Source organism: Scyliorhinus canicula, unplaced genomic scaffold, assembly GCF_902713615.1.
Source record: "Scyliorhinus canicula unplaced genomic scaffold, sScyCan1.1, whole genome shotgun sequence".
NCBI classification, from domain to species: Eukaryota; Metazoa; Chordata; class Chondrichthyes; order Carcharhiniformes; family Scyliorhinidae; genus Scyliorhinus; species Scyliorhinus canicula.
The window spans coordinates 1-71,196 of record NW_024055785.1 but is presented as its reverse complement, the minus strand read 5'-3'; the positions used below and the strand labels follow the sequence as shown (position 1 = coordinate 71,196).

Sequence of the window (71,196 nt, the reverse complement as noted above, 5' to 3'; positions counted from 1 at the left end):
TGCTCAGAGTGTGGGAAGGGATTTTCTTTTTCAACCCACCTGCTGAGTCACCAGCGAATTCACACTGATGAGAGACCGTTTCAATGTCCAGACTGCATGAAGTGCTATAAACGTTCTGGGGAACTGATTCGTCATCAACGTGTTCACACTGACGAGAGACCGTTTCGGTGTTCTCACTGCGGGAATAGGTTCAGACAATCATCTGACCTCACTGTACATTGGCGAAGTCACACTGGGGAGAGACCATTCGCCTGCGCCAAGTGTGGGAAGAGATTCACTCGATCATCTGACCTGCAGAGGCACCAGCGAATTCACACTGGGGAGAGGCCATTCGCCTGCTCCAAGTGTGGGAAACGATTCACCCAATCATCCGACCTGTTGAGTCACCAGCGGGTTCACACTGATGAGAGACCGTTTCAATGTCCAGACTGCGGGAAGTGCTATAAAGGTTGTAAGGAACTGATGTACCATAAACGTGTTCACACTGACGAGAGACCGTTTGGTGCTCTCACTGCGGGAATTGGTTCAGACAATCATGTAACCTCACTGTACATCAGCGGATTCACATTGGGGAGAGGCCATTCACCTGCTCCTGGTGTGGGAAGGGATTTACTGTGTCATCAGCCCTGCAAAAGCACCAGCAAATTCACACTGGAGAGAGGCCATTCACCTGCTCCTGGTGTGGAAAGGGTTTCGCCACTTCATCCCACCTGCTGACACACCGACAAGGCCACAAGTAACCACAGTGATTGGATTTTGCTGTTCCTCACATTCAGGACTGAACCATGTTCATTTGGGTTTCTTTCTGCTGATAACAAACTCCAGCCCATTTACAGGGGCTAATATTCTGGCTAAAAGTCAAATAAATTAGATTTGTGTTAAATGCGCAGTGTGTTGAAACTTTTTAATATCTCTGACACAAGTTAGTTCCTTTTGAAGTACTCTCTCTCTCCCCTGTCTCTTCCATCCTCACCTCCAACAAGAAGTGTGAGGAGCTTGTGGAGCTTCTTTGTGACTGAGATTGAGTCAATCCGATCAGCTGCCTCTGCTGCTTCCCTCCCTTCCACGAGCCCACCGGACCAAACTGTCTCTAAATTTCATCCTTTCCCGAGCCCTGAACCCACATCTTTCTCCAGTTTCTCTCCTATCTCACCTTATGCCCTCTCAGAGCTCATCTTGTCCATTATCGAGGGACAACAATACCTGACAGACAACTAAACAACATGAATCACAACGCCAAGCTACTGGATCCATATACCCGAGACAGGAAGGAGCATTGGAGACGGACTGGAAGAACATAAAGACTCCAGACACATTATCCGAAAACAACAAAGTACAACAGATAGAACCAAGGAAGTTTTGTCTGCTCCCTAAAACACCCAAACACATAGACTGTACCAGGGAAATACCCCCAGAGAGACCCATCAGATCAGACTGTGAGAGCAAAAGTCCGACAGAATCATAGAATTTACAGGCCTATCAAGCCTGCATGGCCCTTGGAAAGAGCAGCCTACTTAAGTCCATGCCACCACCCTATCCCTGTAACCCAGTAACCCCACTAAACCTTTTTTTTGGACACTAAGGGGCAATTTAGCACAGCCAATCCCCCAAACCTATACGTCTTTGGATGGTGGGAGAAAACTGGAACACAACTGAAGGAACCCACGCAAACTCAGTGTGCAAACTACACTCTGAATTGAACACAGGTGCGAAATACAAAATGCTGCCAAGAGTCGATCCAGTCCTCCAAACATTCTCATTGGTCAACACCTCTCAGGCAGGAAATGAGGTTGTGGAAACCGTGCACACGTGGCCAATGGGAAGAACTCAAAATGATGCAGAGTCTCAGCCAATGATGGAGATCCAGGATCAGCCCCGCCCCTCATTCACTCCGATTGGTTGGACAACCAGACACTCCCACTCGTTCCTCCAGTCCCGCCCCCTCTTCCTTTTGGCCTGGAGTTGCCGTCAATCACTCCCCGGCATTGTGATCCGGAGCAAGCGCAGTGTGGCTGCTGGACATGGATTTCAGCCCTTATTTGTCCTGGAGAAGCGGAGTCAGCGTCAGGCGGTGGGTGTGAGGATTTGGAAACACTTTGTGGATCCGCAAACCCTTCACCATCGTTGTCAGCTCCCTGGTTTGCAGCTGCGGAGCTTCTCCCTCCCTCCCGGGAACAGGCCCAGGTTAACGGGCACCATCCTGCTTCACACACTGGAGGGTGGTTCACATCACAGGATGGGGGGATAATAAATAAGAGCTTGGGGGAGGTGGGGGGGCTTGATTCACAAACATCAGCTGGAGGTCCCAAACTCCCAATCAGAACCTGCAGATCCCAGGTCTCCAGCTCTGGGGGATTGGTGGCTTCAGGTGCAGCCATCTTGGTGAAGGAACATAGTGTGGGCGGGGCTTCAGGGTCCCAGTGACCAGGAGGAACAATTATTGATTAATTGATTTGATTCTCACTTTTCACAAAGTGGTTTGAGAACTGAACCCAGCCAGAGGGGAGGGAGGGGGTAAACTGGAAGGAAAGGCATTGTGAAGGTGGTGTGCAGGGTTTGCCAGGCTGACCAACTGTCATGGTGAAAATTAAGTCACAGCCTGCACTGAAAGGCTGGCGTACTGCCAGAGCTGGGACCAGGCCGCCTGGGGTAAGTCTCTGCCAGAGCTGGGACCAGGCCGCCTGGGGTAAGTCTCTGCCAGAGCTGGGACCAGGCCGCCTGGGGTAAGTCTCTGTGTTTCTGGAACACAGAAACAGTCAGGACCATGGTTCTGTGCATTGAGAAAGGTCCAATTTGTATGACAGACAATATCCAGGCAGCATGCAGTTATTCCAGTAAAATATGGGACTGTTAGTCACTGTGGGATTTGCATCCAGCCCCGGGAGGCAAGAGAGTGCATGGGATTAGGATTCACTGCTTTACAGGTACAAATGTGGAAAATATTCTTCATGGAAAATAGAACTGTACGTTCAGAATTTCTCTTCTCTAAAGTTTTGTAAACTCCTTTTCCAGGGCATTAGACTTGGATTTACAAACAGGAACTCCAACTGCATGGTCAGACAGTCACTGACTCACCACAGCCTGAATATCATCAATCATTGAATTTGGAAGAAGAAATGTTTGTGTTCTGTCTGTGTGACACCATTTAAAACATCTGTGTGACTGGAAAAGCATCAGGACACACACTGGAATGTGAGGTTCCAGTATACTCAATGTACAAAGAGCTTTAACCAGTTAAACAGCCTGTTATAATCATCACACGATTCGCAGTGGGGAAAAAAGCGTACTCGTGTTCTGTGTGTGTGGACAAAGCTTCAACTGATTGTCCAAACTGGAAAGACGCAGGGAAACTAGAATCATGGAGAAACTGTGGAAATGTGAGGACTGTGGTAAAGGATTCAATTCTTCATCCCGGCTGGAAATCCATCGACGTGTTCACACTGGGGAAAGGCCTTTCATCTGTTCTGTGTGTGAGAGGAGATTCACTCAGTTATCTGCCCTTCGGTTACACCTGTGGGTTCACACTGAGAAGAAGCCATTCAGCTGCACAACCTGTGAAGAGAAATTCAAGTCCTTATCCATCCTCACTGAACATCAGCGAATTCACACGGGTCAGAAACCATTCATTTGCTTTGTGTGTGGGGAAGGATTCACTCAGATATTCACCCTCCAGTCACATCACCAAATGCATTTGGAGGATCCATTCGGGTGCACCACCTGTGGAGAGGGTTTCAGTCAGTCAGCTGACCTCAGTGAGCACCAACGCACTCACACTGGGGAGAAGCCGTTCACACTCCGTGTGTGGGAAGCGATTCCTTTGGTCATCCCAACTGCTGACACATCAGTGGGATCACACCGGGGGGGAGACGGTTCACCTGCTCCTTGTGTGGAGTGGGATTCACTCGGTCACAGCACCTGCTGAGACACCAGCGAGTTCACAAGTGAGTGCAGAGACTGGAATCTGCTGTTTGGTTGCTGCTAATCACATCCAGGATTGATCGTCTGACAATATCTGGTTTGATTCTGCTGATGTTAACAATCCTTATAACTGGCAGCAGTTTAATATTCTGAAGATGTCACTAGTTTTCGGGGCTGCAATGTCTCTTTTTAAAAGCACCAGCTGTGATCTTACGACTGAAATCAAGAACTCTCACCAGGAACATCTTTACAGTAAAATACTGAACTTGTACTTCAATCCTAAATTGATCCTTGATGCAAATCAGTGTCTGAAAGCTTCTACTGATCAACATCTCCAATTAGAAAGTGCAAATTAATCCTTCCTGACAATTCTTACTGACTTCTTCAGTGGTATGCCCATTAGGAAATTAAATTGTGAAGAAAGCAAAACAAAACGGTGCAATATTATACAGGCACTGTGAAAACGTACATAAACACTGAACATCAACATTGTTATTGGTGAAGTTTGGAAGTTGCTGAGTTGAATCATTTCTGACACAGCAGCAGCAACATTTGGTAAAGGTGGAACCCACAACAAAGACTGGTTTGAGAGCCACTCAGCAGAGGTGACATCTGTCATTGACGCAAAAAGCAAAGCCGACCTGATGTACACCATAAACCCAACTATGAGAACACTACATCATGTGAAAGCCAAGACAGTTGTGTAAAAATCAGGATGACACTCTGCAGATAAACATTGGATCAGCCTGTGTCAATGATTCCAGACTGCCTGTGACAATGGAAATCTCTGTATGATGAGATCAAGAGGGCACTTCATCCGACCATCACCAAAGTTCCCCGGCTGAAATTGGAGCTGGTGACGTTCTTACCAACAGATGTAAACAGATATCCCGCTGGGCCCAACTGTGAGCTGAACTCCTGTGAGACAGACATTTCCCAGTCTCTGTTTGACTCTCCTGCAGCTTTCTGTCATGGTTGAGGTGAGTTGTGTTGGACAAGGAACCCTCATCATTTGAGCTGGAAAAGGCCATTGATTGCTGAGCAAGCAGAAAGGTGCCCGGCAAGGATGGAATTCTAGCTGAACTGCTCACACACAGAAAGTCCCATCGACTGTCACACCTTCCTGCCCTCCCCTTTTGGGCTGTGAGACTGGTCCACGGAACATGTGTGATGCAATAAAAACAGCAGTGACAGAGGAGACAGCATCAACTACAGGGACATCTCACTCCTTAGAGCCAGGGGAAGACCTTCACTTGGGTGATCTTTAAAAGATTCATCTCCTTAAAGACTGGGTGTATCCAGAAGCACAGTGCGGTTTCTGTGCTGTCAGATCTACAGTGAACATGATCTTCTCCAGCACACCAGCTACAAGGGAAGAGAACAATTGAGATATGATCTAAAGTGCCAGTGCTGAGAAAGTGAAATGTTCTAATTACTGAGTGAAAGTAAACCTTTCAGTGTGAATCACAATTTACTGGTACAATTGGAAAAGGCACCAAAATGTTCGATTCCCTGAAGATAAACTCCGGCCTTACATAGAAACATAGAGAATAGAAGCAGGAGGAAGCAATTCGCCCCTACCAGCCTATTCCACCATTCATTATGATCATGGCTGATCATTCAACTCAGTAACCTGTTCCCCGCATTCCCTCCAGTCTTTGATCCCTTTTACCCTGAGAGATGGATCTAACTGCTTGTTGAAACCATACAATGTTTTATCCTCAACTACTTCCTGCAGTAACAAATTCCATTGGCTCACCTCTTTCTGGATGAAGAAATTTCTCCTCATCTCTATTCTAAATGGTCTGCCCCCTATCCTCAGACTATGATGCTGGACTCTTTCCCCCCTCCCCCCCTCCACCATCAGGAACATCCTTCCCACATCTACCCTTTCCAGTACTGTTAGAATTTTATAGGCTTCCATGAGATTCCTCTCCTGAGCTCCAGCGACATAATCCTAACTGGCTCAATCTCTCATCATACGTCAGTCCGTCAGCCCAGAAATCAGTCTGGTAAACCTTCACTGCATTCTCTCTACAGCAAGAACATCCTTCCTCACTCTGCCAGCAGGGTTGTGGGATTAATTGGATGGATCTTGCAAAGATTCAGTACAGGTATAATGGGCTGAATGACTTTTATTGGTGCAGTTTTATTCTGTAAAACAGTGAATATTCAGAATCATGGATGGAGAAGGAAAGAGAGAAGAACCTGTGACTGCGATTGAACCCAGTCAGAGTCAGCAACCTCGGTGGAGGGATGAGAGGAAATAGTACAAAAGCTTTAAAAACTCTGCACGGTCACACAGGAGAACTTTGAGAAATGGAGCATAGCAGATTACCAATTCACAATTTATTACATTTTTAGATTAATTTATCTCAAATGGTAACCAAGTTATATTGTATTAACTGTGATGTTGCAATGGTGTGGATATTACCCAGCAACCCCCTTGATGTGAATGTGCTCTATTCACTGCACATGCGCAGAGATCTTTGTGGAGCATGCGCAGTGTCACTTTGCTCGGAGGTCTGCGAGTGCGGGAGCGGTTGTTTGGGCGGGTGAGTCGGTGGGGCGGAGGGAGGAATGGAGCCGGGAGTGGGGAGGGAGAGGAGGCTTCATAAACGCCCGGTGAAGGTCCACGGCCGGAATAAAACCTTTCAGGTCCCGAGTTTGCAGCTGCGGTGCTTTTATCCGGATCAGGCCCAGTTCCAACGCCGCCATCTTCGTTCGGCGGGGAGCAGAGCGCATGCGCGGCCATCCTGACCTCTGATCAGAGAATCCCTGGAGTGCAGAATGAAGCCATTCGGCCCATCAAGACTGCACCTTTCCCTTCGAAAGACCCTTCCTGGGCCCACTCTTCACCCTATCCCCACCTGACCTGTGGAAGAAAACAAGAGCACCAGAGGAAACCCACACAGACACGGGGAGAATGTGCAAACTCCACACAGTCACCCAAGGCCGGAATTGAACCCTGGTCGTGGTGCTGTGAGGCAGCAGTGCAAACCACTCTGCCACCGTGCCGGGGTTCCAGTGGCCAGGAGAGAAAATGTATGACTCATTGATTGAAAGGTCTGGTTTACAGCCACCCTCTTTCGAGGGGGAAAGGTGTTGCAGGGCACCCCTTAATAATAAGCACATTTTTTATTGTCACAAGTAGGTGTACATTAACACTGCAATGAAGTTACTGTGAAAAGCCCCGAGCAGCCACACTCCAGAAGATTTGAAGATTGCAATTTTTCTCTGATTCCAGTGCTGCTGAATTCTTTCCAGCTGCAGCTCCAACAGCAGTGTTTAAATTTGAAAACAGTGAAATAGTTCCAGAGGTGAGTATTATTCAGCATTCATCTGTAATTTAGACTTTTTAGTGTTGTGTTTTGTTATCTGTGCTCTGGTTCCAGGGTTCTGGGGCAGGTTTGCTACCTTCACTGTGGATCTGAATCCATGTTCACCCATTGCTCTTTTTCAGCTCTGCCCTCCCTCATCACCTCTCTGCCATTGTCTGATGTCTTCTGCCTCTAATAGTGGATTTATTTTAACCATGTTTGGTATTTTACTGTTATTTCTTCCAATGTGCCTGAATGAAGATTTAACTGCTGCCCATCGCTTGGCTATGTGCTGCTGATTTACCATCTTTATTTTCCCATGGTCAGGAATTGTTTTTCCAGCATCAGAGATAATTTTCCTTCTGCTCATCAGCTGACATTAACCATCAAATTCTGCTCCATATTTATTCCCTGCAATTTAAGATTACTATCAGACCAGCCATGATCTTACTAAATGGTGGAGCAGACTTGAGGGGCTGAATGGCGACTCCTGCTCCTTGTTCATATGTTTATTTATTCTGTCACCCGGAGATGTTAACTCTGTTTCTCTTGCCACAGTTACTTGCTGATATGATGAGTATTTTCAGTATTTGCTCTTTTTATTTCAGATTTTCAGTAACCACAGTATTTTGCTCTTATTCTGTTACAGGCGTTTCTCACGGAACGGAGTCTGGAAGCAGAGATAGACCAATTAAGAACTGATTTGCATTGGGGAGGGTTGGCTGTGGAGGTTAGTCTCTGGCCTCCAATTACAGTCCTTTGTCGCAGAATCATTGAATGATTACAATATAGATGGAGGCCATTCAGCCCGTCATACCCATGCTGCCTCATCCCATTCCCCTGTCCTTTCTTCACTTCCTTGCAGCATTTTTTCTTTCCAAGGTCTTGTCCAATTCCCATTGGTTTGTTGTCTCAGTTTGGCTGGAATGGAGATGCAGGAGAAGCTGCTGGGTTTAACCCCGAGGACTTTGTAACCCAGTATTGAGCAATCATTTCAGATGTGAAGTTGTCAAGGGAGGTACGGGGAACGGCACTAAGTCAAACACATTTGGAGAGCCGGTGCAGACACAATGGGCCTTCTGCACCCTAGCAATTCAGTGATTGAGTGATTAGCACTGCTGTTGCATGGCACTGAGCACCTGGGTTTGATCTCAGCCCCGGCTCCCTGCCCGTGTGGAGTTTGCACATTTTCCCCGTGTCTGCATGGGTTTCACACCCACAACCCAAAGATGCGCAGGATTGGTCATGCTAAATTTTCCCTTAATTGGAAAAAAATAATTGGGTACTCTAAATTTAAAAATCAAATGAACTCATCTGCCTGTTTACCTTTACCAATCTGATTAGCACAACCTGTATGTAGATTAAAATCGCATGATTATTGCAGTACTTTTCTCACAAGCCATTGTTCCTCCCTGTATTCTCCGCCCTGCAGTGTGGTTACTGATCGGGGGGCCTAGAAACAACTCCCACAAGCGACTTCCTACGTTTATCATTTCTTATCAATATCCAACCTGATTGTGCATCTTGATATCCAGAACTAAGGTCAACTCTCTCTATTGTACTAATGACAGCACGGTAGCATTGTGGATAGCACAATCGCTTCACAGCTTCAGGGTCCCTGGTTCGATTCCGGCTTGGGTCACTGTCTGTGCGGAGTCTGCACATCCTCCCCGTCTGTGCGTGGGTTTCCTCCGGGTGCTCCGGTTTCCTCCCACAGTCCAAAGATGTGCAGGTTAGGTGGATTGGCCACGCTAAATTGCCCTTAGTGTTGGGTGGGGTTATGGGGATAGGGTGGAGGTGTTAACCTTGGGTAGGGTGCTCTTTCCGGGAGTCGGTGCAGACTCGATGGGCCGAATGGCCTCCTTCTGCACTGTAAATTCTATCTATCTAATTAACAGAGGTGTCCCTCCGCATATTCCCAGTTTCCTGTTCTTCTGAAACGTCACGCACCCTTGAGTATTCAGGTCGCAGCCTTTGCATCTTGCAGCCGTGTCTCTGTAATGACTATCAGATCACAGTACCTGGAGTACGGTGCACACTTTCAATCTCCTTCACTAAGGAGGGTGATTCTTGCATCAGAAGCAGTTCAGAGAAGGATCACCGGGCTGATTCCTGGGATGAAGGTCTTGTGTTGTGAGGAAAGGGTGGGCCTGGACTCATTGGCGTTTAGAGGTGATCATATTGAAACATATACGATTCTGAGGTAACATGATAGGGGAGATGAAGAGAGGATGTTTCCCCTCATGGGGGATTCAGGAGCGAGTGGGCAGATTGTCAAAATAAAGGGTCCCCATTTCTGATGGGGATGAGGAGCAATGTCTTCCCTCAGAGGGGGGTTAGTCATTGCAATTCTCTTCCCCAGAGAGCAGTGGAGGCTGCATTGTTAAATATATACAAGGCCCAGTTAGGTTTTTGATCAAAAAGGGAGTCGAGGGTTATGGTGACAGGAAGAAAATGAAATTCAGGTCACAATCCGATCAGCCATGATCTTATTAAATAGAAAAGCAGTTTTGATGGGCTGAATGGCCTACTCCTCTTATTTCTGGGGATATAAGCTCTCTTGGTCGAGAACAGGAAACGCTGAGTGTTGATCTGTCAATCAGCGGGAATTAGCGCCTTCTGGAGAATAGGGAGTGTGTACCTTAGATACAGCAGAGTGAGAATGGAGGGAGAGAGAGAGATAGAGTGTGTGAGACAGTAACTAGAATTGTCTGTTCTGAATTTCTGAGCTGTCCTGACAGTGATGATATTTGTAAACTCCTTTAACAGGATATTCAAAGGGGAGGATTTGCAGCAAGAAATCTCAAACCAAACTTCACATCGAGATCTGACAGAGTCGGCCATTTTACCATCAGTGTGACTGGAAAAGCACCGAGACTCCCGCACCAGGGGGAAACCGTGAGGATTGTGGGAAGGGATTAATTTCCCCATCTGAGCTGGAAACTCATCGACTCACTCACACAAGAGACCGTTCACCTGCTCTCAGTGTGGGAAAGGATTTACTGCTTCATCCAATCTGCTGACACACCAGTGAGGTCACCCGGTTCACCTGCTCCGTGAGGGAACGGGTTTACTACTTCATCCAGTCTACACAAACACTAGCAAGTTCACACTGGGGAGAGATTTGTCCTTTCATTCATTCTGCTTACACACTGGCAACTTCACACTGAGATGCCATTTATCTGCTCCATGTGTGGGAAGGGATTCGGAGATTCGTCCAAACTGCTCACACATTCACGAATTCACACTGGGGAGAGGCCGTTCACCTGTTCTGATTGCGGGAAGGGATTCGCTCAGTTATGCAGCCTGCTGAGGCACCAGCGAATTCACACTCGGGAGATGCCGTTTATCTGCTCCGTGTGTGGGAAGGGATTTGGAGATTCATCCAACCTGCACACACACTCCCGAGTTCACACTGGGGAGAGGCCATACACCTGTTCTGACTGTGGGAAGGGATTCACTCAGTTGTCCAGCCTGCTGAGACACCAGCGAGTTCACTCTGGGGAGAGACCATTCACCTGCTCCGTGTGTTGGAAGGGATTTGGTGATCCATCCAGCCTGAGCAGACACCAGCGAATTCACACTGGGGAGAAGCCGTTTACTTGATCCGTTTGTGGAAACAGATTCGTTGATTCAATCCACCTGCAGAGACACCAGCGGGTTCACACTGGGGAGAAGCCGTTCACCTGCTCAGTGTGTGGGAAGGGATTCACTCAGTTAACCAACCTGCAGACACACCAGCGAGTACACACTGGGGAGAGACCGTTCACTTGCTGTGTGTGTGGGAAGAAATTTGTTAATTCATCCAACTTGTTAACACACCAGCGACTTCACACTGATGAGAAGCCGTTTATCTGCTCCGTGTGTGGGAAAGGATTTAGAAGTACAGCCCACTTGCAGAAACACCAGCGAGTTCACAAGTCATTACAGGGGTTGGATTCTGCTGTTGTGGCTGCTGTTAATCCCATCCAGGACTGACCCATGTTCATTCTGACAGTGGGTGAAGTGGGAGCGTCAGGGGAGGTTTCTTTCCGTTGCACTGACCAGTGTCCCAATTTTAATTTCTGTCGGCTGAATCTCTGAGCGAGGGCACATTTCCACTGAAATGATCCACCGAAGCAGATGAAATGCATTAATTTTATCCTGGACAGTTCTAATGAATGTAGGAAATTATTATACATATTGAATTTTATATATATTGCAGAAATATTTTTGAAAATGCACATTTACAGTATCACTGTACTCTGCGTCACCCAATATCTATGTCTATGCATTTACATTGTGTATTTATCGTATGTCCTATGTTATTTCACGCATGGAACGATCTGCCTGGATTGTATGCAGAACAATACTTTTCACTGTATCTCTGCACGTGACAAATCTAATATACAGGCAGATGGTATGTTTGCAAAAGATGCAATTAAAATGTTGTAAAAATGGGATAATCATTGAATCTAACCATTTAATTGTTTCTCTAAATTGGGCGAATGAAATCTAGTTTATAGAAAGGTTCACCGGGGTTTAAGATAATTGAGGAATTGTGTTTAGCCTTATTAAAATGGCAATAAGACAGTTAGTGGGGTAGCGAAATGTAACTAATGAGTCAAAGACGGAAACCTGAAAGGTGTCTCACTTTTACTGAAAGCAACTCTACACAGAGGACAGCAAGGATCCCTGTGTTTGCTAACTTTATTTCCAAGTGGCTTTTGACCAGTAATAGCCTTTGATTAATTGGAGAATAAAAGGTCTAAGGTAGTAATTAAGAATAGTTTAACTGTTAATTGCAGCTATTCTCTGTGATGTTAGTTTAGTTGGTATTGTGTTACTAATAAAGTTTGTTTTAATATAAAAGATCGCTGTTAGTCAGTGGAATCACTCCGGGAGTGAAGTATCTTTTCCTCACAGTTTTATAAATTAAAAAACATTGGGGTCTCATCCGGATTCCTAATATAAATTGGGGTCTGAGCCGGTATCAGTAACACAGTAAATAAATGATGCAAAGGGTGAACTGCGAGGAGGATACAGAGATGCTTCAGCAGGATTTGGACAGGCTGAGTGAGTGGGTATATACATGGTAGGTGCAGTATAGTGTGGATAAATGTGAGGTTTCAGCTTTGGTAGCAAAAACAGGAAAGCAAATTATTTGTTGAATGGGTGTAAATTGGGAGAGGTGGATACTCAGCGAGACTTTGGTGTCCTCATGTATCAAACGCTGAAAGTAAGTGCTCAGGTACAGCAGGCAGTAAAGAAGGCAAATGGTATGTTGGCCTTCATAGCGAGAGGATTTGAGGATAGGAATAGGGATGTTTTACTGTGATTGTACAGGGCATTGGTTAGGCAAAACCTGATGTATTGCGTGCAGATTTTCTGTCCTTATCTGAGGAAGGAGGTTCTTCCTATGGAGGGAGTGCAGCGAAGGTTTACCAGGCTGATTCCTGGGATAGTGGGACTGTCATATGAGGAGAGACTAAGTATGGTTAGGATAATATTAATTGGAGTTTAGAAGAGTGAGAGGGGATCTCATAGAATCGTATTCCAACAGGATTAGACAGGGTAGATTCAGAAAGAATGTTCCCGGTGGTGGGGGAGTCCAGAACTAGGGGTTACAGTTTGGGGATAAGGGGTAAACCTTTTAGAACTGAGGTGAGGGGAAATTTCTTCACCAGAGAGTAGTGAATATGTGGAATTCACTCCCACGAAAAGTAGTTGAGGCCAAAACACTGTTTAATTTCACGAAGGAATTAGATTTAGTTCTAAAGGGATCCGGGGGTAGTGGAGGCAGGATCAGGGTATTGAATTTGATGATTAGCCATGATCAGAATGAATGGTGGAGCAGGCTTGAAGGGCCGAATGGCCTCCTCCTGCTTCTATTTTCTGTGTATATTTGAAGTAAATAGTCTTTTTCTTACCACTACAGGTGTCTTGTCTTTCATTTGTCCTCATTCCGGAGGTTGGCCGCGCTCTGAACAATCTTTCTCCACTGACATTTAATTAGTTAATTTAATTAATATCTATTTGAATTTGGTGGACTTTTCATTGTTAGATTGATGCCCTTAAGGGAAAGTGAGTGAGAGGGGTTGACAGGCTCTTTAACAGAAAACCAGTCCCTCTAAGGCCATTGGCAAAGGAGCCAGAGTGGGAGAAGAGATTTAATTTTTCACAGAGTTGTTCTGATCTGCCTGAAAGCAGATTCAATAGTATCTTTCCAAAGCGTAAGTACTTGAAAGGGAAGAATTTGCAGGGCTGTGGGGGAAGAGCAGAGCAGGTGGATGAATCGGAGTCCTTTCAAAGAAATAACAGGGGAATGATGGACCAAACGGATTCCTCCTGCAGCCTGTGAATTTGAACCTCTTTTTGTGCAGGTTAAAAGGGACAAATTTCATTTCAGCCCCTTCCCTGTTTATGTATTTAAAGGGAAGATATAACAATGTTTTCCTCGGTGTATTTTAAACATTGAAGTCTTGCACGACCGAATATAGTCAACAGCCTTCCTGTAGCCCTCTCTGGACACACCAAGAAAGCGTTTGACTGCTTAACAATAGCAGGTTCCACTGAATAGGATCTAACCACAACAACAAAACCTTGCATTTGTATAGCACCTTTAAACTTCCCCGAGAGCTTCACAAATGTGAATACCAAAGAGAATTTGACGCTGAACCACATAGAGATATTAGTGGGGGGGGGGGGGTGGGGGGGGGGGGGGGGGGTGGGAATGTAAGGCGACATGAATCCATGCAGTGTCTGCATGGTCTCGCCAATGTACCACGCTTCAGGACATCCTTTCCTGCAGCGTAAGAGGTAGACTACATTGGTCGAGTCGCACGAGTATGTGCCGCGTACCTGGTGCATGGTGTTTCCACCTGATGGATGGTGGTGTCCATGCCGATGATCTGGCATGTCTTGCAGAGATTGCCCTGGCAGGGCAAACCATTGTTTGCAGCAAATTACCCAGCCTTCAGAACAACGACCACGACACCACACAACCCTGCCATGGCAATCTCGGCAAGACATGCCAGATCATCGACATGGATACCACCATTACACGTGGAAACACCAACCACCAGGTACGCTCTCTAACTGTGCCGAACCAACATTTTATTCAGTTCCATCATAACCTCCCTGCTCTGAAACTCTATGCCTCGCCTAATAAAGGCAAGTTTACTTTACCATCGAACTGAAAACGCCCAGACTTCATGTCGAGATTGTGAAGGCAGCCAATTCTCAAATTCAGCCAGGAACACATTCCCCACTCCCCTCAAGGGACCTGGTGTGCCCCAACTCTGAGTCAGTCAGAATAATCAACACACCGTGCAACAGGATTTTGTATTCATATGAGCCCTCACCGGGTAGTTTGCCCCAACGAGCAAACGGATTCTCATCTCCGATTCCACTGTTCTCTCAAGGATGTTTCGCAGTTCATCAAAGTGAGCAGCAACAAGCTGCACCACGGAGCAGAGACTATCGGCCACAACATCCTTCCTAATGGCAGCCACCATCACAATGTCAACATCACAGCCGAGTTGTAGGCCTGTTCACCAGCAAAACCACCACTGCAGGCTGGGCCCACCCCAACCACTGAGTCCTCAACTCAGATCCTCATCGCTAAAGTCTAGCCAGGATCTTCCAGGGACATAGTGCAAGACACGTGCTCCAAAAGCACGTGCTCCAAAAGCAAGTAATTATGTAATGTCCACCCAGATTAAAAACAAGGATTAAAAGATGAGAAGTGCCAGAGCTCGAGAAAATGCAGCCGCGTCCTGTGCTCACATGTCCACCCCCTTCCTTGTTTTGCAGTTCGATGAGGGTCAGAGTTCTTACTGCCCCCACCGGGGGTTGAAGGTAAGATGGTGGACAGTGCAGGCTGCGTGCCTGGAGCTGTTTCCCGGAGATCCAGCAGAGACGGCCCGAGTTCAATTCCACAGGACAATATTACTCGTGCTACCAGCTTGGGAAAGCCTTCCACCATTCCTCCGCAATGTTGAATAAGGGATCATTTTCCCAGGGCTGGAAGCTCGAGGCATTCAGTTGTAATCAGGGTTCCTTTTATTCTTCGAGACACTGGTTTCATGTTCAAACCTTTGCTTCAGAACAGTTAATGTGAGGCCATTGGCACCATTATTGAGGGTAGCCATGATGTTTGAAACAAACCTGTTGGATTGTAACCTGGTGTTGTAAGACTTCTTACCATTATTGAAGATTAGGATTTGCAACCAGATGGCTTTGTTGGTAACTGGTTGGGGCAGACAGACCCACCGTCTGCTGGGCCACTGTGGCTTAGCTGGAATGTTCATTTGATGCAAGATGTGTTACATTCCAGGACATCTGGGGTGTTAGCCTTTGTTCACTTTGAAACTCCTCAGAAACTTCCAGAACCCAGCATGTGACCTGCTGGATTGTACCTTCCGAAAATCATTAATAAAAATACTTTATATAGTAGCCCAGCTGACAGATATGTTTCATCTTCCGTCTTGATGGTGACGTACTTTTCATTGAAAGTTTAAGAAAATCTTTTTAACTTGTTACTTTCCTACCTCTGAACAGCTAATGAATCCTATGAATTGACCATTTGAAGTGTCCATTCTGGCTGGATGGTTAAGGCTTGTGAAACTTGATTCATTTTGCAATGGTAATTTCTTGTACCCCATAAATCAACCTGTCATTTGTGAATTTGCTGGTGTTTCTTGAGTGTGGATGACTGAGTGAATCCCTTCCCACAGTCAGAGCAGATGAATGGTCTCTCTCCGGTGTGAAGTCGCTGGTGTGACAGCAGGGTGGACGAACGACTGAATCCCTTCCCACAGGCAGAGCAGGTGAACGGTCTATCCCCAGTGTGAATTCGCTGGTGCTTTTGCAGGTTGGATGAATCACTGAATCCGTTCTCACACAGAGCAGGTGAATGGCCTCTCCCCGGTGTGAATTCGCTGGTGTTTCCGGAGGGCGGATGACTGATTAAATCCCTTTTCACACACTGAGCAGAGGAACGGCCTCTCCCCAGTGTGAACACGCTCATGTTTCAGCAGGGTAGACGAATCAGCGAATCTCTTCCCACAATCAGGGCAGGTGAATGGCCTCTCCCCGGTGTGAACACGGAGATGTCTCCGCAGAGTAGATGATTCAGTGAATGCCTGCCCACAATCAGGGCAGGTGAATGGCGTCTCCCCGGTATGGCGACGCCGATGGATTTCCAGCTGGGATGGGCAAATAAATCCCCTCTCACATTCTCCACATTTCCACGGTTTCGCCATGATCCAGATGTCACTGCCTCTGTCCAAGTTGAAAGATGATTCGTCCACAAACACAGAGAACACAGCACGATCCCTCCCCGCTTTGTGAGTGGCGCAATGTCTTTTTCAGACTGTGCAAGGGTTTAAAGCTCTTTCCACAGTTTGTACAATGGAACCCGCTAAATTGGGTGTCTGTGTATCTGTGTATCCCGGTGCTTTGGCAGTCACACTGATTTTTAAAATCTTTTGAAGCAGCTGGAACAGGCAAACATATCTCCTTCTAGATTCAACAGCCGATGATATTCAGGTCACTATGAACTGAGTGACTCGGTCAGATCTCAACTTGCGTTTGGTTTGAGATTTTCCACCATAAATCCTCCCCTTCCATTATCCTGTGAAAGGAGTTTGCAAACGTCATTACTGCCGGTACAAAATAGAAATTCAGAATAATGTTTTCCTCTCTCATTTACTGAAAAGCTATAAATCTTCATCCAATACATTCTCTCTCCATTCTCATTCTTCTGTACCTGGTAGTCACCCTCCAAATTCTACTGAAGGTCTTGGTTAAGGTTGATTGACAAATCTATGCTCACTGCTTCCTATCCTGGACACAGAGACCTCACAATCTTCATGTAGGCTGCCAGACAGATGCATGTCCCTGGCCCAAGGCTGGAATTGAAGCCGGGTTCCTGGTGCTGTGAGGCAGCAGTACACCACCGTGTTGCCCTCGAGGAGATCGATAGGCCAAATGGCCTCCTTGAGGGTTGCACTGTGGCAAAGTGGTTAGCACTGCTACTTCACAGCACGAGGGACCCAGGTTCGATTCTGACCTTCAGTTCCTTGCTTTGTGGAGTTTATATGTTCTCCTCTGTCTGTGTGGGTTTCCTCCTACAGTCCAAAGATGTGCAGGTTAGGTGGATTTTCCATGTTAAATTGCCTCTTGGTGTTGTTACATCACCCTGGGTTAATGTGCGGTCAATTCCAGCCCCACAGAGCCAGAGTCTCAACACGAGTGAATTAACTAACAATTTGTAGAAAGTATTCAAGATCTTTGGCCCTAAACTGCTCCAATAACTTACAAGCATCAGATTTGTAAGTGAAACACAACAGCTGTTTTTTTTTAACATAGAATTTACAGTGCAGAAGAAGGCCATTCGGCCCATCGAGTCTGCACCAGCTCCTGGAAAGAGCACCCTACCCAAGGTTAACACTTCCACCCTATCCCCATAACCCAGTAACTCCACCCAACACTAAGGGTAATTTTGGACACTAAGGGCAATTTATCATGGCCAATCCACCTAACCTGCACATCTTTGGACTGTGGGAGGAAACTGGAGCACCCGGAGGAAACCCACGCACACACGGGGAGGATGTGCAGACTCCGCACAGACAGTGACCCAAGCCGGAATTGAACCTGGGACCCTGGAGCTGTAAAGCGATTGTGTTATCCACAATGCTACCGTGCTGCCCCACGTAGAAATAATTCAAGCAATAATAATAGAATAATAGCCAGATAATCTACCAATCCCCCTTTTACCATCTGACCCTCCACCGAAACACACACAAGACGGGGAGACACAAAGGGAAGAGAAGGGGTAAAAATAAAAAGAGGATTAATATGAAATGGAAGATGGGCGTGCTTGCTTCAGATGCTGAAGTTGTTGCAGCAGCAGGCTGTCCTCCCACGCCGAGGGGTGATTGTAACCGCTGGTTGGATCGCTAATGAGGATCCTTTGGTAGTAGCATTCAGCCAGAACTCCCAGCTATAGGGTTCCCTGTGGGGAAATCACTTTAACTTGCGTTAACCCAGGGCCTTCACTCAAAATGAACAGCCTCAGTCCTGTATGATTCTTAAGCTCTTGGTCTCACTTTCTCCTCAGCTTCAACTCCCCAGCTTCAACTTGTGATTTAAACTTCACTGCTTTCCAGACTCAGCAGAATGTCCCCTAGCTTTACTGAGGGAAATGGAGTATCAGAGAAGCATCTTCTATGAGATATTAGAGAGGTCTGGTATCCTTTCAGGGAGAGAAGCCCAAAGAGTTCCCTCCAGCTCTGTCTTCAGGCATTAAACACCCACAGGCTGGTTAGAAAGGGAAAGTTAGCTGGATCCATTTCCCTGGAGTGAGCGCCAGGTTTGAGAGAGTTTTACGCTTTCAGGGAGAGAGAAACTCAAAGAGACTCCTTCAGCTCCGTTTTCAAAACAAAACTAAAAAAACAGAAAACACAGTCTCACAGACGATGGACTATTCTAGAGAAAAACCTGGCCAATCAGCAAAACCCCTTGATAAGGCCCGGCAATCTGAACCAGTCCATTGGCCGACAGCCAAGTCCATCAAGATGTGCCATCATTGATGTCAGGCCAAATAACATATCCAACTGGAGATCCCGGTTTTAAACTTAAAGGTGAAGCCCATCTTAAAGATATTAGCACATTTTTGTCCATATACAAATAATGAAATAGAATCATAAAATCATCATAGAATTCTTAAGGTACAGAAGGAGACCATTTGGCCCATCGAGTGGCCCATAAGGGGCAGCACGGTAGCATGGTGGTTAGTATAAATGCTTCACAGCTCCAGGGTCCCAGGTTCGGTTCCCGGCTGGGTCACTGTCTGTGCGGAGTCTGCACGTCCTCCCCGTGTGTGAGTGGGTTTCCTCCGGGTGCTCCGGTTTCCTCCCACAATCCAAAGATGTGCGGGTTAGGTGGATTGGCCATGCTAAATTGCCCGTAGTGTCCTAAAAAGTAAGGTGGGGGGGGGGTGGTTGTTGGGATACGGGTATAGGGTGGATAAGTGGGTTTGAGTAGGGTGATTATTGTTTGGCACAACATCGAGGGCCGAAGGGCCTGTTCTGTGCTGTACTGTTCTATGTCTATGTTCTATGAGTCTGCACCAACCCTTCGAATGAGCACTCTACCCATTTACATTCACTCCTGCCCGCCTTATTCCCATAACCGAGAACCGAACCTGTACATCCCTGGACATTAAGGGGCAATTTAGCGTGGCCAATCTACAGTGGCACAGCGGGTAGCACTGTTGCTTCACAGCTCCAGGGCCCCAGGTTCGATTCCCGCCTTGGGTCACTGTCCAAGCAGAGTCTGCACCTTCTCCCCATGTCTGCGTCGGTTTCCTCCGGGTACTCTGGGTTCCTCCCACAAGTCCCAAAAGGTGAGCTTGTTAGGTAATTTGGACATTCTGAATTCTCCCTCTGTGCACCCGAACAGGCACTGGAGTGTGGCGACTAGGGGATTTTCACAGTAACTTCATTGCAGTGTTAATGTCAGTTTATTTGTAACACTAATGATTATTACCTAACCTGCTTATCTGTGGACTCCACAAAGAGGCCAGAATTGAACCTGAGGTCTCCGGTGCTGTGAGGCAGCACTGCTAACCACTGTGCCACCACACTGTCCCAAATAGAAAAACAACAGAAATTAAAAGGGAAAACAAGGGGCAGACGGGGATTAAGAAGAGGATCCTTACAACGTCCAAAAGGTTAGGTGGGGTTACAGGGGAGCGGGCATGGGCCGAGGGAGGGTGCTCTTTCTGAGAGTCCTGACAGCGTCATTCCTTTCCCTTCAATTCCTGCAAGTTAACAATTGAAGCCCAGAATGAGAAAACAAATAGAAAGCGGGAGAAAAGTGTTTTACTCACAGATGTTGCTCACAGGAGGAAGTATCAGTCTGTCCAGCTCCATTTTCATTTACACAAAGCCCGCGCTGATTGACTGGAGGACCAAAGTCCTTCCGGTCCTCCAACACTTCCTATTGGTCAATATCTCAGCATGCAGCTCAGGGGATAACCCGCACATGCGCAGCTTACCCTCTCCCTTGGACATGCGCAGGCACGGGGAGAGGGTGCCATCACCGGAGCGGCTTCTCGCTCTGGCTGGAGCCAGCAGCCGGTTGCCTGGAAACTGTGGGTTAAACACTGGAAAATGTGTCTGAGGTGGCTGGGGGAGGGGCCAAGCCTGCGCATTGGAACCTGGAGACGTCACCATGGAGCAGAGTGATTCCTATTGGCTGATTCAGACATCCATTGTGACGCCCCAATACGGAAGTTGAACAATGAAATCGCCTCCTCTCAGCAACATCTGGGAGGAAATCAGTGTTTCCCCCTTTCCATTTCTCTTCTCATTCTGGGGCAAATTGGTGACTAAACCCTGAACTTCCTCTGGTTGCCACAGGTTCTTGTTGGACCTTTTTGGGTTCTTGTGTATTGAAGGAATATAAATAATGTAATAATTATGTCCATTCTATCAATCGCCTGTGTACAGTCACACCTATTTTTTTTATAAATGTTTTTATTCAGTTTTCATATTTTATATTGAACAAATTACAAATTGTTAGGAGAGAGAGACAAAACAAAAAAAAAAAAAACCAAACACGCAAAAATTAACATACATATTTACAGGTAAGCATCTTCGTAGTAGTAACTGCGCCCCCCCCCCCCCCCCCCTCAACATGTTTATTTAGCTTGGTTTTGGGCCTTAGCTAGCCATCGAACCCCCGTAACGAACCTGTAGCCCCCCCCCCCCCCTCCCGCTACCTTCCCCCGACTATTCTTCCTCTTGTACATTGGCCACAAATAGGTCCCGGAACAGTTGCATGAATGGCTCCCACGTTCTGTGGAAGCCGTCGTCCGACCCTCGGATGGCAAATTTGATTTTCTCCATTTGGAGAGATTCCGAGAGGTCGGACAGCCAGTCCGCAGCTCTGGGCGGTGCTGCTGACCGCCAGCCAACAGGATTCTACGGCGGGCGATCAGGGAGGCAAAGGCAAGGGCGTCCGCCCTCCTCCCCAGGAATAGATCTGGCTGGTCTGAAACCCCGAAGACCGCCACTATCGGGCATGGCTCCACCCTCACCCCCACCACTTTGGACATAGCCTCGAAGAAGGCTGTCCAGTACTCCACAAGTCTGGGGCAAGACCAGAACATGTGGGCGTGGTTGGCCGGGCCTCTTTGGCACCGCTCACATCTGTCTTCCACCTCCGGGAAGAACCGACTCATACGGGTTCTTGTTAAGTGGGCTCTATGTACCACTTTTAGTTGCGTCAGGCTGAGCCTTGCGCACGTGGAGGTGGAGTTGACCCTATGCAGTGCTTCGCTCCAGAGTCCCCACCCTATCTCCATCCCCAGGTCGTCCTCCCACTTCCTCCTTGTTGCGTCCAGTACGGTGTCGTCCCTATCTACCAGTCGGTCATACATGTCACTACAGTTCCCTTTCTCTAGGATACTTGCGTCCAGTAGGTCTTCCAGTAGTGTCTGTCGTGGCGGTTGTGGGTACGTCCTTGTCTCCTTTCGTAGGAAGTTTTTGAGCTGCAGGTACCGTAGCTCGTTCCCCCCAGCTAGCTGAAATTTCTCTGTCAGTTCGTCCAGTGTTGCGATCCTGTCGTCCGTGTATAGGTCCCTGACTGTCAGTGTTCCCCCGTCCTGCCTCCACCTTTTGAAGGTGGCGTCGGTCAGTGCTGGTTTGAACCTATGGTTGTTGCAGATGGGAGCCCTGTTCGACATTTTGGTCAGGCCAAGTTGCTGCCGCAGTTGGTTCCAGGATTGGAGGGTGGCTGTCACCACTGGGCTGCTGGAGTGTTTTTTGGGTGGGGATGGGAGTGCTGCCGTGGCGAGGGCCCGGAGGGAGGTTCCCATGCAGGAGGCCTCCTCCGCACGCACCCACTCAGCTTCTGGCTCCTGGATCCATCCCCTTACTCGCTCGGCTGTTGCTGCCCAGTGGTAGAATTGTAGATTCGGGAGGGCTAACCCTCCCCTGGTTTTTGTTTTTTGTAAGACCTTCTTTGGGATCCTAGCATTTTTACCCCCCCATACGAACGCCATGATGAGTTTGTCCAGCGCTTTGAAAAAGGCCTTGGGGATGTAGATCGGAATGGATCTAAACAGGAAGAGGAACCTGGGCAGTACGTTCATTTTGATCGTCTGAACTCTCCCCGCGAGGGAGAGCGGGAGTGTGTTCCATCTTTGCAGGTCCTTTTTAACTTCCTCCGTCAGGCTGGTGAGGTTCCATTTGTGGATCCCTTTCCAGTCATGGGCTATTTGGATCCCCAGGTAGCGGAATTTATGTCGGGCTTGTTTGAACGGCAGCCCCTTTAGTGCTGCCCCCCCCCCCCCCCCCCTTGCGGGTGTAATGGGAAGATCTCACTTTTGCTCATGTTGAGTTTGTAGCCCGAGAAGGCTCCAAACACTTTCAGGAGCGCGATGATTCCGTCCATGCTGCTTTGTGGGTCCGAGATATAGAGGAGCAGATCATCCGCATAGAGTGAGACTCTGTGCTCTCTACTTCCCCTTCGGATCCCCCTCCAATTTTTTGCTGCCCTGAGCGCGATTGCTAGCGGTTCAATTGCTAGTGCGAACAGCAGCGGGGACAGTGGGCATCCTTGTCTGGTGCCCCTGTGCAGCTGGAAGTATTGGGAGTTGGTATTGTTGGTCTGTACACTCGCCATGGGAGCGTTGTACAGTCACACCTATTTTAATGTATTTCCCCAATTCACCACAGCTGATTTGTCCTTTATACGTTCATAATTTATTTTGTTCAAATTTAATACCCTGGCTGCAGATTGAAATATCTCACATTCAAGCATAATGTAAGTCTATCATCATCTGGTCACACATCTCTGAAGGTTTTTTATGGCAAGATTATCAATTAACCCTTTATCATTACATAATACTAGATCTAAAACACCCTGTTCTCTAGTCTGTTCCTCAATAAGGTAGTCTGCCTCAACGACTACTGACCAGTGGCTCTGACATCTGAAATCATGAAATGTTTCAAATGGCGAATCATGGGACGGATCAATGCCAGCCTCCCAGACAGTCTCGATGCATTGCAGCTCCCCTATCACCGCAATCGGTCCACAGCAGATGCTATCTCTTTGGCCCTACAATCAACACTCAAACACCTCGACAACAAGGACACCTACATCAGACGTGTTCATAGACTACAGCTCCGCCTTCAACACCATTATCACTGCTAAGACTAATAACCAAATTCTGCAATCTTGGACTTGACCCCTCCCTATGCAGCTGGATCCTTGACTCGCTCACCAACACACTGCAATCTGTCAGGATAGGTAACAGCACCTCCTCCACAATAGTCCTCAATACCAAGGCCCCACAAGGATGTGTGCTCAGTCCTCTACTGTACTCCCTATACACACACACTGTGTGGCAAGATTTAACTCCAATTCGATCTATAAGTTTGCGGATAATATGACTCTGGTGGGTTGTATCACAAATAACGATGAGTCAGACAACAGAAGGGAGATAGATCACTTGGTTGCATGGTGTACCGAAAATAACCTCTCTCTAAATGTCAGAAAGACCAAGGAATTGATCATCGACTTCAGGAAGTGTAATACGACAAACACCCCCATCTACATCAATGGCTCCGAAGTAGAGATGGTCGATAGCTTTAAGTTCCTGGGGGTCACCATCATCAACAGTCTGTCCTGGTCCATTCATGATGATGTAACAGTCAAGAAAGCCCCACAATGTCTCTCCTTATGGAAGTTAAAGAAATTTGGCATGCCCGCATCGACTCTCACAAACATCTACAGATGTGCCAGAGAGAGTATCCTACCAGGAGCATCACAGCCGGGTATGGCAACTGCTCTGCCCAAGATCACAAGAAGGGCAGCATGGTGGCACAGTGGTTAGCATTGCTGCCTATGGCACTGAGGACCCGGGTTCGAATCCCGGCTCTGGGTCACTGTCCGTATGGAGGAAAAATGTTACCCAGAAACTGGAATTGTCTGTTCTGAATTTCAGTTACAGGGCATTAGGAGAGGACTTTCAGACTGGAAACACAAATCAAATATCACATCAAGCTCCAATAGTGTCATTCGGTTAATCAGGATCTGAATATCCTCAGACTATGAATGTGGAATGAGAAAGTTTCCTTTGTGGGAAAATATTCAAACATCAGTGTGACTGGAAAATCACCGAGACAGACACACACCCGAGTGAGAGTGTTCCAGTGAACTGACTGTGGAAAGAGCTTTAACCAGTTACACAGCCTGAAGGAAAGATCACACCATTCACTGCCGGGAGAAACCATCCATGTGTTGTGTGTGTGGCCGAGCTTCAACTGATTGTCTAAAGAGGAGAGGCACAAAGACACTGTCTCCATGAAGACACCATGGAGATTGTGGAAGTGGCTGTTCGGCAGGTTAGTGAGAATCAGGTCAAAGGAGCAATGGGCGAGTTTCACAAACAAGATGAGTTCTGAGAGAGCATGATGGGAGACAGCAGGAAAAGAGGGGAAAGATGTGAGTTCAGAACTTGGGCAAGAAAGGACTTCATAGGCAATTTTACTGAGTGGTTTAGTGAAGGATTTTTACAGGGATTTTCACAGTAACTTCATTGCAGTGTTAATGTAAGCTTGCTTGTGACAGTCATAAAGATTATTAGAATCAACAGAATCCGATTGTTTCAATGGGTCGAATTTTCCAGCCCTTACCGCTGGTTGGATCTTCCAGACTCACCAACCGCCTTGCGGCGGGGTCCCATGCAGCAGGACGGGTGAACCATGCAAAAGGCCGTAGACTTTGACAGGACTGGAAGATCCTGCCTGTGGCCAATGGGAAGCCACAGGAGAACTAAAAAACCCTGCCCAATCTGAGTGACAAAGAAGCCACAGGAGAAGCCACAGGGGTGAAGGTGGAGGAACAGGGCAGAGGGAGAACTTAGGTTAGAGATATTAAAAAGACTTAACACACAGTATTTAACACAAATAATTGGCCGCAGAAAAATACTTGTCACTGTACTTCAGTGCATGTGACAATAAATCAAATGAATGGCCGACTTCTATTCCTTTTTTATGAATTTAGAGTACCCAATTCATTTTTTCCAATTAAGGGGCAATTTACCATGGCCAATCCACCTACCTGGCACAGCTTTAGGTTGTGGGGGTAAGATCCATGCAAACATGGGGAGAATGTTCAAACTCCACATGGACAATGACCCAGAGCCGGGATCAAACCTGGGACCTCGGTGCCATGAGGCAGCAGTGCTAACCACTGCGCCACCGTGCTGCCCGAGCCTATTCCTGTGGAATATTCATTGTTTTATAGAATGATACAGCACAGATTGAAACCATTCGGTCTAATATACCAGAGGTGGCTCTTTGAAACATCCATCCAATTAATTCCACAGTCAGGCTGGCTGAGCCAGAACAATGAATCTCTGCTGTAGTAATCCGAGAGTTTAATGGATGCAGTTGGATGCTTCTGAGGCTCTCGAACCCTCGTGGATAAAATGATTGACCTGAGTATTAAGCTATTTTAAAAGCTTACTGAAATCAAAACAGAAAGTTCTGGAAAATCTCAGCAGGTCAGGCAGCATCTGTGATGAGAGAAACAGAGTTAATGTTTCAATGCTAATATTACCCATCTTTGAACCTGAACTGGACACTCTTTTGTCCTTTATTCTGACATTAAAACTTCCTGTAATTTCTTTCTTTATCAAAACCATTACAAGTCCGCTTGCAAAGATGATGGAGTCAAAGACCTTGGATAAAAATGGACTTCCGAGCAGTTTGGCCCGGTGGACGAGTGGAAGGAGGGAATAGCAGCGACAGATGATCAGATTGTCTCAATCTTAGTGACAAACTCCACGAGCTCCTCACGCTTGTTGTTGGAAGTGAGGATGGAGGAGACGGAGAGGAGAGCCCTTCAAAAGGAACTAACTTGTTTCAGCGATATTAAAAAGACTCAATGCACTATAATTCACACAAACTAGTTTGACTTGATTTTTATTCAGAATTTAATTGCTTCTAACTGGGTTGGAGTTCATGAACATCAGCAGCAATTGACCCCAATTAACATGTTTCAGTCCAAGATGTGATTACCATAAAAATCCAATCCCTGAACTTGTTGGTGCATCAGCAGTTTGGATAACTGAGTGAATCCACTCCTACACTCGGAGCAGGTGAACGGCTTCTCCCCTGTGTGAACTCGCAGCTGTAGTGAGGCGAGAAGATAGTCTGAACCCGTTCTACAGCGTGTACATGTTGATAGGACATCAGTTCCCCAGAATTGTTTTAAAACTCCTCACAGTCGGGATGTTTAAATGGTCTCTCCCCAGTGTGAACTCACTGATGTCTCAGCAGATTGGAGGAATGTGCAAATCCCTTCTCACAGTGGAAGCAGGTGAACAGCCTCTCTCCAGCGAGAAATGTTGGTGTGGCTGCAAGTGGTGTGAGTGTGTCAGCCCTTTCCCACACTGGGAGCAGGTGAACGGTCTCTCCCCAGTGTGAGTGCACTGATGGATTTTCAACTTGGATGGGTAATCAAATCCCTTCCCACAGTCTCGACATTTCCATGGTTTCTCCCAGTGTGACTGCATTTACATACTGGCAGGCTAGATGATTGGCTGAAGCCTTGTCCACACACAGGACACGTGCGGTTCCTCTCCACTGTGAACGGTGCTTTTTCCTGCTATGTTCAAAATCTGATTCAGTTTCCGATAAATTCGGTAAGTGTTAGATGCTGATATGATGTTTGGTTTGTGTTTCCTAACTGCAAATCCTCTCTTTCAAAGACCAACTATATTAACACCTATAACTGAGCTGGAGTTATTTTTTAATTAAGCAGAAACAGACTCAGATGGACATGGTTCAGTCCTGAATATGATCACCAGCAAATTCCAATCACAACAGTTACTTATCAATTCGCTGGTCTTTCAGCAGGTTGGATGACTGACTGAATCCCTTCCCACACAGGGAGCAGGTGAATGGCCTCTCCCCAGTGTGAATATACCGATGTGCAAGTAGGTGGGATGATTGAGTGAATCCCTTCCCACACTGGGAGCAGGTGAACGGTCTCTCCCCAGTGTGAACTCGTTAGTGTCTCAGCAGATTGGCTGAATGAGTGAATCCCTTCCCACACTGGGAGCAGGTGAATGGCCTCTCCAGAGTGTGAACTCGCTTGTGTGTCCGCAGGGTGTATGAGTGAGAAAATCTCTTCCCACACTGGGAGCAGATGAACGGCTTCTCCCCAGTGTGAACCCGTTGGTGTAATGCTAGGTTGGATGACCGATTGAATTCCAACCCACACTGAGAGCAGGTGAATGGCCTCTCCTGAGTGTGAAGTCGCTGGTGTCTCAGCAGAGTGGATGTGTGAGCAAATCCCTTCCCACACTGAGAGCAGGTGAATGGCCTCTCCTGAGTGTGAAGTCGCTGGTGTCTCAGCAGAGTGGATGTGTGAGCAAATCCCTTCCCACACTGAGAGCAGGTGAATGGCCTCTCCTGAGTGTGAAGTCGCTGGTGTCTCAGCAGAGTGGATGTGTGAGCAAATCCCTTCCCACACTGAGAGCAGGTGAATGGCCTCTCCCCAGTGTGGCTGCGTCGATGAGTTTCTAGCTGCGATGGGTAATTGAATCCCTTCTCACAGTCCCCACATTTCCATGGCATCTCCCTGTCCTGACTGCAATTATGTTCCGAAAGGCCAGATGACTGGTTGAAGTCTTGTCCACACACAGAACACGTGAACGGTTTCCCCCCCACTGTGATCGGTGCTTTTTTCTTCCATGTTCAAATTACGATGATGTTTAGGTTACAATAAATTGGCCGACTCCATCAGATTCTGATATCATTTTCAGTTTCAGTTTCCTGACTGCAAATCCTCCTCTTCTAACACCCTGTGAAATTCATTTGAAACAGAAAAAAGGGAGTGAAAGAGAAACCACAAAAACACAAAGGCAGATTGTGAAATTGAGCTGAATGAATCTGGTCATTTGTGTGGCCAGCACTAGGAAAAAGTGACCATGAAAACTGGTTCACGAATGTCCTTCAGGGAAGGGAATCTGCCAAAGTTGAGTCCCACTCACTTACCCATCACTCCTGTGCTCATTGACCTACATTGGGCCCTGGTTAAGCAGTATCTCAATGGAACATTCCCATCCTTGTTTGCAAATCTTGCTCTATCCTATTTTCAGCTGCACAGATGTTTAAATCTTCAACCACAGATCAAACAGAAACACTTACATTCAGGTCCTGATGAACTGAGTGACTGTCAGATTTTGAAGTGAATCTTGGTTGAGTTTTCTGAGGGAGGGAGGGAGCGAGCGAGAGCGAGCGAGAGAAAGAATGAATTTTATATGTCGAAAGCTGGTAGCCCTCACCCTCCACGGGTGTTTTGCATTGTTTTTTGAGAGTCACACCAGCTCCAGAGACATGGAACCCCTCACAGGTAACAGGGCAGAGCACTAAAAGCTCAAAATTGTTGAGAAATGCTTAGAAATACTCAGCTGTGAAGCAGTTTCATTGTTTTCAATATTAAAATGTCCCACTGTAGCCTAAAGCTGGAAAGATATCAGCAACTCTGGAGTTGGAGGAAAAGTTTCCTAGTTGAGGAAATATTCTGGGAACGGGGGGTGATGTCACCGTGCAAGTGTCGGTGCGTGATGACATCACAGACAGGAAGTCAGAACATCTGGATCTGTGCAAACCATATATTATGGAGGATGTGACGGTCCTTGAGAGAGTGCGGGGAGACTTAACAGAATAGTTCCAGGAATTAGGGATTTTAGTTGCAATGTTAGGTTGGAGAAATTGCGGTTGTTCTCCTTGGAGGAACGGAGATTGATAGAGGTACAAGTTTCTGAATGATCTCGGTAAAGTAGTTAAAGAAACGTTGCTCCTTCCAGCTGATTGCAAAAGGATTTCAGGACACAGATTTAAGATTTGGAGCAAGATCTACAGGGTGATATGAGGCAGAAATTTTACACTGAGTGGTAATGACTTGGAACTCAATGCTTACACTGAAAGTGCAATAATATCCAGGTCCTGATGAATTGAGTGATGCTGTAGGAGTTTGATGTCAGGGTTCGCTTGTGTTTCCTGCACGCAAATCCTTTTCTAATACCCTGAAAATGAAAGTTGCAAAAGCCATCTTTGTCAGTCCAAACAAGAAATTCAGGAAAAAAGTAAACCTATTCTTGGTTTGAGTTTGCTTTGCGTAAATCCTCGCTTTCTAACCCCCTGTAAAAGGAATTTCCAAAATTAATCACCGTCAGTCCAGGATAGAAATTCACAACATTCTCTCCTCCTGCTCCAGGATGAATGCTCGTACTCCCTGCTACACTTTGCCCCTCCATGTCATCAGCAGTCCCTCTATTCGAGGATGATGTTTACTCAGGGTAGGTTGAGAGATTTGACATGGTTCTTCATGTGACTGGACACAATCATAGATCTCTAGATACATGGAGGAGAATAGCCCAGGAGGTAGTGAGAACTGAAAAGCAGAACGTCTTTCTCTTCTCTTCCTGCTCTGCTTCAACAATAAGACGTTGGGACTCAAAGGCTAATGTAGATTGATGGTTGGCTTCATTCTGAACGTAGGGTAACAAATGCCTCCCAAAACAATCACCTCCTTCAACACATCCCAAAAGACATGCTGTTAGGAGAGTTGGACATTCTGAATTCTGCCTCTGTGTACCCGAACAGTGCAGAAGGAGGCCATTCGGCCCATTGAGTCTGCACCAACCCTTTGAATGAGCGCTCTACCTATTTACATTCCCTCGTCCACCCGCCTTATCCCCATAACCAAGAACCTAACCTGCACATCCCTGGACATTAAGGAGTAATTAAACGTGGCCAATCTACGGTAGCACAGTGGTTAGCACTGTTGCTTCACATCGTCAGGGTCCTAGCTTCGATTCTTGCCTAAGGTCACTGTCTGTGCAGAGTGTGAAGACGTGATGTTAGGTAATTTGGACATTCTGAATTCTCCCTCAGTGACCCGAACAGGCGCCGGAATGTGGGGATTGGGGATTTTCACAGTAACTTCATTGTGACGTTAAGGATTATTCTTTTTTTTTTAAACGTTGCCTCCAACAAAGATGGCGGCTCCACATTCGCCCTGGTGAGCTTTCCCCCAATAAAGATGGTGGCCGTTCACCCGGCCCTAACATGAGGTTCTGCAGCCCCGCTCGGTACAAATTGGGTCAGGTAAGCTCTTTTCCCAGATTTGCGGCTCACACAACATGTTTACGCCTGCCCACCACGTGCTTCTTCGCTCCCTCCGCCCCGTCAATTGCCTCTGACCGATTTTAGATCTCAACAAGGAGCTGCTGTCCATCGCCATGACCCACACTGTGCATGCTTCAATCAAGCCCAGTCCTGCCCCTCATTCACTCCGATTGGTTGGAGGACCAGCCGCTCCCTGTCGGGCCTCCAGTCCCGCCGCTCCTCTTCCAATTGGTCGAAAGCTGCCGTCAATCACGGGCATTGTGACGGTGACAGATGGTGAGAGCGGCCACAGGCTGAGACAATCGTTGATTGTCCAATAATAACAGTGAGAGTCTCACTGGGACAATCAGACAATAATAGTGGAGATGGGGCCCAGAGGAGAAACAGCAAAGGATTCACTCACTTTGAGAGTAAGAAACACAGTCCATAACATTTAGGAGCAGAATTAGGCCATTTGGCCCATTATTATTATAAGTGAGTCTGATCCGCCATTCTGGCTGATGTATTCCTCATCTGTCACCTTTAATGCTACAGACTAAGAGGTGGATTGCAAAATCAGCTAGAGCATCTCCTCCTTGGAACACATGACCCAGGAGATTGAATAGGCAATTCAGCCTCCCGAGCCTAAACACATCAATGTGATCATGGCTGATCCCATCATGACCTCAACTCCACTGTCCTGCCTTTTCTCCATAAACCTTCAAACCATTACCACTTAAAAATCTGTCTAACTCCTCCTTAAATTTACTCACTGTCCCTGCATCTGGGATAGCAAATTCCACAGATTCACAACCCTTGGGAGAAGTAGTTTCTCCTCAAATCTGTTTTAAATTTTCCACTTCTTATTATATGGCCTTCTGAAAGCAAAAAGTGAGCATAAGAGAGAGGCCACAAAAACAAGGAGACAGGTTGTGAAATTGGGCAGAATCTATGGGACCAGCAGGAGAAAAGGAGACCATGAAACTGCTGGATTATTGTAAAAACCCAACTGTGTGTTAATATCCTTCCGGGAAAGGTACCTGCCATCAGCTCTGAACCTACACAAGAGTTTGCCAGGACATGAACAGAACCTGTCACTCCACCAGCAACAAAGACGAAGGCACCAGTGTGGACAGACACAATCACTTCCAGTCACATATCATTCTGAGTTGGACATATATACCTGTTCCTCCATTGTCAGTGAATGACAATCCTGTAATTCTACCAAAAAATATTCTGGAACACCTTGGTCGCTTGAAATACTCAACGGATATACTTGTTAATCAAACAATGCTGTATTCTATTGCAATGCTGGACCAACATCTGCTTAACAACTAATTTCTCCTGGAACATACCTCCCTGTTCTGTGCTGTACTGTTCTAATTCTAATTTAGTGTCCCGCAATGGAAATGTCCGTACCCAAAAAGTCCACTGTAGTTTGGATCCATGGGAAAGACTAGAACGAGGTGACACACTTTAAGAATGAGACATGGGTGGGCAGCACAGTGGTTATCATTGCTACTTATGGTGCTGAGAACCCAGGTTCGAATCCCGGCTCTGGGTCACTATCCATGTGGAGTTTGCACGCCCCCCCCCCCCCCCCCGCCCCCACCCCCACCCCCCTCCCCCACCCCCCCCCCACCCCCTCCCCACCACCCCCCCACCCCCACCACCCCCCCCCCACCCCCCCACCCCCCCCCCCCCCCCACCCCCACCCCCACCCCCCCCCCACCCACCCCCCCCACCCCCCCACCCCCCCCCCCCCCACCCCCACCCCCCCACCCCCCCCCCACCCCCCCCCACCCCCCCCCACCCCCCCCCCACCCCCACCCCCCCCCCCCCCCCCACCCCACCCCACCCCCCCCACCCCCCCCCCACCCCCCCCACCCCCCCCCCCCCCCACCCCCCCCACCCCCCCCCCCACCCCCCCCCACCCCCCCCCACCCCCCCCACCCCCCCCCCACCCCCCCCCCCCCCACCCCCCCCCCCACCCCCCACCCCCCCCACCACCCCCACCCCACCCCCCCCCCCCCCCCCCCCCCACCCCCCCCCCCCCACCCCCCCCCCCACCCCCCCCCACCCCCCCCACCAACCATGTTTGCGTGGGTTTCCTCCACAACTCAAAGATGTGCATATTAGGTGGATTGGCCACGCTAAATTGCCTCTTAATTGGAAAAATTAATTGGGTACTCGAAATTTATTAAATTTCAGATCTCCAGGGCAGCACGGTGGCGCAGTGGGTTAGCCCTGTTGCCTCACAGCGCCGAGGTCCCAGGTTCGATCCCAGCTCCGGGTCACTGTCCGTGTGGAGTTTGCACATTCTCCCCGTGTCTGCGTGGGTTTCGCCCCCACAACCCAAAGATGTGCAGGGTAGGTGGATTGGCCACGCTAAATTGCCCCTTAATTGGAAGAAATTAATTGGGTACTCTAAAATTTAAAAAAAAAAAAAAAAAAAATTTCAGATCTCCTGAAGATCCTGTTTCGAGTTTCAGACAGTTCTGTCCCAAGTGAGATGTTTGAAGACCTTTCATCTCTCTCTCTGCATATCGATGTTCATTAAGGATACATAAATTGCTCTCCCTGTGCCTGTGTGGATCTCAGCTACAAAGACGTGCAGGGTAGGTTTGGCCACACTAAAAAGGTACACAAATTGATTTCCCTCGCATTAGATATCTATTTTCCAATATTAGCTGGATAGGGCTTCACACATCGACGCTACGACCAAGAAAGCATAACAGCGCCTATACTTCCTCAGGAAACTATGGAAATTCAGCTTGTCCACGTTGAGTCTTACAATTTTTACAGATGCAGGAAAACATGATAGAAAAACATCCTATCTGGCTTCATCGCCTGCTGTGGCAACTGCTCAGCCCAATACCATCAGAAACTACAGAAAGCAATGAACACAACCCCAGTCCATCATGCGCCTTAGGTCCTCAGCGCCTTAGTCCCACTGTTAACTACTATACCACGTCTCCTTCTCACTTGGATTTAAGTATGATTTTTATCCCACTCGCCCAATCTTCACATCATAGCAAACAAAAATCACTATTCACTAATTGGGATGATCAATGGCGCGTGCATTCCCCGGCATTCGCCGCGGTGGTCAATGTCCCCTATCGACACTGCAGGGCAGCAATGCGCAGGCGCATTGCCTGGAGTAGTTGGAGCATGCGCGGTGTGATGGCGCCTGGGAAAGAGACGCTTCTTTGTCTCATGGGCAGCGGGTAAGGATGCGGAAATCCGGAGGAAGCGATGGCGCCCACTCTGGAGGGAGAGAGTTTCTAAACACTGCGTGAAGGCCCTAAACCAGGAATAAGTACCAGTAGGTCCTGCGTTTGTAGCTTCGGGTCTTTTCCCGATAACAGGCCCAATCAACAGCCGCCATCTTGATTCAAATGCAGCGGCGCGCATGCGTGAGTGCGGGACGTCTGTAATGGTCAAGGTTCATAGTCTCACCCGGCCAGGTCCTAGTGCCCGAGAATGTATTCACACCCAGTCTGCAGTGTCCCTCAGCTTGATTCATTTATTTATCTGGCTAAACGGATGGTCTCTTTCCTAATGTTTACAACTAAAGTGCTGGTTTCCCCAGGATATGGCTGACATTTCAGGGACAGTAAATTAATATTGGGCAGAGATATATCTAATGTAGTAGCATGATCGCACAGTGGTTAGCACTGTTGCTTTACAGCAACAGGGACTTGGGTTCGATTTCGGCTTGGGTCACTGTCTGTGTGGAATCTGCATGTTCTCCTGTGACTGCGTGGGTTTCCTCCAGGTGCTCTGGTTTCCTCCCACGAGTCCTGAAAGACATGCTTTTGAGCTGAATTGGACATTCTGAATTCTCCCTCTGTGTACCCGAACAGGTGCCGGAGTGTGGCGATGAGGGGCTTTTCACAGTAGCTTCAATGCAGTGTTAATGTAAGCCTACCTGTGACACTAATAAAGAATATTATGTTCTGAAGGTTAGTCTTTGGATTTCATTTCCACAGGGAGCAGCGGAGTCTGGGGGGGTCATTGAATATATTCAAACATGAGTTTGACAGATATTTGATTGAGAATGGAGTTAAGGGTTATGGGGTTCAGGCAGGAAAACCGAATGCAAGCTGAGATGAGATGTGAGGGCAGCACGGTCGCACAAGTGGATACCACTATGGCTTCACAGCGCCAGGATCCCAGGTTCGATTCCCTGCTGGGTCATTGTCTGCATGGAGTCTGCACGTTCTCCCCGCGTCTGCATGGGTTTCCTCCGGGTGCTCCAGTTTCCTCCCACAATCCAAAGACGTGCAGGTTAGGTGGATTGACCATGCTAAATTGCCCTAAGGGACCAAAAAATTGCCCTCAGTAACCCAAAAAAAAGGTTAGGAGTGGTATTGGGTTACGGGGACAGGGTGGAAGTGGGTCGGTGCAGACTCAATGGGCCGAATGGCCTCCTTCTGCAGTCTTATGTTCTATGAGGGATTTTGTTCACTCACAAATGTGGTGAAGCTTTGGAATTATCTACCCCTGAGGAATGTGGAGCCTCAGTCATCAGGTATTTTCAAGACAAATATTGCTAGGTTTCTAAATATTGAAGATATCGAGGGATATGGGGACCGTGTGAGAAAATGGTGCTGAGGTAGATCGGCCAAGGATCCCATTGAACGGTTGAGCAGACTCGGTGGGCCGAATGGCCTAGTCTTACTCCTATTCTAATCTCTGTGTCCTGGTCAGGAAGCAGTGAGCTGAGCTGGGATCTGTCAATCAACATGAATTAGCGCCTTCAGGAGAATTGGGAGGGTGAATATTAGATGCAGCAGAGTGAGAATGGAGGGAGAGTGTGTGGGATGGATATTTACAGCTTTTGGCGAACGAGAGAGGAAATGATATTCCATCGGAACAAGAATTGTCTGCTCTGAATTTCTATCCTGCACTAACAATTATGACTTTTCTAATTTTTTTAAAAAAGATATAAGAAGAGGAGGAATTATAGACAGAAATCTCAAACATCACATTTCAATGTGACAAACTCACTCTATTCCTTCTGATCTGAATATCATCGGACTCTGAATATCATCGGGGAGAAGTAGATTTGTCCGATCTGTCGGCTTCAAAAGATTTTAAACGTGAGTGTGACTGGAGAAGCACCGAGACCCACACAACACACACCCGAGTGAGAGAGTTCCAGTGAACTGACTGAAAAGAGCTTTAACCTGTTACACAGCCTGAAAAAACATCACACCATTCACAGTGAGGAGAGACAGTGAACATGTTCTGTGTATAGACAAGGCTTCCACTGATTGTCCAATCTGGAGAGACACGAGGAGACCCAAAACATGGAGAAACCGTGGAAATGTGCTGACTGTGGGAAGGGATTCAGAGCCCCATCTGTGCTGGAGACTCATCGCCGCAGTCACAATGGGGAGAGGCCGTTCACCTGCTCTCAGTGTGGGAATGGATTCATTCGGTTATCTCACCTGCAGGCACACCAGCGAGTTCACACTGGGGAGAGGCCATTCACCTGCTCTCAGTGTGGGAAGGGATTCACGCACTTGTTTAACCTGCAGTCACACCAGCGAGTTCACACTGGGGAGAAGCCATTCACCTGCTCTCAGTGTGGGACGGGATTCACTCACTTATTCAGTCTGCATACACACCAGCGAGTTCACACTGGGGAGAAGCCATTCATCTGCTCCCAGTGTGGGATGGGATTCAGTTCTTCGTCCAACCTACGGAGACATCAGCGAGTTCACACTGGGGAGAGGCCATTCACCTGCTCTCACTGTAGGAAGGGATTCACTCAGTTATCCAGTCTGCATACACACCAGCGAGTTCACACTGGGGAGAGGCCATTCACCTGCTCTCAGTGTGGGAAGGGATTCAGTTCTTCGTCCAACCTAAGGACACATCAGCGAGTTCACACTGGGGAGTGGCCATTCACCTGCTCTCCCTGTGGGAAGGGATTCACTCAGTTATCCAGTCTGCATGCACACCAGCGAGTTCACACTGGGGAGAAGCCATTCACCTGCTCTCAGTGTGGGAGGGGATTCAATAATTCATCCAATCTTCGGAACCATCAGCGAGTTCACACTGGGGAGAGGCCGTTCACCTGCTCACAGTGTGGGAAGGTATTTGTTAGTTCATCCACCCTGCAGAGACATCAGCGAATTCACACTGGTTAGAGGCCATTCACCTGTTCTCAGTGTGGGAAGGGATTCAGTAATTCGTCCAACCTTCGGAAACACCAGCATGTTCACACTGGGGAGAGGCCATTCATCTGCTCCCTCTGTGGGAATGGATTCACACAGTTATCCAGTCTGCAGATACACCAGCAAGTTCACACTGGGGAGAGGTCATTCACCTGCTCTTAGTGTGGGAAGGGATTACGTAGAAACATAGAAAATAGGAGCGGGGGAGGCCATTTGATCCTTTGCGCCTGCTCTGCCATTCATTCTGATCATAGCTTATCATCCAACTGAATAGCCTAATCCCGATTTTCCCTCCATATCCTTTGATCCCCTTCGTCCTAAGTGCTATATCTAACGGCTTCTTGAAAAATGCAATGTATTGGCCTCAACTATTTCCTGTGGTAACAAATTCCACAGGCTCACCACTGTCTGGGTGAAGAAAATTCTCCTCATCTTTGTCCAAATGGTCTACCCCGTATCCTCAGACTGTGACCTCTGGTTCTGTACATTCCCACCATCGGGAAAATCTTTCCTGCATGTACCCTGTCAAGTCCTGTTGGAATATTATAGGTTTCAATGAGATCCCCCATTCTTCCGAACTCCAGCGAATACAATACTAACTGATTCAATCTCTCATATGTTAGTCCCACCATCCCAGGAATCAGTCTGGTAAACCTTCGCTGCAATCCCTCTGGAGCAAGAACATCCTTCCTCAGATAAGGAGACCAAAACTGCACACAATATTCCAGGTATGGCCTCTCCAAGGCCCTGTATAATGACAGCAAGTTATCCCTGCTCCTGTACTCGAATCCGCTCGCCATGAAGGCTACTATTTTCCTTCTTTATTGCCTGCTGCAGCTACATGTTTACCTTCGGTGACTGGTGTCCGAGGATACCCAGATCTCGTTGCACATTCCCCTCTCCTAATCTATGGCCGTTCAGATAATAGCCTGCCTTCTCATTTTTGCAACCAATGTGGATAACCTTGCATTTCTCCAAATTATACTGTATCTGCCTTCATTCGCCCACTCACTCAACTTGTGCAAATCACTCTGAAGGATCTCGGCAACCTCCTCACAGCTCACCCTCCCACGCAACTTGTGTCACCTGCAAATTTGGAGATATTGCATTTTGTTCCCTCATCTAAATTGTTAATATATAAGTGGTGTAGTGGTTAGCACTGCTGCCGCACGGTGCTGAGGTCCAGAGTTCAATCCTGCCCGGGTGATTGTCTATGGAGACAAGTTCTCCTCGATTTTGCGTAAGTCTCACCCCATAACACCAAAGATGTGCAGGGTAGGTGAATTGGCCACGCTAAGTTAACACTTCATTGGAAAAATAGAATTGGGTACTTTAAATTTGAAAAGTAAAATCATTTATATATCTTGTGAATATCTGGGGCCCAGGCACTGATCCCAGCGGTACCCCGCTAGTCACTTCCTGCCAATTTGAAAAAGATCCATTAATTCCTACTCTTTGTTTCCTGTCCACCAACCAGTTTTCTATCTATCTCGATACACTACCACTAATCCCCTGTGCTTTAATTTTACACATTAATATCTTATGTGGGAATATGTCAAAAGTCATCTGAAAGTCCAAATATACCACATCCACTGGCTCCCCCTCATCAACTTTACCAGTTACATCCTCGAAGAATTCCAGTAGATTTATCAAGCATGATTTCCCCTTCATAAATCCATGCTGACTCTGTCCGATCCTGCCACTGTTTTCTAAGTGCTTTGCTTTAAAATCTTTGATAATGGATTCTCAAATTTTCCCCACTGTCAATGTCAGGCTTACTGGTCTATAATTCCCTGTGTTGTCTCCACCTCCCTTTTTAAATAGTGAGTTGCATAAACCATCTTCTAATCTGCAGGAATTGTTCCAGAGGCTATAGAATCCTGGAAGATGACCACCGATGCATCCACTATTTCTAGAACCACTTCTTTAAGTACTTTGGGATGCAGATTATCAGGCCCAGGGGATTTATCAGCCTTCAATCCCATCTGTTTCCCCAACACCATTTCTTTGTCGCCTCTTATGCAGTCAGCCTAATTTCCTGTTTTGTGCCATTCCCAACATCATCACTGCAGTTTGGGGTCTATATATGATGCCCACTAATTTTTTTGCCCCTTGGTGTTTCTCAGCTCCACCCATACAGATTCCACGTTGTCAGAGCTAATATCCTTCCTCACTATTGCCTTAATTTCCTTTTTTTTTTAAATAAACAATTTTATGGAGGTATGTTTGGAATTGTGAACAGTTGCAGTGTACAATAATGTGCAAATATCAACAAAAACACAGTGCAAATGACCCATCCTCTCTCATAAACAGTACCCGCCTATTTATATCCCCCCTATTCTTACCCCCCCCCCCCCCCCCCCCCCCCAGGCTGACTGACGTGCAATTCCCCGCAAAGAAGCCGATGAATGGTTGCCATCTTCGGGCGAACCCTAATACAGATCCTCTGAAGGCAAACTTAATTTTTTTCCAGACTAAGAAAGCTCAACATGTCCGAGAGCCATACTTCGGGGGCTTTGAGTCCCTCCATGCCAGCAGTATCCGTCGCTGGGCTACCATGGAAGCAAAAGCCAAGACATCGGCCTCATTCTCCTCCTGGACCCCTGGGTCTTCTGAGACCCCAAACATTGCCACCACTGGACTCATCACTACCCTAGTTTTCAGTATCTGGGACATGACGTCCGCAAATCCCTCCCAGTATCTCCTAAGTTTTGCCCAAAACATGTGGACGTGATTCGCTGGTCCTCCCGCGCATCTAGCGCACTTGTCCTCCACCCCAAAAAATTTGCCACCCCCCTGGACTTAGAGTCCAAGCCCGAGTGGAAGACCTGACTAATCCAGCCCTTCCTTAGTCTGGTCTGGTCAGTCACTTTCAGATGTGTCTCCTGCAGCATGATTACGTCCGCCTTTAGAGCCCGCAAATGCGCGAACACAGGCGCCTCTTGACTGGCCCATTTAGTCCTCTGACATTCCATTGATCAGCCTGGTTAGAGGGCATCTGCCCGCCCCCCCCCCCCCCCCCCCCCCCCCCCCCCCCCCCCCAATGCCGGTCAACCATAACCCTTCTTGAGCCCGCCCCCGGCCCATGTGCTGCGCCCCTCCCAGTTCGCCTCCTGGCAGTTCCCACCCCCGACCTCCTCTCTGCTACCTAATTTATATCCCTCCCATGTCAGCAGAATAGCTTCACCCCCGCCCCCAGCAACTACAACCCTCTGTAACCTGACCCCTGCCATATACTGGCTGTATGTATACCCCCACCTGACTTCCTTGACTAGCTTCCTGCAAGGCTGGTGACTCATCTCTCCGGCACCCACTTGTCTCGCTCCCATTGTTCCCTTGAGCTCATCCCCCCCCCCCCCCCACACCAATTCCACTGGTCTGTCCTGCTCGAGCAGTCTCTCTGAAGTAAGGAAGATCAAACAAAAAAGGCCAATCAAACAAAGAACCGAGACTGCTCCATCTTTAATGCTGTTCCAGTTGTGTAAACTGATGAGTGATACCAATTACCCCTTTCTGCGAATTAATAAAAGAAAAACACAGCAACACAGTACCCGTGTAACCCCCCTGCATCAAACAACTTTAACCCCCATTGCTTCCCGGCCACATTTCTGTTACGATGGAAGCTCCAAAAAGAAAAAAAACACAAAGATAAAGCAGAAAGAAACGAGAAAGGGAGCATCCATCTCCCCCCTCGCCCATTGTAACCAAAGGCAGCGAAAAAAAAATACAAAGTACCTGTGAAGCAGCAAAAAATAGAAAGTCAGTCCAAGAAAAATAGAAGTCAGGTAAACAGTAATACTCAGTCTTTGGCTTCAGTCCGTGGGTCCTCAGTTCAGCGCCAGTCCCTGATCCTTTGCGAACTCCATCGCCTCATCGGGGTCCACATGTAGTAAGGCTGGCTCTGGTGCGTGTCCCAAAGCCGCGTATGGAAGAGCTGACCGAACTTCATGTGCTTTTTGAACAAAACCTCTTTAATTAGTTTTAAGGCTGCTCATCGCCTGGCCACCTCCTGACTCAAGTCCTGGTAGATGCGCAGGACATTGTTGTTCCATGTACAGCTCTTTGTGCTCTTTGCCCACTGAAGGACATGCTCCTTATCCGTGAACCTGTGGAACCTAACCACTACTGGTCGGGGGGGGGGGGGGGGGGGGGACCCCCCGGTCGTGGCTGCCTCACCTGCACTCTGTGTGCCCCATCCAGCTCCAGCGGTCGCATGAAGGAGTTAGCCCAATAGCTGCTGCAACAGGTCTGTCACAAACTTCGGGGCGTCCGTTCCTTCGGCCCCCTCCGGGAGGCCAATAATTCTCAGATTTTGTCTGCGGGCTCTGTTTTCCAAGTCTTCAAGTCTGTCAAGCAGCCTTTGTGTCACTCCTTGAACCCATCTATTTCTATTGTAGCGATCATTTGTGTGTCCGCCTGTTCCTCCACCGCTTGCTCCAGCTCCTTGACCTTTTTGGTCCTGAGCCTCTAGTTTTGGTTCACTTGCTCCCACCGCTTTCTGAAACGGTTTCAAAGTTATCCCGCTTCATGGCTTCAAAACTTCCTTTTATGACCTGCCGCATATTGTCCAGCGCTGCTTGGATCTCTGGTCCGCAGTCCGTACGTCAGCCATCTTTGTTCCTGGGTCGCTCCCAACCACTTTGTCTCTCTCCTTTTCCTGCTTTCACTGCTTTCTGCTCTTCTTTGTTTCCATGCAGCTCCGCACGTTTAAATCAGCAGCTTTGTGGCCGTCTTTTCCAGCGCTCAAAAGTTCCGGAAAGTCAGGAACCAGGTCCAAAAATCCGGCCGAAGTGAGAGCCACTGATGTGAGACTCACATCCCTCATAGCCGCCACGGGAAGATTAATTACCTCTTTAACCGGCACTGTTACTCCACTGCCTTTTCCTTGTCCTCAGTGAAAAGAACAAGCGGAAACAAGATTTCAACCCAAAAATGTTGGACAGCTGGTTCCCGATGCAGAGCAAAGTGAGCAGGGCATCAACAATTCTCGTTTCAGCTGTGGTTACTTTTGAAAGCCCCGCCCTCACAATTGAATTTCAAGCAAAACATAACTTATCTCCAGTTCAGCAAAGTTCAATATCTGATCCTTTCATAAGTTGAGACATCAGTTTTAAAGAAACGGCTCCTTCCAATAAGTTACATGGCCTCTCAGCGGAACCGTTAGAAGCTGCAACAGTACATTGAGGTTCAACATTGCACAGAGCCACTGATTGAGATGCTCCCAGCGGTTTCTGTAGTGTAGTGGTTATCACATTCGCCTAACACGCGAAAGGTCCCCGGTTCGAAGCCGGGCAGAAACATCGCGTGCTTCGCATTTTGTGTGACGAATGTTTGCACAAAATACCTTTCAACCTCAATCTCGCACGTTCGAGGAACATGAGATTTCGTCTCTCATGAGATATTAAAATTCCTGCAACAAAGTCAGAAATTCCCTATTTTGCCACGATTCGGATATTAGCAGTTTGTCATCCACCACAGAATCGTTTGGGTTTACAAATGCAGATGAACATATTTAATCACCATTTCAAACATATCTAAATGTACGATAAAAGCTCCTTACTGCGTGTGCGTCAATGGGAAAGAAAAACAGAAAACACAGGACAGTCTCAGCTGGTCTGACAGCCTCTGTGGAGAGAGATGGCAAGTGTCATTTCGAGTCTGGGTGACTCTTTGTCGAAGCTGGACAACTGGATCTTTGGTCAGGTGTAGGCTGGCGGAGTGTGTGGGGGAAGTGGGTGGGGGGAGAGGGGAGCGTGAAGCATTGGGCCTCGACAGACGGCCAGCGATGGGTGGAGAATAACAAAAATGTGTTGGGTCGAAAGAAAAAGGGAATGTAAATGCTTCTAATCAGTGTTAAGAACTGTGCTGACAGGCGATTAGAAGATTAGAATGTGTTAATGGCAGATGACCATGAGGAACAAGGGGCGGATTTTCCAAGAGGGATGCGATTGGTTTGGGGAATGGGGAGGGGGAGACAATGGGAGAGGAAGACATATCAATGGAAGCAATGAAAATAGGTTGATGGAAATAAACATGTGGTGAAGTGGGAAGAGTGATTTCACGGTGCGAAGTTGTTGAGCCTACTGTAAAATCCGCAAGGCTGTACCGTGCCTATTCGGAGGTTGAGGTGCTGTTCCTCGGCGTTGTGCTGAGCTACATGGGAACATTGCAGCAGGCCAAGATCGGACATGTGGACATGAGAGCAGGACAGTGAGTTCAAATAGCAAGCGACAGGAGAGTCTGCCACCAGCTTGTCGATGGAGCGAAGGTGTTTTGCAAAGTCACCCAGTCGGCATTTAGTCTCTCTAATGGAGAGTAGATGGCATTGGGATCAGCAAATGCAACAGGCCAGATTGAAGGATGTCTGAAAGTAATGTGTACTCAAAAGGACAGACACAAACGATACTGTAACGGACTTAGAGGAAATGCCAGAGAGTTAACTGAACCAGCTTTGGGTAAGAAAAAAACGGTTTTCCTGATGGAGAAACGGGAAAAGCCAGGGTGGGAATCCAGGCTCAAAGGTGACTTGCAATTACCCCTCCTTTCTTCTACATGAACGGTATTTAGGCTGCAGCATTTTACACACCAAAACACAAAGAGGTCAAATATAAGAAACACATAATTGTCAATTCTTAAACTCAACTCAAGCATTGAATAACGAAACAAATATTGTGTAAAGTCGGTTGCTTTTTTCTGTAGGATTTCAGAATGCTGCATTAATAATAGAAGAGAGCATTTCGCCGTTAGAGATTTGCTGAACAAATTCTTCAGTTCAATATAGGTTCTTCTCCTGGCTTGTAAGTTTAGACATCTGTTTTAAAGAAATAGACGTGTTCTTGTAAGAAGTGACATGGCCTCTCAGCAGAACCATGCGAAGCTGCAACAAGGCAGTTGTGTTGCAGGTGACACAGGTCCGTTGGAGTCTGCGCTGCCAGCTGTTTCTGTAGTGTAGTGGTTATCACATTGGCTTTACACGCGAATGGTCCCCGGTTCGAAACCGGGCAGAAACATCTGGTGTTCCCAGTTCAGTCTGTGGCTAAATATTACCTCAATCTCGTAACTGGTCTTCATCATCGAGGAATAGCAAAAGCCTATAGCTGCTGTGGGCCAGTGGCGCAATGGATAACGTGTCTGACGACGAATCAGGAGATGCCAGGTTCGACTCCTGGCTGGCTCGCAGTTCCTAGTTTTGGCGTCCCCTTTAGTTCAGTGGGTTGGACAGCTGGTTCCCGATCCAGAGCAAAGTGAGCAGGGTATCATCAATTCTCGTTTCAGCTGTGGTTACTTATGAAAGCCCTACCCTCTCAATTTAACTTCAAGCAAAACATAACTTATCTCCAGTTCAGCAAAGTTCAATATCTGATCCTTTCATAAGTTGAGACATCAGTTTTAAAGAAACGGCTTCTTCCAATAGGTTACATGGCCTCTCAGCGGAACCGTTAGAAGCTGCAACAGTACATTGAGGTTCAACATTGCACAGGGCCACTGATTGAGATGCTTCCAGCGGTTTCTGTAGTGTAGTGGTTATCACATTCGCCTAACATGCGAAAGGTCCCCGGTTCGAAGCCGGGCAGAAACATCGCGTGCTTCGCATTTTGTGTGACGAATGTTTGCACAAAATACCTTTCTTCCTCAATCTCGCACGTTCGAGGAACATGAGATTTCGTCTCTCATGAGATATTAAAATTCCTGCAACAAAGTCAGAAATTCCCTATTTTGCCACGATTCGGATATTAGCAGTTTGTCATCCACCACAGAATCGTTTGGGTTTACAGATGCAGATGAACATATTTAATCACCATTTCAAACATATCTAAATGTACGATAAAAGCTCCTTACTGCGTGTGCGTCAATGGGAAAGAAAAACAGAAAACACAGGACAGTCTCAGCTGGTCTGACAGCCTCTGTGGAGAGAGATGGCAAGTGTCGTTTCGAGTCTGGGTGACTCTTTGTCGAAGCTGGACAACTGGATCTTTGGTCAGGTGTAGGCTGGCGGAGTGTGTGGGGGAAGTGGGGGGTGGGGGAAGTGGGTGGGGGGAGAGGGGAGCGTGAAGCATTGGGCCTCGACAGACGGCCAGCGATGGGTGGAGAATAACAAAAATGTGTTGGGTCGAAAGAAAAAGGGAATGTAAATGCTTCTAATCAGTGTTAAGAACTGTGCTGACAGGCGATTAGAAGATTAGAATGTGTTAATGGCAGATGACCATGAGGAACAAGGGGCGGATTTTCCAAGAGGGATGCGATTGGTTTGGGGAATGGGGAGGGGGAGACAATGGGAGAGGAAGACATATCAATGGAAGCAATGAAAATAGGTTGATGGAAATAAACATGTGGTGAAGTGGGAAGAGTGATTTCACGGTGCGAAGTTGTTGAGCCTACTGTAAAATCCGCAAGGCTGTACCGTGCCTATTCGGAGGTTGAGGTGCTGTTCCTCGGCGTTGTGCTGAGCTACATGGGAACATTGCAGCAGGCCAAGATCGGACATGTGGACATGAGAGCAGGACAGTGAGTTCAAATAGCAAGCGACAGGAGAGTCTGCCACCAGCTTGTCGATGGAGCGAAGGTGTTTTGCAAAGTCACCCAGTCGGCATTTAGTCTCTCCAATGCAGAGTAGATGGCATTGGGATCAGCAAATGCAACAGGCCAGATTGAAGGATGTCTGAAAGTAATGTGTACTCAAAAGGACAGACACAAACGATACTGTAACGGACTTAGAGGAAATGCCAGAGAGTTAACTGAACCAGCTTTGGGTAAGAAAAAACGGTTTTCCTGATGGAGAAACGGGAAAAGCCAGGGTGGGAATCCAGGCTCAAAGGTGACTTGCAATTACCCCTCCTTTCTTCTACATGAACGGTATTTAGGCTGCAGCATTTTACACACCAAAACACAAAGAGGTCAAATATAAGAAACACATAATTGTCAATTCTTAAACTCAACTCAAGCATTGAATAACGAAACAAATATTGTGTAAAGTCGGTTGCTTTTTTCTGTAGGATTTCAGAATGCTGCATTAATAATAGAAGAGAGCATTTCGCCGTTAGAGATTTGCTGAACAAATTCTTCAGTTCAATATAGGTTCTTCTCCTGGCTTGTAAGTTTAGACATCTGTTTTAAAGAAATAGACGTGTTCTTGTAAGAAGTGACATGGCCTCTCAGCAGAACCATGCGAAGCTGCAACAAGGCAGTTGTGTTGCAGGTGACACAGGTCCGTTGGAGTCTGCGCTGCCAGCTGTTTCTGTAGTGTAGTGGTTATCACATTGGCTTTACACGCGAATGGTCCCCGGTTCGAAACCGGGCAGAAACATCTGGTGTTCCCAGTTCAGTCTGTGGCTAAATATTACCTCAATCTCGTAACTGGTCTTCATCATCGAGGAATAGCAAAAGCCTATAGCTGCTGTGGGCCAGTGGCGCAATGGATAACGTGTCTGACGACGAATCAGGAGATGCCAGGTTCGACTCCTGGCTGGCTCGCAGTTCCTAGTTTTGGCGTCCCCTTTAGTTCAGTGGGTTGGACAGCTGGTTCCCGATCCAGAGCAAAGTGAGCAGGGTATCATCAATTCTCGTTTCAGCTGTGGTTACTTATGAAAGCCCTACCCTCTCAATTTAACTTCAAGCAAAACATAACTTATCTCCAGTTCAGCAAAGTTCAATATCTGATCCTTTCATAAGTTGAGACATCAGTTTTAAAGAAACGGCTTCTTCCAATAGGTTACATGGCCTCTCAGCGGAACCGTTAGAAGCTGCAACAGTACATTGAGGTTCAACATTGCACAGGGCCACTGATTGAGATGCTTCCAGCGGTTTCTGTAGTGTAGTGGTTATCACATTCGCCTAACATGCGAAAGGTCCCCGGTTCGAAGCCGGGCAGAAACATCGCGTGCTTCGCATTTTGTGTGACGAATGTTTGCACAAAATACCTTTCTTCCTCAATCTCGCACGTTCGAGGAACATGAGATTTCGTCTCTCATGAGATATTAAAATTCCTGCAACAAAGTCAGAAATTCCCTATTTTGCCACGATTCGGATATTAGCAGTTTGTCATCCACCACAGAATCGTTTGGGTTTACAGATGCAGATGAACATATTTAATCACCATTTCAAACATATCTAAATGTACGATAAAAGCTCCTTACTGCGTGTGCGTCAATGGGAAAGAAAAACAGAAAACACAGGACAGTCTCAGCTGGTCTGACAGCCTCTGTGGAGAGAGATGGCAAGTGTCGTTTCGAGTCTGGGTGACTCTTTGTCGAAGCTGGACAACTGGATCTTTGGTCAGGTGTAGGCTGGCGGAGTGTGTGGGGGAAGTGGGGGGTGGGGGAAGTGGGTGGGGGGAGAGGGGAGCGTGAAGCATTGGGCCTCGACAGACGGCCAGCGATGGGTGGAGAATAACAAAAATGTGTTGGGTCGAAAGAAAAAGGGAATGTAAATGCTTCTAATCAGTGTTAAGAACTGTGCTGACAGGCGATTAGAAGATTAGAATGTGTTAATGGCAGATGACCATGAGGAACAAGGGGCGGATTTTCCAAGAGGGATGCGATTGGTTTGGGGAATGGGGAGGGGGAGACAATGGGAGAGGAAGACATATCAATGGAAGCAATGAAAATAGGTTGATGGAAATAAACATGTGGTGAAGTGGGAAGAGTGATTTCACGGTGCGAAGTTGTTGAGCCTACTGTAAAATCCGCAAGGCTGTACCGTGCCTATTCGGAGGTTGAGGTGCTGTTCCTCGGCGTTGTGCTGAGCTACATGGGAACATTGCAGCAGGCCAAGATCGGACATGTGGACATGAGAGCAGGACAGTGAGTTCAAATAGCAAGCGACAGGAGAGTCTGCCACCAGCTTGTCGATGGAGCGAAGGTGTTTTGCAAAGTCACCCAGTCGGCATTTAGTCTCTCCAATGCAGAGTAGATGGCATTGGGATCAGCAAATGCAACAGGCCAGATTGAAGGATGTCTGAAAGTAATGTGTACTCAAAAGGACAGACACAAACGATACTGTAACGGACTTAGAGGAAATGCCAGAGAGTTAACTGAACCAGCTTTGGGTAAGAAAAAACGGTTTTCCTGATGGAGAAACGGGAAAAGCCAGGGTGGGAATCCAGGCTCAAAGGTGACTTGCAATTACCCCTCCTTTCTTCTACATGAACGGTATTTAGGCTGCAGCATTTTACACACCAAAACACAAAGAGGTCAAATATAAGAAACACATAATTGTCAATTCTTAAACTCAACTCAAGCATTGAATAACGAAACAAATATTGTGTAAAGTCGGTTGCTTTTTTCTGTAGGATTTCAGAATGCAGCATTAATAATAGAAGAGAGCATTTCGCCGTTAGAGATTTGCTGAACAAATTCTTCAGTCCAATATAGGTTCTTCTCCTGGCTTGTAAGTTTAGACATCTGTTTTAAAGAAATAGACGTGTTCTTGTAAGAAGTGACATGGCCTCTCAGCAGAACCATGCGAAGCTGCAACAAGGCAGTTGTGTTGCAGGTGACACAGGTCCGTTGGAGCCTGCGCTGCCAGCTGTTTCTGTAGTGTAGTGGTTATCATATTGGTTTTACACGCGAATGGTCCCCGGTTCGAAACCGGGCAGAAACATCTGGTGTTTCCAGTTTAGTCTGTCGCTAAATATTACCTCAATCTCGTAACTGGTCTTCATCATCGAGGAATAGCAAAAGCTTGTAACTGATGTGGGCCAGTGGCGCAATGGATAACGCGTCTGACTACGAATCAGGAGATTCCAGGTTCGACTACTGGCTGGCTCGCAGTTCCTAGTTTTGGCGTCACCTTTAGTTCAGTGGGTTGGACAGCTGGTTCCCGATGAAGAGCAAATTGAGCAGGGCATCATCAATTCTCGTTTCAGCTGTGGTTACTTTTGAAAGCCCCGCCCTCACAATTGAATTTCAAGCAAAACATAACTTAGCTCCAGTTCAGCAAAGTTCAATATCTGATCCTTTGATAAGTTGAGACATCAGTTTTAAAGAAACGGCTTCTTCCAATAAGTTACATGGCCTCTCAGCGGAACCGTTAGAAGCTGCAACAGTACATTGAGGTTCAACATTGCACAGGGCCACTGAGTGTGATGCTCCCAGCAGTTTCTGTAGTGTAGTGGTTATCACATTCGCCTAACACGCGAAAGGTCCCCGGTTCGAAGCCGGGCAGAAACATCGCATGCTTCTCATTTTGTGGGACGAATGTTTGCACAAAATACCTTTCTTCCACAATCTCGCACGTTCGAGGAACATGAGATTTCGTCTCTCATGAGATATTAAAATTCCTGCAACAAAGTCAGAAATACGGAATATTCAAGACGCCAGGGGAAGAAAAGCCTTCCCTATTTTGCCACGATTCGGATATTAGCAGTTTGTCATCCACCACAGAATCGTTTGGGTTTACAGATGCAGATGAACATATTTAATCACCATTTCAAACATATCTAAATGTACGATAAAAGCTCCTTACTGCGTGTGCGTCAATGGGAAAGAAAAACAGAAAACACAGGAAAGTCTCAGCAGGTCTGACAGCCTCTGTGGAGAGAGATGGCAAGTGTCGTTTCGAGTCTGGGTGACTCTTTGTCGAAGCTGAACAACTGGATCTTTGGTCAGGTGTAGGCTGGCGGAGTGTGTGGGGGAAGTGGGGGGGGGGTGGGTGGGGGAAGTGGGGGGGGTGGGTGGGGGAAGTGGGGGGGGGTGGGTGGGGGAAGTGGGGGGGTGGGTGGGGGAAGTGGGGGGGGGTGGGTGGGGGAAGTGGGGGTGGGTGGGTGGGGGAAGTGGGGGGGGTGGGTGGGGGAAGTGGGGGTGGTGGGTTGGGGGGGTGGGTGGGGGAAGTGGGGGGGGGTGGGTGGGGGAAGTGGGGGGGTGGGTGGGGGGAGAGGGGAGCGTGAAGCATTGGGCCTCGACAGACGGCCAGCGATGGGTGGAGAATAACAAAAATGTGTTGGGTCGAAAGAAAAAGGGAATGTAAATGCTTCTAATCAAAGTTGGGGTGGATGGGGGAAGTGGGTGGGGGAAGTGGGGGGGGTGGGTGGGGGAAGTGGGGGTGGGTGGGGAGGGGGAAGTGGGGGGGGGGTGGGTGGCGGAAGTGGGGGGGGAAGTGGGGGGGTGGGTGGGGGGAGAGGGGAGCGTGAAGCATTGGGCCTCGACAGACGGCCAGCGATGGGTGGAGAATAACAAAAATGTGTTGGGTCGAAAGAAAAAGGGAATGTAAATGCTTCTAATCAAAGTTGGGGTGGATGGGGGAAGTGGGGGGGGGGGTGGGTGGGGGAAGTGGGGGGGGGTGGGTGGGGGAAGTGGGGGGGGTGGGTGGGGGAAGTGTGGGGGGGTGGGGGAAGTGTGGGGGGGTGGGTGGGGGAAGTGGGGGGTGGGTGGGGAGGGGGAAGTGGGGGGGGGGTGGGTGGGGGAAGTGGGGGGGGGTGGGTGGGGGAAGTGGGGGGGGTGGGTGGGGGAAGTGTGGGGGTGGGTGGGGGGAGAGGGGAGCGTGAAGCATTGGGCCTCGACAGACGGCCAGCGATGGGTGGAGAATAACAAAAATGTGTTGGGTCGAAAGAAAAAGGGAATGTAAATGCTTCTAATCAAAGTTAAGAACTGTGCTGACAGGCGATTAGAAGATTAGAATGTGTTAATGGCAGATGACCATGAGGAACAAGGGGCGGATTTTCCAAGAGGGATGCGATTGGTTAGGGGAATGGGGAGGGGGAGACAATGGGAGAGGAAGACATATCAATGGAAGCAATGAAAATAAGTTGATGGAAATAAACATGTGGTGAAGTGGGAAGAGTGATTTCACCGTGCGATGTTGTTGATCGTACTGTAAAATCCACAAGGCTGTACCGTGTCTATTCGGAGGTTGAGGTGCTGTTCCTCGGCGTTGTGCTGAGCTACATGGGAACATTGCAGCAGGCCAAGATCGGACATGTGGAACTGAGAGCAGGACAGTGAGTTCAAATAGCAAGTGACAGGAGAGTCTGCCACCAGCTTGTCGATGGAGCGAAGGTGTTTTGCAAAGTCACCCAGTCGGCATTTAGTCTCTCTAATGGAGAGTAGATGGCATTGGGATCAGCAAATGCAACAGGCCAGATTGAAGGATGTCTGAAAGTAATGTGTACTCAAAAGGACAGACACAAACGATACTGTAACGGACTTAGAGGAAATGCCAGAGAGTTAACTGAACCAGCTTTGGGAAATAAAAAACGGTTTTCCTGATGGAGAAACGGGAAAAGCCAGTGTGGGAATCCAGGCTCAAAGTTGACTTGCAATTACCCCTCCTTTCTTCTACATGAACGGTATTTGGGCTGCAGCATTTTACACACCAAAACACAAAGAGGTCAAATATAAGAAACACATAATTGTCAATTCTTAAACTCAACTCAAGCATTGAATAACGAAACAAATATTGTGTAAAGTCGGTTGCTTTTTTTGTAGGATTTCAGAATGTTGCATTAATAATAGAAGAGAGCATTTCGCCGTTAGAGATTTGCTGAACAAATTCTTCAGTCCAATATAGGTTCTTCTACTGGCTTGTAAGTTTAGACATCTGTTTTAAAGAAATAGACGTGTTCTTGTAAGAAGTGACATGGCCTCTCAGCCGAACCATGCGAAGCTGCAACAAGGCAGTTGAGTTGAAGGTGACACAGGTCCGTTGGAGTCGGCGCTGCCAGCTGTTTCTGTAGTGTAGTGGTTATCACATTCGCTTTACACGCGAAAGGTCCCCGGTTTGAAACCGGGCAGAAACATCTGCAGGGCAGCAGGGTAGCATGGTGGTTAGCATAAATGCTTCACAGCTCCAGGGTCCCAGGTTCGATTCCCGGCTGGGTCACTGTCTGTGTGGAGTCTGCACGTCCTCCCCCTGTGTGCGTGGGTTTCCTCCGGGTGCTCCGGTTTCCTCCCACAGTCCAAAGATGTGCGGGTTAGGTGGATTGGCCATGCTAAATTGCCCATAGTGTCCTAATAAAAGTAAGGTTGGGGGGGGTTGTTGGGTTACGGGTATACGGTGGATACGTGGGTTTGAGTAGGGTGATCATGGCTCGGCACAACATTGAGGGCCGAAGGGCCTGTTCTGTGCTGTACTGTTCTATGTTCTATGTTGTATCTGGTGTTCCCAGTTTAGTCTGTTGCTAAATATTACCTCAATCTCGTAACTGGTCTTCATCATCGAGGAATAGCAAAAGCCTATAGCTGCTGTGGGCCAGTGGCGCAATGGATAACGTGTCTGACTACGAATCAGGAGATGCCAGGTTCGACTCCTGGCTGGCTCGCAGTTCCTAGTTTTGGCGTCCCCTTTAGTTCAGTGGGTTGGACAGCTGGTTCCCGATCCAGAGCAAAGTGAGCAGGGTATCATCAATTCTCGTTTCAGCTGTGGTTACTTATGAAAGCCCTACCCTCTCAATTTAACTTCAAGCAAAACATAACTTATCTCCAGTTCAGCAAAGTTCAATATCTGATCCTTTGATAAGTTGAGACATCAGTTTTAAAGAAACGGCTTCTTCCAATAAGTTACATGGCCTCTCAGCGGAACCGTTATCAGCTGCAACAGTACATTGAGGTTCAACATTGTGATGATTGCGATGCTCCCAGCAGTTTCTGTAGTGTAGTGGTTATCACATTCGCTTAACACGCGAAACGTCCCCGGTTTGAAACCGGGCAGAAACATCGCGTGCTTCTCATTTTGTGTGACGAATGTTTGCACAAAATACCTTTCTTCTTCAATCTCGCACGTTCGAGGAACATGAGATTTGGTCTCTCATGAGATATTAAAATTTCTGCAACAAAGTCAGAAATATGGAATATTCAAGATGCCAGGGGAAGAAAAGCCTTCCCTATTTTGCCACGATTCGGATATTAGCAGTTTGTTCATCCACCACAGAATCTTTTGGGTTTACAGATGCAGATGAACATATTTAATCACCATTTCAAACATGTCTAAATGTACGATAAAAGCAACTTACTGCGGATGCGTCAATGGGATAGAAAAACAGAAAACACAGGACAGTCTCATCAGGTCTGACAGCCTCTGTGGAGAGAGATGGCAAGTGTCGTTTCGAGTCTGGGTGACTCTTTGTCGAAGCTGGACAACTGGATCTTTGGTCAGGTGTAGACTGGCGGAGTGTGTGGGGGAAGTGGGGGTGGTGGGGGGGAGAGGGGAGCGTGAAGCATTGGGCCTCGACAGACGGCCAGCGATGGGTGGAGAATAACAAAAATGTGTTGGGTCGAAAGAAAAAGGGAATGTAAATGTTTCTAATCAGTGTTAAGAACGGTGCTGACAGAGGCGATTAGAAGATTAGAATGTGTTAATGGCAGAGGACAGTGAGGAACAAGGGGCGGATTTCCCAAGAAGGATGGATTGGCTAGGGGAATGGGGAGGGGGAGACAATTGGAGAGGAAGACATATCAATGGAAGCAATAAAAATAAGTTGATGGAAATAAACATGTGGTGAAGTGGGATGAGTGATTTCACGGTGCGAAGTTATTGAGCGTACTGTAAAATCCGCAAGGCTGTACCGTACCTTTTCGGAGGATGGGGTGCTGTTCCTCGGCGTTGTGCTGAGCTACATGGGAACATTGCAGCAGGCCAAGATCGGACATGTGGACATGAGAGCAGGACTGTTAGTTCAAATAGCAAGCGACAGGAGAGTCTACCACCAGCTTGTCGATGGAGCGAAGGTGTTTTGCAAAGCGGTTACCCAGTCGGCATTTAGTCTCTCCAATGCAGAGTAGATGGCATTGGGATCAGCAAATGCAACAGGCCAGTTTGAAGGATGTATTATAGTAATGTGTACTCAAAAGGACAGACACAAACGATACTGTAACTGTCTTAGAGGAAATGCCAGAGACTTAACTGAACCAGCTTTGAGAAAGAAATAACGGTCTTTCTGATGGAGAAACAGGAAAAGCCAGTGTGAGAATACAGGCTCAAAGTTGATTTGCAATTACCCCTCCTTTCTTATACACGAAGGGTATTTCGGCTGCAGCATGTTACACACCAAAACACAAAGAGGTCAAATATAAAAAAAAAACATAATTGTCAATTATGAAGAGTCATAATTTGTGGGTGATGGGTGGGGGTGCTCTATTGGGCCTCAATAGAGGGCTAGCAATAGGTGAAACATGACGAATATATTGGGCCTCGATAGTGGGCTTGCAATTGGTGGAAAATGACGAATATATCTCGGACAGAAAGAAAAAGGGTATGTAAATGAGGCTAATCAAGGCTAAGAAATGATATGGAGATGCAGGCGTTGGACTGGGGTGAGCACAGTAAGAAGTCTTACAACACCAGGTTAAAGTCCAACAGGTTGTTTCAAACACGATCTTTTGGAGCGCAGCTCCTTCCTCGGGTGAAGGCTAAGAATGGTGCTGATGGCGCATCAAGAGGTCAGAATGTGTTAATGGCAGAACAAAGGTAAGCAGCGTGTCAGAGAACAATTACAAACAGGGATCAGATTGCTGAAGTAGGATGGTATGGGCTGGGGGAGGGGGGGCAATGCTGAGGGTAAAACATATCAATGGAAGGAATGAAAATAAGTTGATGGAAATAAACAGGTGGTGGAGGAGGAAGAGAGAGTTCACAGTTTGAAGTTGTTGGCCTGAATAAAATGAAAGAAACAGAGAGCTGCCTGAGTCCACCGGAATTATGCAATAGACATAAGTGAATGTCCACTCAAGGCAAGCTTTTCGAAAATGTCTCGATTTTCTCGAAAACGCCTTGATTCCGTGCAGTGTGAGCTCAGCTTCTCAAAGCAAACACAATGTGAATGAATCCCGCCGTCTGCGCGAAGAAATTAAGAAAACATGTCCCTTGACGAACAGAAAACCTCATCAAAAGGGTCCCTTGGGATTTGAACCCGGCACCTTTCGCAACTTCTAACACAGAGACACCTGAAGCGAGAATCATACCTCTAGACCAACGAACCCCGCAAAAAGGAGGGAAGCATATTGTCATTGGCATCGAAAGTCGATCTAACATCTGGATCGGATTGGATTGGATTTGTTTATTGTCACATGTACCGAGGTACAGTGAAAAGTATTTTTCTGCAAGCAGCTCAACAGATCATTCAGTACATAGAAGAAAAGGGAATTAAACAGAATTCAAGAAAATACATTAGAATACATAATAGGGCAACACAAGGTATACAATGTAACTACATGAGCATTGGCATCGGTTGAAGCATACAGGGTGTAGTGTTAATGAGGTCAGTCAATAAGTGGGTAATTTAGGAGTCTGGTGACAGTGGGGAAGAAGCTGTTTTTGAGTCTGTTCGTGCGTGTTCTCAGACTTCTGTATCTCCTGCCCGATGGAAGAAGTTGGAAAAGTGAGTAAGCTGGGTGGGAGGGATCCTTGATTATGCTGCCCGCTTTCCCCTGGCAGCGGGAGGTGTCGATGGAATCAATGGATGGGAGGCAGTTTCGTGTGATGGACTGGGCGGTATTCACAACTCTCTGAAGTTCCTTGCGGTCCTGGGCCGAGCAGTTGCCATACCAGGCTGTGATGCAGCCCGATAGGATGCTCTCTATAGTGCATCTGTAAAAGTTGGTAAGGGTTAATGTGGACATGCCGAATTTCCTTAGTTTCCTGAGGAAGTATAGGCGCTGTTGTGCTTTCTTGGTGATAGCGTCGACGTGAGTCGACCAGGATAGATTTTTGGTGATGTGCACCCCTAGGAATTTGAAACTGCTAACCATCTCCACCTCGGCTCCATTGATGCTGACTGGGGTTTGTACAGTACTTTGCTTCCTGACGTCGATGACCAGCTCTTTAGTTTTGCTGGCATTGAGGGAGAGATTGTTGTCGTTACACCACTCCACTAGGTTCTCTATCTCCCTCCTGTATTCGGATTCGTCGTTATTCGAGATCCGGCCCACTATGGTCGTATCATCAGCAAACTTGGAGATGGAGTTGGAACCAAGTTTTGCCACGCAGTCGTGTGTGTACAGGGAGTAGAGTAGGGGGCTAAGCAAGCAGCCTTGCGGGGCACCGGTATTGAGGACTATTGTGGAGGAGGTGTTGGTGTTCATTCTTACTGACTGTGGTCTGTTGGTCAGAAAGTCAAGGATCCAGTTGCAGAGTGGAGAGCCAAGTCCTAAGTTTTGGAGCTTTGATATGAGCTTGGCTGGGATTATGGTGTTGAAGGCGGAGCTGTAATCAATAACTAGGAGTCTGATGTAGGAGTCCTTGTTTTCGAGATGCTCTAGGGATGAGTGTAGGGCCAGGGAAATGGCGTCTGATGTGAACCGGTTGCGACGGTATGCGAATTGCAGTGGGTCAAGGCGTTCCGGGAGTATGGAGGTGATGCGCTTCATGATCAGCCTCTCGAAGCACTTCATTACAACTGACGTCAGGGCCACCGGGCGGTAGTCATTGAGGCACGTTGCCTGGTTCTTCTTGGTACCGGTATGATGGTGGTCTTCTTGAAGCAGGTGGGGACCTCGGACTGGAGTAGGGATTGGTTAAAGATGTCTGTGAATACCTCTGCCAGCTGATATGCGCAGGCTCTGAGTGCACGACCAGGGATCCTGTCCGGGCTCATCACCTTCACGTTCAGGAAGGCCGATCTGACTTCGGAAACTTGATGGTGGGTATGGGTGAATTATGTGCTGCTGGGGCACTCGACCGCGGATTGTTGGTTACCTGCTCAAACCGAGCATAGAATGCATTAAGTACATCGGGGAGGGGTGCGCTGCTGCCAGAGATACTGCTCGGCTTCGCTTTGTAGCCCGTTATGTTGTTTAGTCCTTGCCACAACCACCGAGAGTCTGTCTGTGACTCTAGCATCTGCGGAGAAAGCGGAAAATACTGGAACAACTCAGGGAGTCAGGCGGCATTTGTCGAAAGGACAATAAAGCTCGTCTTTCACCATCACCTTTCATTAAAACCGGGACAGGTTAGAAATGTAGGGCGTCTCAACCAAGTGAAATCCCGGAGGGAGCAAACAGAACAACAGGAAAGAGCTCTAATAGGGGGCAAGTCAAGAGAGATTAAATGAGAAGAGGCCTTGGGTTCCTGGCCACAAGGGGAGGTTCGCATCAAATCAGAGAATTGATTGAGGCCATTCCGCCCGCCGTGTCTGTGCCAGCTCTCTGTCAGATCAATGGAAGCAACAAATGTCTGTTGAGCTTCTTTGGAACAATTCAAAGTCCGAGGTCCGGAGGTCAGCGTTAAGATCAGTTCAATTCTCCACTTGGGCTCTGTGGAATAGGAGGGTCACGTCCCTGTGGTTAACACATGAAAAAGGGACAGTTCAGTGGCTCATGTGAGACGAAATGTCATAGTCCTGGAACACACGAGATTCCGGCAACATTCAGGAAACAGAATTGTTTTGTGCCCAATAATTGTGCAACCTTTTCTCACACGAAATGCTAAATGTTCGATGTTTCTGCCCGGTTTCGAACCGGGGACTTTCCGCGTGTGAGGCGAATGTGATAACCACTACACTACAGAAACCGCTGGCAATTAACGGACGTGCGGAATGTACAACCTCACTGTGTTGCTGCAGATTCTGATGGTCTGTTTGAGAGGCCAGGTCCCTTGTTGCAAGCGACAGCTGTTTCTTAAATTAACAGATGTCTCAACATATAAAGCCGTGAGATGTAGAAATTATATCGAAATTAACATAAGTTATATTTTGCTTAATGTCGGTCATAAATTTGTGCACTTTGGTCTCGAGATCTGGTTCTCGTTTAGGGATTTTCAATCAATGCCTATGGGAGTGGTCGTGGGTTTAAATCCAGGACAGGCTCTTCACTCCAGGTCAGAGATTATGAATTGTTTGCGATGCTGACGGCAGGGTTGATTTACATTGGCCCACTCTGAAAAAGATTTCTCAGGACTCGGAATGTTTACGTCGTTTCTCTCCCCACAGATGATGCTCGAGAGAGAGAGAGAGAGAGAGAGAGACAGTGTCTGAGCTGGAGTGCGTTTGGAGAAAATTGATGCTCCAGATCTGTGTTAACCACAGGGACGTGATACAGCTAATCCACAGAGCCAAAGTGGAGAATTGAACTGACTGGAGAACTGGATCTTAACGCTGACCTCCCGGACCTCGGCGTCGTGAAATGTTCCAAAGAAGCTCAACAGCCACTCGAGGAACAGCAGCGCATCTTTCCACTGGGCTCAATACAGCTTTCACACTCAGTGTGTGTTCAGCAGTTTCACTTGTTCAGTGTGTCCGGGCGGTAGTTGTTGATCAATATGCCATCGATAGCTCCTCCAGACATATATTTTGTTTCATTGTTTCTTCCATTGCGCTAACAGGGAGCTGGCACAGACACGGCGGCCGGAATGGCCTCATACTGTGGTGTCTTTATTCTCTGATTTGATGCCATCCTAACTCTGTGGCCAGGGGCCCAAGGCCTCTTCTCATTTAATCTCTCCTGACTTTCCCCCCATTAGAGCCTTTTCCTGTTGTTCTGTTTCCTCCCTCCGGTAATTCACTTGTTTAAGACGTACCACATTTCTAACCTGTCCCGGTTTTAATGAAAGGTGATGGTGAAAGACGAACTTTGTTGTCCTGTCGACAAATGCCGCCCGACGACCTGAGATGTTGCAGTACTTTTGGCGTTCTCCGCAGATGTTAGATTGATTTTCGATGGCAATGACAGTATGGTTTGGCTCTTTTTGCGGGGCTCGTTGGTCTCGGGGTATGATTCTCGCTTTGGGTGTTTCGCTGTCGGAATTTGCGAGAGGTCCCGGGTTTAAATCCCGGACGAGCCCTTTGATGAGGTTTTCCGTTGGTCAAACCGCATGTTTTCTTCATTTCTTTGCGGCGAAGACGGCGGGATTCATTCACTTTGGGTTTACTTTGAGAAGCTGAGCTCAAACTGCATGGAACCAATACGTTCCCGAGAAGCTTGTCTGTGTGTGGGCATTCACATTTCTATTGACTAATTCTGGTGGACTCAAACAGCTCTTTGTCCCTTTCCTTTTATCAGTTCAACACATTCAGACAGTGAACTCTCACTTCCCCCTCCACCACATGTTTTTTCCATCAACTTATCATCCCGTCCATTGATATGTTTTACCCTCAGCACTGCCCCCCTCCCCCCAGCCCATACCATCCTACTTGATTAATCTGATCCCTGTTTGTAATTGTTCTCTGACGCACTGCTTACCTTTGTTCTGCCATTAACACATTCTGACCGCTTGATGCACCATCAGCACCTTTCATAGCCTTGATTAGCCTTATTTACATTCCCATTTTCTTTCTGTCCGAGACATTTTCGTCATTTCCCACCTATTGCTCGCCCTCCATCGAGGCCCAATACAGCACTCCACCACCCCCACCCCCTACCCACAATCGCCTGAATCTCCAGTTCCAGTTCTCCAGCTTTGATAAAGAGTCCACTTGACTGGAAACGACAGCTGCCATTTCGCTCCCCAGACAGCGTGTAGGTTCGTTATTTACAGAGGTCTCTGGATAGTATATCCTTATTTAGAGTGGTCCCTGGCCAGTATATCATTATTTTCAATGGTCCCTGGTAAAATGTCATTCTTTACACTGGCCCCTGTATAGTACATCATTATTTACAACGGTCCCAGCGTGTAATTTCATTATTTACAGTGGTCCCTGGGTAGTATATTATTATTTACAGTGGGCCCTGTGTAGTATATCATTAGTTACAGTGGTCCCTGGGTAGTGTACCATTATTTACAGTGGTCCCTGACTACTATTCTATTATTTCAGTGGTCCCTGGGCAGTACATAATTATTTACAGTGGTCCCTGGGTAGGATATCATTATTTACAGTGTCCGTGGTTACTATTCTATTATTTAAGTGCCCCCTGGGCAGTATATCATTATTTACTGTAGTCCTTGGGTAGTATATCCTTATTTACAGTGGTCCCTGTGTAGTATATCATTATTTACAGTGGTCCCTGGGTAGTTTATCATAATTTACAGTGGTCCCTGGGTAGGATATCATTATTTACAGTGGTCCCTGTGTAGTATATCATTATTTACAGTGGTCCCTGTGTAGTGTATCGTTATTTACAGTGGTCCCTGGCTACTATTCTACTATATCAGTTGTCCCAGGGCAGTATGCCATTATTTACAGTGGCCCAGTTGTAGTACATCATTATTTGCAACGGTCCGAGCGTGTGATTTCATTATTTACAGGTGGCCCTGGACACTATATCATTATTTACAATGGTTCCTGGGTAGTATATCATTATTTACGATGGACCGTGGGTAGCATGTCATTACTTACAGTGGTCCCTGGGCAGTATATCTTTATATGTTGTCGTCTCTGGGAGGTATTCATTTTTTTCAGAGGTCCCTTTGCAGTACATAATTATTTAAAACGGTCCCAGAGTGGAATTTCACTGTTCACAATTGTTCCTGGCCAGTATATCATTATTTACAGTGATCCCTGGATAGTATATCATTATTTACAGTGGTCCCTGGATAGTGTATCATTACATACAGTGGTCCCTGGGCAGTATATCATTATATACAGTGGTCCCGTGTCATATATCATGATTTACAGTGGTCCCTGGGCAGTATATCATTATATACAGTGGTCCCTGGATAGTATATCAGTATTTACAGTGGTCCCTGGACAGTATATCATTATTTACAGTGGTCCCTGGATAGTATATCATTATTTACAGTGGTCCCTGGGCAGTATATCATTATATACAGTGGTCCCGTGTCATATATCATGATTTAATTTCGTTTAATTTCGTTTGATTTAGTTATTTGCTGGGGCCCTAGATAGGATATTTTATTTACAGTCGTCACTGTGTAGTACATCATTATATACAGCGGCCCAGCGTGTAGGTTCGTTATTTACAGAGGTCTCTGGATAGTATAATCCTTATTTAGAGTGGTCCCTGGCCAGTATATCATTATTTCCAGTGGTCCCTGGTAAAATGTCATTCTTTACACTGGCCCCTGTATAGTACATCATTATTTACAACGGTCCCAGTGTGTCATTTCATTATTTACAGTGGTCCCTGGGTAGTATATCATTATTTACAGTGGTCCCTGTGTAGTATATCATTAGTTACAGTGGTCCCTGTGTAGTGTATCATTATTTACAGTGGTCCCTGACTACTATTCTATTATTTCAGTGGTCCCTGGGCAGTATATCATTATTTACAGTGGTCCCTGGGTAGGATATCATTATTTACAGTGTCCCTGGTTACTATTCTATTATTTAAGTGGCCCCTGGGCAGTATATCATTATTTACTGTAGTCCTTGGGTAGTATATCATTATTTACAGTGGTCCTTGGGTAGGATATCATTATTGACAGTGGTCCCTGGGTAGTTTATCATAATTTACAGTGGTCCCTGGGTAGGATATCATTATTTACAGTGGTCCCTGTGTAGTATATCATTATTTACAGTGGTCCCTGGGTAGTGTATCATTATTTACAGTGGTCCCTGGGTAGTGTATCATTATTTACAGTGGTCCCTGGCTACTATTCTATTATATCAGTTGTCCCAGGGAAGTATGCCATTATTTACAGCGGCCCAGTTGTAGTACATCATTATTTGCAACGGTCTGAGCGTGTGATTTCGTTATTTACAGTGGTCCTGGATATTACATCATTATTTCTAGTGGTCCCTGGGTAGTATATCATTATTTACAGAGGTCCCTGGGTAGTATATCATTATTTACAGAGGTCCCTGGGTAGTATATCATTATTTGCCGTGGTATCTTGGCAATATATCATTATTTACAGTTGTCCTGTGAAGTTCATCATTATTTACCAATGTCCTAGGGTGGAATTTCATTATTAACAGTGCTCCCTGGAAACTATATTATCATTTACAGTGGTCACTGGGTGATATATCTTTATTTACAATGTTGCCTGTGTAGTATGCCATCATTTACAGTGGCCCTCGGTAGTATATCATTAGTACAGTGGTCCCTGGGTAGAATATCATTATTTACTGTGGTCCATGGTCAGTACGTCATTATTTGTAGTGCGTCGCACATCGCTATTTACAGCAGTTCCTCTTTAACCGGTGATTATCCCTCTCTCTGGATCTGTAATGATTTGATTACCTGCAAATGCTCGCATTCCAAGCATCTCTGAATTTGTCTATATAAATGTTTCTGGATGATACCTCTCCATTCACCTGAGAAAGGAGCTGCGCTCCGAAAGCTCGTGTTTGAAACAAACCTGTTGGACTTTAACCTGGTTTTGTAAGACTTCTTACTGTGCTCACCCCAGTCCAACGCCGGCATCTCCACATCACAATATGATAGAGTTTACCCTGCAGTTTGAGAGGGAGAAGCTGGAGTCAGATGTAACTTTAGCTCACTCATTACTTCACAGCATCAACTTCATTGTAAGTTCCAATCTGTCTGACCCTGGTTGCTGACTGTGCTTTTCATATAGAAAACATCTCTGTTCCACCCAATAAAAACAGACGCACATTTCATAATCAGAGGGAAGTCTATCTTTTTTGAGGTTGCATTGCAATTATTGTTAAAAGCGGCTGTGCCACGTGTTTGCTTTCTGGCCTCTCACTGGGGAAAGACAAGTTCTATTCCAGCTCTGCACAATAACTGACCTATCACACTGTCAATTATTCACAACTTAAATAGTGGAATACTGCATGAAGGATATTTACTTTATCCAGTATCTGATTTTATAATTTAGGATCAAGTTTGTTTACTCAGCAAATGTATTAATCCGTATTGTGTTTTCCACATGATACCCAGTTCCCCATATCTCCAAGCACACTCCATCTCTCCCTTCCATTCTCTCCCTCTCTCACACTCTCTCCATCTCTCACATATTCTCCCTCTCTCACACTCTCTCCCTCGCTCACACTCTCCCTCTCTCACACTCTCTCCCTCTATCACACTCCCTCCCTCTCACACACACTTTCTCACTCACACTCTCTCCCTCTCTCGCACTCTCTCCCTCTCTCACACTCACACACTCCTTCCCTCTCTCACACTCTCAGCCTCTCTCACACTCTCCCTCCCTCACACTCTCCCTCCCTCACACTCCTTCCCTCTCTCACACTCTCAGCCTCTCTCTCTCTATCACACCCTCCATCTCTCATCCTCTCTCTCTATCACACTCCCTCCCTCTCTCGCACTCTCTCTCTCTCGCACTCTCTCCCCCTCTCACACTCCCTCTCTCGCACTCTCTCTCTCCCTCTCTCGCACTCTAACTTCCTTCCCTCTCTCGCACTCTCTCTCTCTCTCGCACTCTAACCCTCTCGCGCACTCTCTCCCCCTTTTGCACTCTCTCTCTCTGTTGTGCTCTCTCTCTCTCACACATTCTCCCCTCTCACACTCTCTCCATCTGACATGTTCGCTACCTCACTCACCCTCCCTCTCTCCCACTCTATCCCTCTCACACACTCACCCTCCCTCTGTCTCTCCCTGCATGCCTCGCTCCCTCACACACTCTTTCCCTCTCTCACACTTTCTCTCACAATCTTTCCCTCTCTCCCACTCTTTACTTCTCTCCCACTTTCTCTCACACTCTTTCCCTCTCTCACACTTTCTCCCACACTCTTTCCCTCTCTCCCACTTTCTCTCACATTCTTTCGCTCTCTCACACTTTTTCCCTCTCTCACATTTTCTCTCTCATTCTCTCACACACTTTCCGTCTCTCACACGTTCTCTCACACTCTTTACTTCTCTCCAACTTTCTCTCACATTCTTTCCCTCTCCCACTCCCTCAGTCACTCAGTCGCTCTCTCCTTTACTTATGTCTGATATTATGTCAGTGTTTTATACACCATCCTTCTCACACAATCTGCCTCCCTCATCCACTCACCCACTCGGCTCCATTCTCTGCTTCCCTTTCTCTCAGACAATCTACCTCCTTCTCTCGTTTTATTCTTTATTTCTCCCACCCTCTTTCTCTCCCATTCTATCTCCTCCCACCCTCTTTCTCTCTCACCCTGTCTTCTTGCAGCACATCGCACAGACCAGTTCTCTCTTCCTCCACATCTCAGCCCGCCTCTCTCCCAGTTTAAGTGAATGAAATTAATGAAAATCGCTTTTTGTCACGAGTAGGCTTCAATGAAGTTACTGTGAAAAGCCCCTAGTCGCCACATTCCGGCGCCTGTCCGGGGAGGCTGGTACGGGAATGGAACCGTACTGGTGGCCTGCTTGGTCTGCTTGGTCTGCTTTCAAAGCCAGCAATTTAGCCCAGTGAGCTAAACCAGCAGTCTGGCAAGTCTGTGTATCAGATGGTTGGCCGGTATCAGTTAGAGACGGGGTATTAGTTTTCACAGCTGTATATGTTTTAATGCTGCTCTCTGAGGTGTTGAGTTTCAATGTGCTGCAGCCTCTGAGTTTTCTGAGGTTCCAATGGTTCTAAAGATTTTCTTAGTTTGAGGGGCTGAATCAGATTTAGATATGGGATCACATACTTTGCGCTTAAAACAGTTCCAGATTTTGGAGACATTGAAATTTGCTACTTAGGCTCAGACAGAACGTACTGACATCAAATAAAGGAATGGTCACAGATAGAGGCAGCTACACCCCAGAGTGCAGTGGACCCACCCAGAGAAACACACTGACAATTGCAACTGAATCACTGAATGGTCACAGTTACAGAAACAGCTACACCCCAGAGTGCGGTGAACCACCCTGAGAAACACACTGACAATTGGAACTGAATCACTGAATGGTCACAGTTACAGAGGCAGCTACATCTCAGTGTGCAGTGGACCCACACAGAGAAACACACTGACAATTGGAACTGAATCACTGAATGGTCACAGTGGTGTGAGGGTTATCACTGTAACAATCTGAGATCTAGAGATGGGACTCATGTTGTCTGAGTGGACAGCATCCTTTGTGTTAATGTTAGCTGACCAATGTGATCAACACAGTTCAGTGTTTGGAAAGTGGTCACTCACTCAAAAAATAATATTTTATTTCACTGAACACAATATCGTAATCTGTTTGTTCATATATGTCTAATAATGTGTACGATTTCACAACCTCAATATCCCTGATGTGGTCCCCCAGGGTATAAATTAAATGCTTTGGGAACATATAACCTCGGAGTTTCAGACACAGAGACTGACACCAGCACGAAAGGACACATCACTTCATACTGAAAATGCATAATCCAATTTATACTGCTGAGAAAATATTCTACCCAATCGTTGCTATCGTTGGTGTTCCTGGTAAGTGACTATCACCATTGAACTTGTGTAAATCTGTGTGTGAGCGGCTCTCTGATTTGAAACTCTGAGTGAAAATGTTTAATCCTGATCTCGTGCTCACTGTGATACAGACACCTGATCAACGATATCATTGTCAAATGTCTTTAAGCATGTCAATGGTTTGAATCCCTTCCATCAACTCACAATAAACCTCTGTTTGTTACTCACTGGATCTCTGACCGGTGAAGTTATTATATTGAGTGGGATCTTGTATAATGTTAGATTGGATCTCAGTGAAGGCAATTTCTCTGAAGGGAGGTTTAGGAGGAGAAAGAATTAAAGCACACTGCGTGTGGGTCACTAACCAGAGTGGAATATCTGACATTGGTGAACAAGGATTACTGGAAGTATCTCAGTGTGGGATTGTACTGAGTGTGGGTCTCTCACCAGAGTGGAATATCTGATCTAATTATCTCTCTATTTCTGCGGCTATCTGTCCATGTGGAATTGTATTGTGTGTGGGTCAGTAACTGGACTGACATTAGTTAGTTCTATTTTGAAATTATGTATTTTATTGATGAGTTGTCGCTCCATTCTGTGGAGTTCTCTCTGTGAGTTTTAACTTTGGAATAGGTTGAAAACAGGAAGAGTTTGAAAATGAAATGAAAATGAAAATTGCTTATTGTCACGAGTAGGCTTCAATGAAGTCACTGTGAAAAGCCCCTAGTCGCCACATCCCGGCGCCTGTCCGGGGAGGCTGGTACAGGAATAGAACCGTGCTGCTTGGCCTGCTTTAAAAGCCAGCGATTTAGCCCAGTGAGCTATACCACCTCCAGTGAGCTAAACCAGCCCCTCGTGAGCTAAACCAGCTCATGTTTGGCTGGGTTTTGAAGATGTTTGATATTTATTGTATGAAGTGAAATGTCCCTCTCTCTGTTTTCTATTGACCTACTCCAACAGGAACAAACATGACCCAAACTTCAATATTTCATAAAACCCACAACAGTGCAGTATTCCAATAGGTTTTGTGATATTTTCTCATTTCTATTCATTCTGAAATGAACTCGCATGTTTGATCAATTGTTATGGATGTTTTTAAACTGTGTTTCTGCTTCACACGAATTGTGAATCTATTCACCTGAACCCAGAAACCCCTCCAGTCCATTCACACACTTGTTTTCCAAGGAGTGATTGCGGGACTTATTGTTCTGATCAAAATGCAGCAGCAGACACTGATCTGTCGGGAAATTAATTTCCTGTTGAAATACACACTTTGCAAATTCATAATTACTGATAATGTGTTCCTGTAATTAGTTGTATTCTTCCTCTGTATTCACTATCACTCTCAATTTGATTTTGTCTGTAAATTGTGTAATTATCGTTCTGCTTCCCGATTCCATACTGGTGATGGGAATGGTGAAGGAGAGTGATCCCAGTGCTGATCCTTGTGGAACACCACTTCCCCCCTTCCACCAATCAGCCTAAATCCCTTAAACTCCTCTCCCTGTTTTGTGTGTGTGTCGCCAGCATGTGTCCATTCTGCTGCTGTGTCCCCTAACTCCACTGGCTCTGAAATTACCCATGAGTCTGATATTCGGATCTTACTGACGGCCTTTAGAAACTCAAATTGTTTAACATCTATTATACTACTCAGATCTATTATTTCTGATAGTTATTACAATAATTGGATTAAATGTGTCAGGAATAATGTTGACTTTGGAATATGTGCCGACTATTTAGTAGACTCTGTGTTACTGGATTTCTTTAACTCAGACGTCTAATTCAATTTTTCCTACTGTTGACATTGTGACTGGAAGATTTTATTATATTCTGTTGTAAATTCAAGAATAACAGAGACCGACTTCTGCTTTTCAATTCTTTGGTAATTATTCTGATGGTGATCAGTGAGTAGATAATATTGTCTCTGCTATTTCTCACTGTCTATTTTATGAATATTTGTTGCTGAAATCCATCTGCCTCCAGTAATCTCCCTCTACCTGGACCCCACCCTCTGGCCTCCTCCCTCTGGCCTCCTATCAGCTCTTGGTCTTTTCATTGAGATCTGTCAGTGCGACACGACCGTCTCAATTTCTCTGTGCCTCTCACCAACTCTATCCTGACTCACTCGAATCTTGCTCCAATCCTCTCTCTAATATCCAACCCTGACCTGGTGACCTGAGCTACCAACAAGGGTGGTGCCATTATTGTCTGGTGTACTGACTTATTCCTCACAGAGACTGGCCGTCAACTCTCAGGCCCATCCTGCTACCTCCTCCTGGACAAGCAGCACACCACCAAACATCATCATATTGTTCCCAGAACTGTCACTGACCTCATTGGCTCTGGATATCCTCTGACCACAGCCTCGGACATCATCGTCCCACAACCCCACACATCCTGCATCAACCTCCCGCTTCTACCTCCTTCCCAAAATCCACAAACAGGAAAGTCCCAGTAGACCCATTATTTCGGCCTGTTCCAGCCCCAGCAAGATCATTTCTTCCTCTCTTAATTCCATCCGCTTTATCCTGTTCTGTCCCTTCCCAATGACATTGGTGGCACAGTAACGCAGTGGTTGGCACTGCTGCCTCACAGCACCAGGGTCCCCGAATCAATTCCAGCTTTGGTGACTGTGTGGAGACTGCAGTTCTCCCCGTGTCTGCGTGGGTTTCCTCCGGGTGCTCAGGTTTCCTCCCACAGTCCAAAGATATGCCGGTTAGGTGGCTTGGCCATGATAAATTGTGTTTAGTTTCCAAACAATTTAGATGGGGTCACTGGGTTATGGGGATGGGGTGGTCTTAACTGGTGCTTACTTTCCAAGGGCCGGTGCAGACTCGATGGGCTGAATGGCCTCCTTTTGCACTATACATGCTACATTTCTATTCCTCCCATGATTATGAAGTGGGAAGGTCCTGCGTTTGTTTTATTTTTCCATTGATCGTGGAGGATTCAAATAAACCAGGAGTGGTGTCCAACTCCATCAGAAACCCAGTCCAGGGAACGGTCCAATCCGGGGTTTGGTCCAATAATTGAGCAGGGATGACAATCTCTGGTATGTTTGTATCCGGTTTGGGAAACCTGGCCGGCCTGAGTGAATCCTGTAAATCAGACTGAATGAGAAATGTAACCTCTCCCAAAGGTATCTGAATTATAAACATTTTCCTACCACTGCCATCAAACTGACAGGGCTGCAATCCACACTTTCCCCACATTCCCCATCTTTAACACTGGAGTTACATTTGCTACTTCCCTCTCTGCAATGTTAATCTCTGTGCCCACTCCTGTCCCAACACCCCCACCCACCCACTGTCCATTATATTAATGCTGAGATTATGTTCAGACAGGGAGATTGATTATCCCGTAATTTCCCGCATCTCTCCTTTCTCTCTCTGACAGTTAATTTACTGGGAATTGTAATTCTGTGTCGGGGGAAGTGTGGCCTCTCTACCTGCACCACTCGCTACCTGGTGGCCATGGCAACGGCGGATCTGCTGTTTATTATCACTAAACCCATACTGAACATGATCGATGATTATTATTTCCCCCAGAATTTCCTGTCCCTCACCCCTGTGTGCCGTGTTAACGCTGGCCTGATAGCTGCAGCCAGGGACTGTTCTGTCTGGTTCACCCTCACTTTCTCCTTTGATCGATTTGTGGCCATTCGCTGCCACAAACTGAAAACTAAATATTGCACCGGGAAAACTGCGGCTGTGGTTCTGTCAACAACCGGCCTCCTGCTCTGTGTGAAAAACATCCCCTGGTACTTTATATATAAACCTAGACGGATAATCGACAATGTCCAGTGGGGCTGTCAGTTAAAGAGCAGCTATTGGACTGACACGGGATGGGTTGGATATAACTGGTTTGATCAGGTGTTAACCCCATTGATCCCGTTCTTCTCAATCCTGTTGACCAACGCTCTCACAATCAGACACATTTTACTCACCAGTCGGGTCCGGAAGACACTGAGGGCTCAGAGTCAGGGAGACAATCGCACAGACCCAGAGATGGAGAGCAGAAGGAAGTCAATGATTTTACTCTTCAGCATCTCTGGAACTTTCATTCTCCTCTGGACCGTGTACGTTGTTAAATTTTTCTATTTGGATTTGTCATATGTTGATTACCTCACCGATCCTCAATATAATTTACAACAAGTCGGATTTATGCTGCAGGATTTAAATTGCTGCACAAACACATTTATTTATGTGGTGACTCAGTCCAGGTTCAGGGAGCAGATCAAGATCGCGATGAACTATCCAGTTACATCAATTATTAAATTAATGAGTAAATCAAACTGACTGACAGCCTCTCAGCCAATGGGCAGCTCCAGCCGCTGACTGACAGCCTCTCAGCCAATCAGCAGCTCCAGCCGCTGACTGTCAGCCTCTCAGCCAACCAGCAGCTCCAGCCGCTGACTGACAGCCTCTCAGCCAATCAGCAGCTCCAGCCGCTGACTGACAGCCTCTCAGCCAATCAGCAGCTCCAGCCGCTGACTGACAGCCTCTCAGCCAATCAGCAGCTCCAGCCGCTGGCTGACAGCCTCTCAGCCAATCAGCTGTGGGGGAGCACTGACAGTGCTGGCTGTGGGGAGCACTGTCAGTGCTGGCTGTGGGAGGGACTGGCTGTGCTGGCTCGGGGGAGCACTGGCAGTGCTGACTGTGGGAGGGACTGGCTGTGCTGGCTGTGGGGGAGCACTGTCAGTGCTGGCTCTGGGGGGAGCATTGGGAGTGCTGGCTGTGGGAGGGACTGGCAGTGCTGACTGTGGGGGAGGAGCACCTTGCCCAATCGACCCAATCTCTCGTCCCAGGACATTTCGGCAACCTCGCTATCAACCAGTTGACCCTCCGCTGCTCTCCCTCTCTGCCAACTATATCCTTTCTCAGTTAGGGAGACCAAATACTGTAAATAGTACTCAAGGTGTTGTCTCACCAAGGCCTTGTATAACTGCAGTAAGACATCTCCCCTTCTGAACTCAAATCCCTCTTGCAATGAAGGCCAACATATCATTGGCCTTCTGAACTGCTTGCTGCACCCCCCCCCCCCTCTCCAATTTCACTGACTGGTGTACGAGGTCACCCCGATCCATCTGTCCCACCACATATCCCAACATCTCACTGTTTAAATACCACTCTTTCCTTCAGTTTACTTTACACCAACCTGGACAACTGACAGAAATATCTCAATGTGGGTGGCACGGGGCACAGTGATTAGCACAGCTGCCTACAGCACTGAGGACACAAGGGCCGATACGTGAACTGTCATAAAATGGCCGCTGTGTACTGTCATAAAATGGCCGCTGTGAACTGACACAAAATGGCCACCGTGAACTGACATAAAATGGCCACCGTGACCTGACATAAAATGGCCGCCCTGAACCGACATAAAATGGCCGAAATTAATTAACATAAAATAGCTGCTGTGAACTGTCATAAAATGGCCACCGTGACCTGACATAAAATGGCTGCCGTGAACTGAAATAAATTGGCCACCATGAACTGACTTAAAATGACTGCCGCAAACAGACATAAAATGGCCGCCGTGAACTGACACAAAATAGCCACCGTGGACAGGTACAAAATGGTGGGAAACAAGGAAAAGGGGGATCACACCCCAGATCGTCCAGGAAGGGCATCACGGAGGGTCTGCGGGGGAGACAGGGGAAGGGCTCAGCGAGAGAGGGGGTTAGGGAAAGGGGGGCGAGGGGAAGGGTTAGGGAAAGGGGGGCTGGGGGAGAAAGAAGTGAAGGGTTAGAAAAACGGGGGCTGGGGGGAGAGAGGAAGGGTTAGGGAAAGAGGGGCTGGGGGAGAGGGGAAAGGTTAGGGAAAGGGGGGCTGGGGAGAAAGTAGTGAAGGGTTAGAAAAACGGGGGCTGGCGGGAGAGAGGAAGGGTTAGGGAAAGAGGGGCTCGGCGAGAGAGGGGGTTAGGGGAAGGAGGGCCTGGTGGAAGAGGGGAAGGGTTAGGGAAAGGGGGGCTGGGGGAGAGGGGAAGGGTTAGGGAAAGGGGGGCTGGGGGGAGAGGGGAAGGGTTAGGGAAAGGGGGGCTGGGGGCAAGAGGGGAAGGGTTAGGGAAATGTTAGAGAAGGGGGTGCTGGGGAGAGAGGGGAAGGGTTAGGGAAAGTGGGGCTGGGGGAGATAGGGGAAGGGTTAGGGAAAGGGGGTGCTGGGGGAGAGAGGGGAAGGATTAGGGAAAGGGGTGGGGGAAGAGAGGGGAATGGTTAGGGAAAGAGGGGCTGGGGGAGGGAGGGGGAAGGTTAGGGAAAGGGAGCTAGGGGGACAGGGGAAGGGTTAGGGAAAGGGGGCTGGGGGTGGGAGATGAGAAGTGTTTGGGAAAGGGGGCTGGGGAGAGGGGAAGGCTTTGGGAAAGGGGGTCTAGGGCCAGGGGAAGAGTTAGGGAAAGGGGGGCAGGGGAAGAGTTAGGGAAAGGGGGGCAGGGGAAAGAGAGGAAGGGTTAGGGAAAGGGGGGCAGGGGAAAGAGAGGAAGGGTTAGGGAAAGGGGGGGGA

The 71,196-nt window shown here is 47.3% G+C and overlaps 1 long non-coding RNA gene and 12 other non-coding genes across 14 annotated transcripts; 12 read left to right on the top strand and 1 right to left on the bottom strand.

The window, feature by feature from the left end:
- Positions 1–6,443: 6,443 nt before the first annotated feature.
- Positions 6,444–10,461, top strand: LOC119961053. 2 transcript variants are annotated; one of them, XR_005459584.1, is made up of 4 exons: positions 6,444–6,473; positions 7,073–7,238; positions 7,888–7,968; positions 10,008–10,457. It is a non-coding gene; the product is annotated as an uncharacterized LOC119961053 (long non-coding RNA). The 2 variants fall into 2 exon arrangements; XR_005459583.1 differs by lacking the exon at positions 6,444–6,473 and having other exon boundaries at positions 6,500–7,238; positions 10,008–10,461.
- Positions 10,462–41,836: 31,375 nt separating this feature from the next.
- On the top strand, positions 41,837–41,909 carry trnav-aac. The gene has a single exon. It is a non-coding gene; the product is annotated as a tRNA-Val (tRNA).
- A 1,637-nt stretch (positions 41,910–43,546) lies between these two features.
- trnav-uac lies at positions 43,547–43,619 on the top strand. The gene has a single exon. It is a non-coding gene; the product is annotated as a tRNA-Val (tRNA).
- A 496-nt stretch (positions 43,620–44,115) lies between these two features.
- Positions 44,116–44,188, top strand: trnav-aac. The gene has a single exon. It is a non-coding gene; the product is annotated as a tRNA-Val (tRNA).
- A 1,652-nt stretch (positions 44,189–45,840) lies between these two features.
- Positions 45,841–45,913, top strand: trnav-uac. The gene has a single exon. It is a non-coding gene; the product is annotated as a tRNA-Val (tRNA).
- A 496-nt stretch (positions 45,914–46,409) lies between these two features.
- On the top strand, positions 46,410–46,482 carry trnav-aac. The gene has a single exon. It is a non-coding gene; the product is annotated as a tRNA-Val (tRNA).
- Positions 46,483–48,134: 1,652 nt separating this feature from the next.
- trnav-uac lies at positions 48,135–48,207 on the top strand. Its single transcript has one exon. It is a non-coding gene; the product is annotated as a tRNA-Val (tRNA).
- A 94-nt stretch (positions 48,208–48,301) lies between these two features.
- trnar-acg lies at positions 48,302–48,374 on the top strand. The gene has a single exon. It is a non-coding gene; the product is annotated as a tRNA-Arg (tRNA).
- Positions 48,375–48,703: 329 nt separating this feature from the next.
- On the top strand, positions 48,704–48,776 carry trnav-aac. The gene has a single exon. It is a non-coding gene; the product is annotated as a tRNA-Val (tRNA).
- A 2,491-nt stretch (positions 48,777–51,267) lies between these two features.
- On the top strand, positions 51,268–51,340 carry trnav-uac. Its single transcript has one exon. It is a non-coding gene; the product is annotated as a tRNA-Val (tRNA).
- Positions 51,341–51,789: 449 nt separating this feature from the next.
- On the top strand, positions 51,790–51,862 carry trnar-acg. Its single transcript has one exon. It is a non-coding gene; the product is annotated as a tRNA-Arg (tRNA).
- Positions 51,863–52,183: 321 nt separating this feature from the next.
- Positions 52,184–52,256, top strand: trnav-aac. Its single transcript has one exon. It is a non-coding gene; the product is annotated as a tRNA-Val (tRNA).
- Positions 52,257–56,972: 4,716 nt separating this feature from the next.
- trnav-cac lies at positions 56,973–57,045 on the bottom strand. Its single transcript has one exon. It is a non-coding gene; the product is annotated as a tRNA-Val (tRNA).
- Between the last annotated feature and the right edge of the window lie 14,151 nt (positions 57,046–71,196).